Source organism: Lissotriton vulgaris, chromosome 11, assembly GCF_964263255.1.
Source record: "Lissotriton vulgaris chromosome 11, aLisVul1.2, whole genome shotgun sequence".
In the NCBI taxonomy this organism is placed as follows: domain Eukaryota; kingdom Metazoa; phylum Chordata; class Amphibia; order Caudata; family Salamandridae; genus Lissotriton; species Lissotriton vulgaris.
In genome coordinates, this window is record NC_141699.1 from 335,869,255 (window position 1) to 335,941,343 (window position 72,089).

General features: G+C 43.0%; 1 pseudogene; it reads left to right on the forward strand.

The window, feature by feature from the left end:
• Positions 1 to 18,877: 18,877 nt before the first annotated feature.
• Positions 18,878 to 19,097, forward strand: LOC147679728 (heat shock factor-binding protein 1-like; annotated as a pseudogene).
• The last annotated feature ends 52,992 nt before the right edge of the window (positions 19,098 to 72,089 follow it).

Consider the following 72,089-nt stretch of genomic DNA (forward strand, 5'->3'; position numbering starts at 1 on the left):
CAAGTTGAAGTTAATTTGTTTGTAACCCTTTTGTAAAAGGTTACAAAGAAATTAGGTTCAACTTTTGCACCTGCTGCTGTAACCCTTGCTTGGCTGAAAATTCGTCCCCGCTGATTCACGGATTTTACCGCGATTCCGCAAGATTCGCGGATCGCGAAATCGCGGAAAATCCACAAATTCGCCCGCGAAACGGATTTTACGCCCACCCTTACCTGTGACAACATGTTGACACCGACGTTTTTGAGGTAGTGTGTGTCATAATGGCACCCAGGGTAGCATACTGTTACTGGCATATTAAAGGTCATTCTTGGCAAAATACTGGTGTTGGCATACTTGAGTAAATTCTTAGCATAGAGGCACAATTGTTGCTAGCACGTGGGAGTTCATTCCCATCATATGGGAGGAAAACAGGAGCATATGATATGGAGGCAACCATGGCAAATGTCTGGCCCTGACATACTGGAGGACATTTTTTAGATACAGGTCACTTAAGGTATGTGGACAGCATTAATAGCAAAACCCTATCACTGGCATATAGAATGTCATCTTTGGCATATGAGGGGCACCCATGATAAAATCGTGGGCCTAGTTAGTGGCTTATTTGTAAAAAAAAAAACAAGTGCCAGGGCCCTCGTCAGGAAGCCACCGCAGCTTGCACAATCCATTGCCTCTGCCAGTGCTATCAAAGACACCACAAACACATTTGTTAACCATCAAACTTCTACAAGTGAGATAATTCAGACTATTCCAGGTCTCCAAAGATATAATTGTGGCTTGGGTGGCAGGTATTGGTCATTTTTAATGTATATTGAATAAACAGACAACTGTTGTTGTCCTCATCTCTAAATTAGATAGACAGCACCACTATGTGGCATACTGTCATAAGTGTTGTTGTTGACAATTAAGTGTCAGTGACGAGTACCAAAAAGCATTGTTTCAAATTAAGCACTGACACTGGCACAATGCATGTAATTTATGACATACTGGGTCTCTCATAGCATATATTGAAAAGCATTGGGTCAATTCTTGGTGACAATCTGGTTTCATTAGTTTGGCACACATTAAAATAATTTTATATTTAATGAGTGCCCTTTCAAAGCCTATGGGTTTTAAGTAAATATATGTGAACACTGCTATGAAATGCACAATTGGAACCAATTTTTTAAAACATGTTATCTGGGGAGCACTTCCCTCTGCCCCCGAACTGCACCTAGAAGTGGTCTATCTCACTTGCTTCACTCGTTCACTACAGTCCAGGGCAAATATTATGCCCACCCCTTCAAGTTCAAGTAAGTAATTTCAAGTAAGGACAAGTGCAATACAATGATTTAAAAGCAGTTTGAAAAGGGCAGTTTTCACTTCAATACCGGTTTCTAGCAGCAAAGTGAGGCTAAAACCAATTAAAAAGTGCAATTTGAACAGGTGCTTAAACAGTGTTTAAAACCCAATTGTCAGCATACAATGATGGCCACCTTGTGAGCTGTGGCATGTCTCTCTTTGCGCTAAATGTCCGCTCCAGCGTATCTATTTCTGTATTCCCTTCCACCCACCAACCAATCAGCTCTGCTGAGCAGCTGCTGTTCTCCCCCTGAGCACTAGACCGCGTTCATAAAGTGGAAGTGCCAAGAAACTCGGAGGCGCTAGCGGTGTGGAACAGATTAGATTCAAGTTTACACAAGTGTAATTTCAAGTAAGGACAAGTGCAATACAATGATTTAAAAGCAGTTTTAAAAAGTCAGTTTTCACTTCAATACCGGTTTCTAGCAGCAAAGTGAGGCTAAAACTAATTAAAAAGTGCAATTTGAAAAGGTGCTTAAACAGTGTTTAAAACCCAACGGTCAGCATACCATGAGAACCGCCTCGTGAGCTTTGGCCTGTCTCTCTCTCGCGCTGCGCATCTGCTCCAGTGTGGCTATTTCTGTATTCCCTTCCATCCACCAACCAATCTGCTCTGCTGAGCAGCAGCTGTTCTCCCCCTGAGCACTAGACCGCGTTCATAAAGTGGAAGTGCTAAGAAACTGGGAGGCGTTAGCGGCGAGGAACAATTTCAAGTAAGGACAAGTGCAATACAATGATTTAAACACAGTTTTTAAAAGGCAGTATTCACTTCAATACTGGTTGTATGCCACTCCTCCCTGCACAACTCCACTTTATGCTATTCCACTCTATGCCATATGCCACTCCACGTAACTCAACACCACTCCACTGTATTCCACTCTACACAACTCCACTCTACATAACTCCTTTCTATGCTACTCCACTCTATTCCACGCCTCTCTGCACCACTCCATTCTACGTCACTCAACTCTACGCCACTTCACTCTACATTTTTCCATTCTACGCCACTCCACTCTATGCCCTTCCACTTTACACCCTTCCACTCTACACTCCACCCCTCCACTGTACACTACTCCACTCTACACCATTCTATTCCTCTCTACATCACTCCACTGCTCCGTACTCCAATCTATGCCACTCCACACCACTCCACTCTACGCCACTGAACTCAATATCATTATTCTCTATGCCACTCCACCATTCAAATCTAGGCCACTCCACTCAATGCTAATCCACTCTAGGCCTCTCCACACTACACCACACCACTATATGCCACTCCACTCCACTCTACACCACTCCACACTACGCCATGACACTGTATGTCACAACACTTTACGCAACAGCACTCCACACTACTCCACTGTACACCACTCCAGTGTACACCACTCCACTCTACACCACTGCACTCTATACCACTCCACTCTATGCCAGTTCAATTTATGCCACTCCAGTCTTTGCCTCTCCAATCTACACCATTCCACACCACTCCACTCTGCACCATTGCACTCTACGCAACTTTACTCCACGCCACTTCACTTTAAATCACTCTGCTCTATGCCATTCCACTCTACGGCATTCCACTCTACACCACTCTACTGTAACCTACTTCACTCTACCCAACTTCACTCTATGCAACTCTACACTACTCTACTCTACGCCACTCTATTCTACAGCACTCTACTGTATGCCACTATACTCTTTCCAATCCAGTGTGTAAAATTAAAGCAATGATGGATTTACTTTATAATATGTTAGAAAATAATTTAAAAAAATGTAAAAACCTATCAAATTGAATGTAAAAATAACAAAGGGTAAACTTAGTTATAGTTAGCAAAATGTAATTTATTGTTTCTGTACAAATCAAACTTACACTACACAAACAATAGAAATTCTAAAGTTATTGTTATACCTTAAATTTATAATGTACTGCTACGCACCACTTTGAAATTACTATAACTTTATTTATTCTTTCTATATAAAAAACCTTAAACTAAAGAAACATTAGAAATTGCAAAGTTATAGGTATACATTACATTTATAATTTCTGCAATCTTATAAAAAATGCTGCCCCCACCCCCCTGCTTCAGGCAGAGGGAGCCTCAGGTCATTCCAAATTTTCCTATGGGAAAACCTTCAATTTACTATTACTCATGCACCTCTGTACACTGTGAGGTTAACGCACTAGCCACAAAGCATTGTGGAGAGTTCAGCATTTCTGTTAAAAGTGGAGAAATGCATCCACCCTGTTTGAATCCTATCCATTCAGCCTTTCATCCATCAAAGAACAATAAAATGGGTGTCACCTGTGTGGTGGGGAGCGACCTACCTTGCTGGTAGGTCGCTCCCCCACCACACAGCTCCGCCTGTGTGTCCTGACCCTGCACCAGCTGCCGCTGCTGTAGAAGTTGAGGCCCTCCTCCACCCGCAGGCTACCACCTGCGCCTCATTCCTGGTGGCCAGTGGTAGGCCTTAGGTTTGTATCACTTTCGCTGTCAGTCTGTCTTCCCAGTACTGCCCATACTGTCTTCTGGTGTCTGTGACCGATGTTGCCTGTCTCCCCCCTGTGCCTGCATTCTTATCTGTGTCCGTTCTCTTGCCTTCTGCTCGCCTGATTGCACTCTTTTTTCTTGCCTTTTCGTGCCTTCTGCTCCCCTGATTGCACTCGTTTTTCGTCCCTTCTGCTCCCCTGATTGTACCCGTTTTTCTTGCCTTCTTCTCCCCTGATTTGCGCTAGTTTTTCTTGCCTTCTGCTCCCCTGATTGCACTCATTTTTCTTGCCTTCCGCTCCCCTGATTGCACTAGTTTTTCTTGCCTCTGCTCCCCTGATTGTACCCGTTTTTCTTGCCTTCTGCTCTCCTGATTGCACTCTTTTTTCTTGCGCTCTGCTTCCCTGATTGTACTCGTTTTTCTTGCCTCTACTCCCCTTTGTGCCCTCTGTACCACTCGTTTTCCCCCGTTTTTTGTGACCTTTATGCCATTTCTTGGGACCTTTGTGCCTCTGTGCCACTCGTTTCCCCGTTTTTTGTGACCTTTTCTGCCCCTTCTTGTGACTTTTCTGCCTCTGTGCCACTCATTTCCCCCCGTTTTTTGTGACCTTTCTGCCCTTTCTTGTGACCTTTCTGCCTCTGTGCCACTCGTTTCCCCGTTTTTTGTGACCTTTTCTGCCCTTTCTTGTGACCTTCGTGCCTCTGTGCTACTCGTTTCCCCCCTCGTTTTTATAACCTTTCTGTGCTTTTTTGTGACCTTTGACCCTGCTTGCAGGCAGGCCGTCCCCACACCGCTGCTCGTCACCTGACTGCCTGTTTCCTGCCTCCTTGCTGCCTACTTGTTGACTAGGTTTTTCCCTCCCCCTGCCCTGTGCACCAGTTCCCCCCGCCGCTCCAGATCTGACCCTTTCCCGCCGCTGCATTCCTGCGGCGCGCCCCCCCTGCACACCCATTCGCCTCCCCGCTCCAACCTCCCAGCTGCTCCTCCCTCCCAAGCCACCTCATATGCAGGCCGAGAAGCAGCCGCGCAGTGGAAGCGCACAGTGGGTGCCCATCCGCGCCTGGACCAGGCCCAGGGCCAGAACCCCTGGACCACACGAACGCCACAACACCAGAATGTCAGAAATTGAAGGCTGTGACTTTTTAGACCTAGCAAACAGACAAGTAGGTTGGAAGGGTGAGGTCTCAGCGTGGTATAATGCACTAATTAGGGCAAATGATAGTCAAGAGGCAGAGATTTCGAAACTCTGGGGAGACATAATAGGAGTAGATCCGGAGAAACAATTGGAGGTTTGGTTAGATTCCTTTGCAATTTCTCAAAAAACAATAAAACACGCTAATCTTAGACGAAACCATCTCTTTAAGGCACACAGGGTATATTGGACCCCCTCCAAGCTCTCAAAAATATCTGGAACACTACATGTATGCCCCAGATGTAAACATGAAGAGGCAGATGATATACATATTTTTGTAGAATGTAGCGAGATTAAAAACTACTGGTTATCGGTCTGCACCTTCTTGGGGGAGGTACTGGTTAGAACAATTACAGGTAGCCCTAGATTGATCCTTATGGGCCTGTTAGAAGAATATGATTTGACAAATAATACCACTCAGTTTATATTTTATGTGATTGTCATCGCCAGAAGAGAGATATGCAAAGAATGGAAATCCCCAACCCCTCCTAGGTTTGCAGACTGTTTAAAGAACATCATGGCTATCAGTAAAACAGATCTCCAATGTGGTGGAGAGGAGGCGGAAAAGATCTGGGCACCGTTGCTTAAATGGTCAGACAGTTAGACACTAAACGTCCAATGATTAAGCCAGGGGTTTGCGGTCTGGTCCTCCCCAGGACAAGGTACAGGAACATCGAAAAGGGGAGTTGGACTAGTAGAAAACCCACCTCTGGGAGACTTCTCGAAGGCCATACATATAACCAAATATTCCAGGGCGCACAGTAAGGTTTTTGTGTTTGCAGAATTGAGAGTTTCCATCTGGAGTCATTCTATCTGGTGGCAAATATGAGGACACTAAAAAAAAAAAAAAAAAAAAAAAAAACAACACCAGAATCCACTACGACGCCAGCACCCTCCACGCACTCAATGCCAGCCGAAACCACACCTGCTTCCAGGCCGCCCCGAAATGGACCCACAGACCCTTCTCCTGCCACACCTGCAGCTTCACCTGCCAAAGAACCACCAAACCTCCAAGGACTGGACCCAACCAACTCCTCAATACGTGCTCCGCACGCAAACATCTTGTCGAGCTCTGGGATCTGCTCGACACCTCCGCCCCAGACATAGCCTTCCTGACCGAGACCTGGAGGAACAACTCCTCGGCACCAGACATCGCCATAGCCATCCCGCACAGCTACAAGACCACCTGCAGGGATCATGCCAACGGAATCGGAGGAGGAATAGCCATCGTCTACAAGTCCACCCTCAAGGTCCACCCACGCAGATGACACCCTCAACACCACCGAACACCTCCACTTCCGGATCCACACCGACCCCAACACCACCCTCAGAGGAACATTCATCTACCGACCCCCTGTACCCCAGGCTCAGTTCAGCCGACCTTGCCAGCACCCACGACTTCCACCTCGAGAACAACAACGACACCAACTCCACCACCCTGATCGACAATCTCGCCAACCTGGGCCTCAGAGAACTCGTCACTGCACCCACCCACGCCGCCGGCCACACGCTGGATCCCGTCTTCTCCACAGGCTCCCACATTGTCTTCGACCACACCACCGAACTCCACTGGATCCATCACTGCTGCATCCATTTCACCTTCAAGAAACCAACCATGCACCGCCACACCCAACAGTTGCCTCGCCTCTGCTGGACCAAAGTCACCGAAGACCCGCTGATCACCACCCTCGCCAAGAACCCACCTACCGACCCCACCAACCCCGAGGCCCCGGCCCGAAACCTCAGACAGTGGATCGAAGACTGCGCCAACACCCTCGCCCCACTCAAGAAACCCTCCAAAAGCCACGCCAACAAGAGAGCCACCTGGTTCACCGACAAGCTCCAGATCTCTAAACGCGCATGCCGGAAACTGGAGAAGACATGGCTCCACGAACGCACACCGGACAACCACGCAGCCCACAAGAACGCCACCCGCAGACACCATCTCATCAGATTAGCCAAGAGATCCTCCTTCAAAGACCGCTTGGATAACAATGCACACAACAGCAAAGAGCTCTTCAGCATCGTAAAGAAATTCTCCAACCCCAGCGCCAACCCCAACGACATCCCGCCCTTACAAGAACTGTGCGATTCACTAGTCATCTTCTTCCGTCCCAAGATCGCTGACATCCACAACAGCTTTAACACCACAACGGCCCCGACTACGCCAGACTCCATCTCCCCTGTGAACACCACCAGCACCAACCGCCTGACCGCCTGGTCCAACGTCATCGACGACGAGACACGCAAGGTCATGAACTCCATCCACTCAGGGTCTCCATCTGACCCGTGCCCACAGCACGTATTCAACAAAGCAGACGCAGCCATCGCACCCCAACTACCGAAGGTCATCAACATCTCCTTCGAAACAGCAACATTCCCGGAAAGCTGGAAGCACGCCGAAATCAAAGCCTTCTCCAAGAATCCCAAAGCGGACCCCAAGGACCTCAAGAACTTCCGGCACATCTCCCTGTTCCCGTTCCCGGCAAAGGTCATCGAGAAAATCATCAAAATGCAACTGGACCGCCACCTCGAAGACAACATCTTGGACCCGTCCCAGTCCGGATTCAGACAAAACCACAGCATTGAGATGGCCCTCATCGCCGCCACAGATGACATCAGGCGCCAACTAGACAGCGGCAAAACATCAGCCCTCATCCTCCTGGACCTGTCAACCACCTTCCACACGGTCTGCCGACGCACTCTAAAGACACGCCTCCTAGAAGCCGGAATCCACTAGAAGGCTCTTGACTGGACCACGTCCTTCCTCTCCAGCAGAACCCAGAGCGTCCGTCTCCCACCCTTCCGATCCGAAGCCACTGACATCATCTGCGGCATCCCCCAGGGCTCATCCCTCAGCCCAATGCTGTTCAACATCTACATGGCCCCCCACGTACAAGTGGCCCACCATCACGACCTCAACATCATTTCCTACGCTGACGAGACCCACCTCATCCTCTCCCTCACCAAGGACCCACACACTGCCAAAACCAACTTCCACGAGGGAATGATGGCCGTCGCCGATTGGATGAGGAGCAGCCATCTGAAGCTGAACTCTGACAAGATGGAGTTCCTCATCCTCGGACCCACCCCCTCAGCCTGGGATGACTCCTGGTGGCCGACCACACTGGGTACAGCACCAACACCCACCGACCATTCACGTAACCTAGGATTCATCCTCGACTCCACCCTCTCCATGTCTAAGCAGGTCAGGGCAGTCTCCTCCTCCTGCTACAACACCCTCCGCATGCTCTGCAGGATCTACAAGTGGATCCCGACCGAAACAAGAAGAACAGTGATACAGGCCCTCGTCAGCAGCAGACTGGACTACGGCAACACACTCTATGCAGGAATCCCAGCCAAACACCTACGACGACTACAACGTATGCAAAACGGCTCCGCCCGACTGATCGTCAATGTTCCCCGCCGCAGCCACATCACCCCCCACCTGAGAGACCTACACTGGCTCCCCGTCGACAAGAGGATCACCTTCTAGCTCCACACCCACGCACACAAAGCACTCCACAACGCTGGACCAGCCTACCTGAACAGCAGACTCAGCTTCCACACCCCCACCCGCCAGCTCCGCTCCGCCAGCCTCGCCCTCGCCACTGTCCCCCTCATCCAACGAACGACCTCCGGCGGCAGATCCTTCTCCTACCTCGCTGCCAAGACCTGGAACACACTCCCTACCCACATACTGCAGACCCAAGACCTACTCGCCTTCAGAGGACTCCTCAAGACCTGGCTCTTCGAGCAGTAACAGCACCCTCCCTCCCCTCAGCGCCTTCGGACCCTCCCTGACGGGTAAGTAGTGCGCTTTACAAGTACGCTGATTAATTGATTGATTGTCACTGAGTTGGGTACCAATAAACATACGTTATCAGGCAATATCATCATGACCTGCTAGGGTGTGAAGATGTGTTCCACAAAACACCTGTTAAGGTATGCTATTAAGTGTTTCCAGGTTTCGCTAACTTACTCCTGCTGACAGCAGTCAAAATCTATGGATGAAACATGTTATTTCCCCAAACAAGTAACAGGAAGTATTTCAGCCAACCATAGTAACCAATGACCCCTATTACTGGTAACTCAGATAGTTGGGGCATTAAGACAAAATGCACTCTATTTTTTTAGGATGAGGTGGAGGAGATGGAACATTGCTGCTCCTCTGAAGTAGAAAACAGGAGACTACTTTATCAGCAATATATGTCATTTTTTAAACTCAGGGATGACAAGCAAGATTGAGAATAACTGGGTAACAAAATCATGTCAGCCAAAAAAATATTTATTAGTGATCAAAGGAAATATCTAAGAACTTCCTCACATATAAGTGTTAAAATAACATACGATAATAGCAAATGGACTTCAAAAATAATTATAAACACATAATCTCCTGAATCCATACTGGAGATATCCTGTCTGATACAGGTAACATGCCTTTGTGAGCATAGGTCTGGCATCTTTGATGTTTTCAATATAGGAATGTGCTTGTCTTGGTAACAGGTTGTGGTTTGGGTACCATTGTTGTCCCATGCACCAGTTATTAAAGAAATAGAAATGTTAAGCAGCAAAAAGATCAGTGAGTGAAATAGTCAGATATTTCGAAATATAGGGATACACATTCCACACTTAAACCACATACATAGGAACCACAGAATGCAGTTAAACCCTAAGAAACTAGTCAACTATAAAGTTATTTGAGATGCCATCAGTCATGTCATAGAACATGTCATGAATGAAGTAATAAGTGAGTTCATAAGCGGTGCATGGATGGGGCGCAAGTTAAAGTTAGCGCTGCTAATTATAACTGGTAAATGTCTGTGTTTTTTTAATTCAAAAAGTTAATGTTGTCACTGACAAATTCACCTAACTATACCGTTACTTTAACCATTGTTATTTTCAGTGAACCTCTAAGTTTTTTATTTATTTAACATAAACAAATCTTTTTATTACAGCTAACTATAACGTTACGTTATTCTTAGTTTTTTTTCACTTAATTTCTAGGTTTTTAAAACATGTAATGTAATATTTTCCTACCATACGTAAATCCAACCTCTTGCAATCACTGCCATTGGCAATGAGCAGCAGAGGGTTGACCACAGGACCTTATGTTTTAAAAGGGGAGGGGTCCATGTGCCCCCTCTCTGTTCCTTAGTAGTCCCTGGGGACCCCATCCCCCCAGGGCAAATACTTAAATTAAGGGGAGGTGGGAACACAGCCCCCTTCCTAGAACCTTGTTAGGCTCTGGAGACCCTATCCCCAGGGCCACTACTACAATTAAAGGGGGGGCATGTGCCCCCCCTCCCTGAGCTATGTTAGGCTCTGGGAACCCATCCCCTTGGGCCATATTTTTTAAATAAAAGGGGAGAGTGCTACGTGGCCTGCTCCCCAATCCGTCTTAGGACCTAGTAAACCCGCCCCAGGACCTTATTTAAAGAAAGATTAGGGGGGCCGGAGGCCCCCCTCCCCAAGCCTTTTTAACCCTGTGGAAGCCTTGTTAGGCCATGTGGACCCCATCCCTAAGGGCCAAAATTATTTAAAATAGGGAGAGAGACCATGCAGCCCCATAGCCTCATACCCAAGCCTTTTTCTGGCCCGGGGACATGTCCCCTGAGGCCCACATCAATAAAGGTGGGTGCCCTGATGCCCACTAAGGGCACCCACCATACATTTGTTGATGGCTATGGAGGGAGCCCCAAGGCCACCACAGTCCAAGTCAGCCCACTGTGTAAAACAGGAGCTTGCATTGCTCCCCCAGAGGAAGCAGCTACTAATTCTACTTCTTCCTGGTGAGAGCAATATTTTGATCTGCTTTGCTGCCCGCATCAGTGCAGTGGAGCAGCGTGATCCCCCTCCCCATTTACAAACATTTTGGCATCTTGGTGGGCCTCCTGAGGACTTTAAAGGCTCGAGTAGGATGGCCACTTGTCCCCTCCCCATTTTGAATAATATCAGCCCTGAAGGAGGGCTCATCAGGGTCTTTAGAGGCTCTGTTAGGGGAATGCATGGCCCCTCTCCTCTTATTCAATGTTTTCGGCCACAGGGGTGGGCTCCCAGGGGCCTCTGATGGCTCAAGGAGGGGAGATGTGCATCCTCTCCCCATATATACAAGGTTTTTGCCCTCAGAGGTGTGCTCACCGGGGGCCTCTGAAGGCTCGGGACGAGAGCCATTCCTTATCAGGCCCCATGGACACCATCTCCAGGACCACTACTACAGTTAAAAGGATGGGCAGCATGACCCCATCCCAAGATTTCTTAGTCCCTTGGGGACCCATCCCCTTGGCAGTTTTAGTTAAATAAAAGGGGAAGGGGACCAGCTGGCACCCTCCCCAAGCCTTCTTAGGCCCTGGGGACACCATCCACCTGGGCCATTTTTTTAATGAAAGTGATAGTGTGCTGCATGACCCCTCACCCAGGCTTGTTAGACCCTGGGGACCCCATCCCACAGGGCTTCTACATAAAATAAGGGGGAGAGGGGCCAATTAGTCCTCTCCCCATTTACAGAAATTTCAACCTCAAGTTTGGGCTCCACGCAGCCTTTAGAGGCTCGTGGAAGACATCCACTCAGCCAACTCCTCATTTCGAATAAAATCAGCCCTGGAGAGGGCTCCCTGGAGCCTTTAAAGGCTCACGTAGGGGGGCTTCAGGGTCGCCATCCCCTTATTCAAGGATTTAGGCACCAGGTCTGACTCCTGTATGAGCAAGATGGCCTAAGGGAAATTAAGCTCCCTGGGCCAATCACAACTCAAATAAAGAAAACTCAAATCTGCTTTATTCGATTTGTTTTGTACAATAAAAAACCATAAAAGCACAGTACAAGATAAAAAACACATTTGTGTTTCACATAGTATTATTAAATTACCAATTCATTAAAACAGTTCATGTATATTAAAAAAGAATAAAAAATTTACGTTGCAATCACAACTCTATTTTTATTCTGGCGCTCCGGCAAAAGTCTCTAGAGACTCTTGCATACCTAACCATCTAGATATGCAAATATTATTTTAGCTTAATTTCCCAAAAACTACTGAACTGATTTATCCAAATCTGTGGACCAAGATTTAGGTTCCTGCCAAATTTGGTGTATTTCCGTTCAGCAGTTTTTGATTATTTGTAAAGCGCCCGAATCACCCCAACAGGGAATCTTCGCGCTAGGACCGCCAGGAACAAACTAAGGGGAAGTAAATCAGAACAAGGTAGTCTTTAGTAGCTGTCTAAATACCAGACATGAGCATTTATTTTGACTTGTAAAGCGCCCGTTTTGATCTGTAAAGCGCCCAATGTGGCCCATCTTCAAGAAGTCTATGGAAAATGCGTGGAGATTTTGCATTTTGGGACCCCCTTTTACTCGTCCCCTGCTTGATGGATCACTACTGAAACTCCCATGCACAAACTAGTCAAAAAGTAGCACAATTTTGGAAAGTATTGTGGAGATTTGCCAAACGGTGTCAACACTTTTCTTATGGAACAGCTGACCTTACTATAACTACATAGTTTCGGCTGCCACTGGTTAGTTGTAGTTAGGTCTGCATTTCCATAGAGAATACCTTATTTTTGGTTTGCTAATAACTAACCCTAGGCGTAGTTCGCGTAGTAGCGCTACGCGCAGCTACACAAAGTGCACTTCGCACTACGCAAGCTACGTGAACTGCGTAGTGCACTGTGCAAAATGCTGTTCGCACTCATTACACAGCGCCGGATGCTTGTCTGCACTGTGCAATCATTGCAAACCGCATCTTGCACAGTGCAAGCAGTTGTTTTCTGCCGCTCAAGTAGATTTGTACTCGAGCAGCAGCTTTCTAAACATGGACTGGTAGGTTCTCATTACGAGCGGCCGTGAGCATACTCGGCCACTCCCAATGAGAAACCTGATCTCGCCGCATTGAGAATCTCTCCGGGAGGTTTATTTTCCACGATCAGCAACTTGATGTTGCTGATCGCGAACGAGGAAAAAGTCTCGCCGGGATGTTATTATGCTCACTCGTGGTCGCCAACTTGACGTTGAGTACCGCAAGCAAGCAAAAAATGCCCGCTATGCTACGCGTTTTTGCACTGTGCTACAAGCAATTCACGTAGCGTGTAGTTGCGCAACCTACGTGAGCGTAGTGCAGTCCTACACCCAGGGTTACTAATAACTTTGGCACTGTTTGGCAGATCTTCATGAAACTTCCCAAAAAGTGCTCATTCTTGCTTAGGTTTTTTAAGGAAAGTTTCTGGGTGCCTCATAAAGCAGGGGCCGAGAAAAAGGAGGGTTGCCAAAAGATGAAATCACCATACAATTTCTATGGAGACATTTGAACAACCGTGCGGCCAAAATAACTGATCAGAATTACACCAAAACTAGATCTTGATCCAGAGGCTGTGCTTTTTATGATTTGATGTAAATCCACTCAATAGTTTTTGTGAAATGAAACTAAAAAAAATGTGTTTTTTTGAGTTCAAGGGACTCTTCTGAGAGTCCTGAAAGCACAACTTAAAAAAACTTGAGTGTTCTGGTTGGTCTTAGGGGCCTTTTTCCCCCTGGGCCAACTCGATCCGTGGGAGCAAGCAGTCGGATTGGCTGGCTGAAACATGTAGAAAAAGGTTGCTGTTGCCATTACAGGACTCCCGGAACTTAGTCCCCTGTCCTGCAATGTACCCGTTATAGTTAGTTGTACTCACTATACCTCTCGCGCCCGCAATCCACTGCTGCTGATGTCACATATTACATCATTCATGACATGGTCAGTGACATCACTGATGACATCCTGTATGGAGGAACTTTGGCATCATGAGGTCATCAGGATTTCAGTTTTTTTCCCCTTTTCTTCTTGTCCTTTGATGGAGTGTTTATTTGAGTGAGACATTAGAGTACCTGGGTCCTGAGGGTTTTGACCACAACTTGCATATTTTCATTGGAGTGTGGTTGTTGACAAAGTTTTTTTTAAAAAGCGTTGAAGTTATTTTGAAGGTTGTTGGCATTCGACATGGAGGTGGCAGGTAGAGACATGTTGCACACTGTTACCCACCCCCACATTTGCCCATCATTTGCAGCTGTTTTCCTTTTGTTTTAGAACTTCAAGTTACTCTAGATGGTGCTACTTTGAGTGATTGTGGCAGATGCAGAGTTTCATTGACTCCTTTGGGTGTTGTGGAATATTTGACATAGTTGAAACGGTTCTGAAATTCTTGTATAGGCATTGGTTAACTATGCCTGTGACCCCTCCTGCACTGTCCCATGCAGTCCCATGTGCCTTACCACCCCACCTGCAAACAACAAGGAAGCCTTCTTATGCCCTGCCAGCCCTCTTGATTATAACTGCTTATGTGCACTGCACCCACCTGGTACTGTTCATTTATATGGGACTTCCGTTTTGCCTCCGTTCCCCGCATCTTTTTTCTGTCACTTCTCCACTCTTGCCCTACAACGAATTATCAATTTCCCCGCCAGAGGCAATAGACTCCCCCAAAAAAGACAAGTAACTTGTATTCTACACAGCTGTGTGCTCATCCACTGCACTTACGGGGCCAATTTCCCACATAGTCTTTCTTTTTGACCTTCCCTGCCTAGCCCCCCTTCCCTCTCTCCCCCTCCTGCAGCCCTCTTTCTTTCTTGTCTCCCGCTGCCCTCTCCTTCTTGCTGCGAGCGCCTGCTAGCTGGTCCCACTCTATAGGACCTGAGTACTGCCTTTTGTGCCCCCCAAGTTATGCTGCCCAGCGTATTTCTTGACTGTCAGCTCCTCTTACCCCTCCCAGTCTATCATCACACATGCTTGCCCTTTCACCACTACTACTAACTAAGGAGAATAGAGTGGTGATCACTCAATCCATGACATATTCCTGTACTACCCCAGTACCCCTTTGGAGTCCTCACTGTGATGGCTGCCACTGCTCTAAAGATTGTATACTTGGGGGAGGAGCTTAGCTCGCGACCGTGATGGCCGCGTTGTAGCTCGGCTCCGTCGACCTTCTCGCCTGTTTTACTAATCCTGTGCCTCATCCTGCCCCGAGAAGACGTATTCGTGGCAATATGGAAACATGATATATTGCTGATTCTTACCATCTGCTCCGGATGCTCCTGGGTGCTGCGGTTCCTGAGCTGTGCCCTTGTTTGCTTCGGAGCCCGCGAGGCGGATGGGCCCGGACCTGCCTGCGGCTCCCCGACTGGAACGAAGTTCCTGCGCCGGCCCCTGGTGGAGGAGTGGGGTCGACCGAAGAGGCCACTGTGCGGATGGACCGGTGACGACTGACCGGGCCCGGCTGGATGGTCCCGGGGCCTGGTGGGACCTGGTGGCGGGGTGCCGCATCCCACGGACGGGGGTTGACCACATGGGAGACGCCTCTCCCCTTTGTCTCCCGGCCGGCCATTTTGAAACCCTCCGCCCGGACTCGGTGGTCGGCGCCCATGAGTCAGAGGCGCCGACTACCTCCAATGTCTTGGTGGCCCGCCTTCCCGCATCGCTGGTGCGGTTGACCCCCCGGCTGGCTCTCACTGGACCCCGCTGGCAGCTGGATCGGGGCTGGAGTGTACAGTGGCCCCGCCGTGCTGACAAGATGGTGGCCAGCGACCTATATCTTAGACCCGTTGTCGACGGGGACACTGGCCTGTCGCACGGCACGTTTGCTGAATACTGTAGGGGTGATCCTACGATCGGCGACGTCCTCGCTGCCTTGAGTTCCTGGCGTGAGTCCATGATGTTGAATTCCACCAGGCCGGATGGTGTCTTTCTTGACGTGCTCACTGAGCCGCTCCCCACGTGTGCGGACCAACCGCTGAACTGTGCTGCACGGACCTTCCCGGAGGTTGATGAGAGTACGGCTGTCGCTTGTCTGGAGGTCTGGGTGCCCGTTGCTCTACTTTGTCGAGAGCACTTCCAAGGAGTGGAAATGACGGAGGGACTCCTGCCGGGGTCCGTCCGGGCCTGCCTTGCCGTGACTCCCGGTGATTGTTCGCCTTGTCCTGCTGTGCCGGGATCTGATGTTTGTCCTAGTGGAGCGAGTGCCCCTTCTTGGTCAACGGGGCGTTGCTCGTGGCACCTGCTGCTACTGTTGCTTCTTCTTGCTGGCCCGATCCGAGGCCATCATGACTGGTGCCGTGTGTTGTGGCCTGGAGGTCTTGCTTTTCTCTCCTGGCCCGTCCGCTTCTGGTTCAATGTGCACTCCGTGTCTCTGGCCCTGGACAGGCAGGGACAGGGTTGAGGCACTTTACGTTGGCGGACTACTACTTCGTGCATGGATAAATGGCGTACTTTCGATTGTACAAGTATGATCGCTTCCTCATCATGTTCCTGTATTTGACTTTGTAGCGACTTTCTCTTCTCGTGGGTTTAAATTGTGCACAGGTGGGTGGTGGGAGCAGATCCTTTTGATTACATGTCTCCTCTCCCATTAATTTTTAGTTCCTTTTTCTCCCTTCCCTTTCTTTCTTTTTTCCTTTCCTTTTTCTCTTCTCTGTGTCTATATTTCGGGACTCGGGTTTTGGGCGACAGGCACACTGCTAGGGGGGGGTTAGGCCGTAGCCTCTGCATGCGTGCTGGGTGGGGGGTTCAGGTGTGGGTCTTTTGTTTCGTCTTGGTTCTATGGGCCTTATTTTTTCTCCTTTCTCTCTTGACTCTTCTCACTTTTTCCTTTTTCTTTGGGTCAGTTTGGTGGTTATGTGTAGCGCTGCTTATTGTTTCGGCTGTTGGTCTCTCAACTACTGTCAGTCAAGATTTTCCACGTTCCTGCGGTGGGTACTGACCAGTATGTATTGTACTGTTTGCTCTCATCCTCAAGTTCTTCTGATGCTCCTCTAATTGTTGCCTGGCTTGTTGCTGACTCGCTGGGATCATTGCCCGCCATGTGTTCTCGATGAAGTGACTGCGTCTGATCCTTCTTACCTATAACTTTAAAAATTAACCTCACTTATCCTGTATTCAGTGGTCCCACCTTATCTCCAGTATGTAATGCATCGTATAATTGCTGCCCTCGTCTCAGGGACTGCTGAGCTGTTTTGATTTTGCCTTATGTGCTATTACTTGATTTCGCGGCCGGCCTGCATGGTTGTGGGCCAGTACCTGTAAGCTTTTGTTGCACAATAAAGGTTTCCAAAAATTAAAAAAAAAAAAGATTGTATACTTGAATGGTAATGGCTTGACACACTGTGAAGAGGAGATAATCCTCTCCTACCTTGCCTCTAAGTGGGCTGATATTGTCTTCTTGCAAGAGATGTGCTACACCCATTCTGGACAGTACTGGTCTGGTTGATGTGTCTAATAACAGGGACAGGGCGATTCTCCGAGAAGTCATGGATGACCAGGGTTTCTTTGACATTTGGTGCCTACTTCATCTAATAAAGACTTCTAGTACATATCTCCGGAACATCGGACTCAATGCGGGCTGGACTTTTCCGAACTTCCCACCAGTCCACACCTTTGGTGGTGAACTGTGACATCTGGGAAGGATCCCTTTCTGACCATGCACCAATCTGCTTTGTCCACGATGGTGGTCTGACAAGACTGATTCAGAAACATTGGTGTCTTAACATCTAGCAGTATAAAATGCCCAAGGAAAAGAAGCTCTTTAAATCCTATGTCTTCACGAATCTTGAGGAAAACCCGGGGATCGATTTCATCCATGCAAACCACTATTCGTAGTCAGATCATGTGCAGTGTAGCGATTAACAATAAACACCAGAGGGACCAATAGACCCGACTTGAGGCAGACATTCATTCATAATCACAAGCATACATGCGACACCCCGTGGATACCATCAGGCAACAGTTAGAAACCACAAAAGCAGAGCTCAAAAACTTATACACATCCAAGGTGGAAAACATTCTGTATAGACTGAGCACATAACACTATGAACAGAAAGAAAAAGCCAGCAGACATTTAGCTGCTCAACTGGAATAGCGAAATGTGGCTACGTCGATCCCTGCTATACATAGTGCTTTGGGATGTGTGCTCCAAATTCCCCCGGAAATTGTCTCAGAATTTGCGACGTATTATTAATCCCTGTAAAGTTAAAAAGCCAGTGGGGACATGGAAATGTAAGACCATTTATCTGTTGCCCTCCAACTGCCATGTCTTAATGTCGATGGAAGGGCTCTGTTAGAAGGGTAAATCATCAGTGAAAAGATCATTCAGGACATTTTTAGTCTCCCCTCCAACAAGGCCCTTGGCAAGGTTAGCTTTCCACAGCAATTTTATAGATGGGTGAAGGCAGAAATACTGGATTGCCTGTATGATGTGCACAAAAGGTGGAAGAGGTGAGTGGCCTCTTGCTTAAATCCAACAAGGTGCTAATTGCTGTCCTCCCCATTCCTGGAAAGGAACCCCTCCTCTGCAGTAGCTACAGTCCGATATTCCCTTTAAATGTGGATATCAAGATTTGGCCTGCTTTTCTGGCCTCTGGTCTCAAATGTGCTATTCCTGCTCTCCTCCATCAGAGCCACGTAGACTCCATACCAGGATGCAGGTTCTGTAATCACCTGCATACCCTAGGATATCTTCTCTGGTATGCCAAAGACTTGCCGTAAGAGGCCCTTGCCCTTTATTTTGATGCTGAAAAGATCTTTGACCGGATTGAGTGACCCTACCTCTTCAATACACTCGAGAGGTTTGGACTGGGCGATGATTTTATTTCCAAGGTTAAATGGCATTATGTGACCAAGGCGGCTTAGGTCTATTTCAGAGGCTTTTTTTTATCAAAAACCTTCCCTATTCAAGGGGCACCCGTCAGGGATGCCCTTTATTCCCTCTACTGTTTCTGCTCACATTGGACCCCTTATCAGCAGCCATATATCAAAACGCCGTGGAGTGTTTCTGTTCCTGGTCCGTTCCTCCGAGCAGCCTCACCTAAGCAGCGCACCCTTCAAAGCAACAGCGACCCGAGACATGGCTGAAACCCATAACAAAAGCATCCACGACCTGACGGCGGATGCTGCTTCAACAAATGAAAGACAAATTTCAAACCATGTCAGATCAGATAATTGGCAGAATTGATGACATGAGCGGGCGTATTGATGACTTGGAAAAGAACATTGCAGACCTCATGACTGAAGCAGGAGTTGAAGAGGAAGACGAACTTACAAAGCCTGATGCAAAAGTTGTCTGAGTGGATTTTGTAAGGTTTTATACAAAGGAGCATGAATCGTGAAAGTTTTCTCAAAATTGACAAATGGTGTGAATTTTTTTTTTTACATATCTACTTGTTATAGAGCTGCATTTTTAAAGTTTATTGTATATTACATTTACAGGTATCCTGGATGTGTTAACTTTTATTTCTCGTGATTAGCATGCACCTGCGTTTCAAGATGTTGATTTATTAAATAATGGCAATATATCAAAACGCCTCTATATTCGGCTGACCCACTTCAGCCAGCACCTTGAAGATTTTATTGTATGCAGATGACATCCTATTAATGCTCACAAATCTTAGCCTCTCTCTCCTTCCTTTCCGTCCCTTATTACATACTTCCCTTCTATATCGGGCTACAAGATAAACTGGAATTTGCTAAGGCTTTTGTCTTAGCATCAAACTTTACCCAGGAGATTGGCCTGTATGAGCTACAAGTCTCTGGTGGTTTTCCTGATTTATGCAATACCACAATAGTGGCCATACGTTGATCTATCAGCAATATGCCCCGATCCCCAGCCTCCTCAAACATGTCTAGCAATGGCTGAGTGATTTTAGAGGCCATACCTTTGAATAGCTCAACAGGGAGGCCATTAGGACCCACTACGTTCCCAAATCTTAAGGCCCCTAATGCCTCGGCCTTCTCTTCCAGGGTCAGGTCAGCCTCAAGAGTTTCGTACATTTTGTCTGTGAGCGTCGGGAGTGAAAAATTAGCTAAGAATTCCACGCAGTCCTGTTCTGATCTCGTACTCGCGGGGCATATAAAGTTTCACAGTTGGACGCAAATGCTGCTTCGATTTGGGAATTTGTTGTGTGGATAATGCCTCCCCCATCCCTGATTTCGGTGACCCATGATCTTTCTCTGTCCCATTTGTCAAGCCAAGCTAATAGCTTTGAGGCTTTGTCACCCATATCGTAGATATTACGTTGCGTAGCTAGTGCATGTGCCCGTGCTGCATTTTCAGTCAAAGTGAACAGCTCATGCTGTCGCAGGGCTAGTCTGTGCTGAAGAACTGAGCTTCCACCCTCTATCACCTCCTGTTCCATTTTCGTTATTTCTTGTTCTAAGGCACAAATTTGAGAGGCGTCTTCTTTATCCCTCCGACCAGCGCCTGTGCCTGCCCTCTCAAAACTGATTTAAATGCTTCCCAAAGTATCAAGTAAGAATGCCCAGCCCCTTCATTTTCTTTAAAATACATTTCTACTCCCTCCTTGAGCTTTTCCTTCAGCTTAGGGTCGCAGAAGTGCCAGATGTCAATCCTGGGGAAACATGTTTTATTGCCCTCTGGTCCCATGTAAGTGACACATGTGGAGGAATGGTCCGAGATACACTTAGCCAAGTGTATTGGACTTCTAAAATTTCCCATTTGGTTTCGTTGCGTAAGCATGTAGTCTATTCTCGAAAATGATCCATGGCAGGCCGATTAGTATGTGAATTGTTTTGATTGTGGGTTATGGGCCCTCCATATGTACACTAATCCCCTGCCGTGCTCTTTCTATCCAACTCCTGATCAATTAATACATTGGCAACCAGCCCCAACAGGAGCATTCTCATAGGAAGCCCTAGCAATCGGGTGCTTAGTTTCGGGAGTATGACTTAGTGTAACCTGGGTGGTACATACACGGAACAAAATGTCAGTGATCTGCCTTCCCAGCGGCCCACCAGGTCCACCCCGCTAACTGTGTCATCATGCACAACTGTGTTACTTTTCGGGCCAGGGAGCTGTGCACTAGAATTCATACCCCTCTACCACCTCCGGAGTAACCCGAGTGGGCCGCCAGCCTATAGCCGAAATGATCTAGATCTCTGTATTGGCTACCTTTCTGGTGTGTCTCTTGAAGCAGCACCACGTCCGGGGCATGGGGTATTGAAGGACCAGTGCACCCTTGATCTTGTTACCTAGACCGTTCACGTTCTATGACCATATGCAGATCTTGGCTGCTCCCTTTAACATGTCAGGCATGCCCGAGTGTGTTTTGTAACCCTGTTGCTATTCTCGTTGACCCTGGTCTACGTATGCGCTCAGTTTGGAATAGTGTGATCATGAGCATCCAAAATAGAAAAACAACAATTCAACAAATACCCCTGAACTCCCCCCTCCCTGCATCCCTGCTAGGTGAGTTACACAACCCCCACCGCCCCAATGTGCAGAGTGCCTGCCACCCAATTAAGAACTTCATTATAATGAAACAGTGCGGGGGCAGCGAGTACCAACTGCATTAGAAATGACGGAGCTCAGTATGAATATACTAGTGTCCCCAGTTCTATGTGTGGAAACATCAGTTGACTGGGGGTGAGTGCTTGCAATGTTCAACACTCGGTCCATCATCCCGGTCAACTGATCTGGGTTTATTCCATCATCATTCTTTAGCTCACTCCATCTTCCCCGGACTGCTTGTTTCCGGTCCAGGGAAGACATGGCTTGGCAGTTCGGGCTGGACTGTTCCCATGAGGCAGACTGATTTGCATATGGCCATGTCTGAACTGGGTTGGTGGAGTGAGCTAAAGAATGATGATGTATTAAACCCAGATCAGTTGACTGGGGGTGAGTGCTTGCAATTTTCAACACTTGGTCCATCATCCTCTTTGGTTTTGCTTTACAGACAGCTCTTCCAGCACATCATGGGGGCTTAGGCACCAAATTGCTCAGGGCATTGCCCTTCCCCTATCATCTCACATGTAATATTAAGCACCCTGCCGTATGACTGTCAGGCCTGCTGTAGTGGTGACTTACAAGTATTACACTCAGTGTTAGGGACATAGCACACAGGCATGTGTAACATGTCCTGTTTTCATTTTTGTCAGCACCAATACATGCATCCTGCAATGGCAGTCTGTGCTTGGTGAGGCATCTCTTAGGGTGGCACAATTCTGGTGGAAGTCCTTATGGACCCTCATTAGTACCTCAGGCCCTAGGTACCAGGGTACCATTTACTAGGGACTTAGAGAAGGTGCTAAAGGTTTTGCTAATTGGGGAAAACAATATACAGTTTTTAGGAAAAGAACACTGGGACCTAGTTATCAAGAACCCAGCCGACCTTAGTGAAAAGTCTAATACCAGGCAAAAAGTGGACGAAGTGCAACAAAGAACAGGATCCTATAGTAGTCATCCACTGTGTGTGGTTGTCTCTATCAGAGGCTTTCAGACTTTGTTTTATCAAGTGTACATAAGACTGGTCTCTTAACATGGCTTTGTTCTTTAGTTGGTGGTATCTTGTTAATCAGGTGTAGGACCCAATGGCATATTCAAGTTTTAGTTCCACCTGTCCATTCAAGTAGTTCTGACAATGACCAAAGGTTTTGATGATACACTTCTCAATCGTGTCCGATGTCATTAGGCATCCTCCCTCCCTCCATCACACAAAACTACTGTTGAACTGCAGTAAAGACATGTTTAGAATGCATTATGGTAAATGGTGAGTGATATAGCAAGGTCCCTCCTTGTCTCAATAGATACACAAGTGGATAACATAACATGCATATCTTTGCTTATGTAGATTTGAGGGCCTGCTGGGCAATATCTTCCTCAACATCCTTTTGGGCTATTTTCAGTCGAGTAGCATTTAAATGCTGTATACTCAAGAGTAGGATACATTTCCTCTTTCCCTTAAACTTTTTTTGGGAGTTTTGTAGAGATTCACTCTCGACAGATACATGAAAGCAGAAGATTTAGTCATTTGTATTAAATGTTTGTGCATGTGATTAGGGATTGCTTGAAATGGGCATAACTACTGAGGCAATGCCCTCATCTTAGGGTCTCTGGTCTTCCTAGTAGGATTTCTCAATTTCAATAGATCAGATATTAACAATTTCTATTAGGTTCAGATAACTCAATTTTGAATAACTACTTATGCCACATAGACACAAAGGCATTTAACACTGTTCTTGGGCCATTTAAAAGGAGATCTTTCCCATTGGTATATTTCTCTGTGATGAAGAGAATGTTTGGTAGAGGACTTGTCAGGGAATTAGATTGTGTTGTGCTCTCTGATACATTGTTCTTCATGATTAAAAGCTTTGAAAGTCGCTCAATACCTGAAATCTGTCTTGTGTCCTTGTATGGTCAGGCTTTGTTATTGATCAATTCTTTGTATTCGGATGAACAGCAGACTGCATTTCTTTTATTAACACAGAGAACATCTTAGATGAATTTCAACACATTGCTTTATCTGCACTGTGTGAAGACTAGCAATTCACAAAACCTATCACGTGTTGCCAAATGTACATGTCTCATATCAACTTTTCTTTAGGTTGTAATCATGAATTTAACACCAGTTTCTCGTAATCTATTATTGTTTCTCAATATGAGTGCTTCTGTTGTCACCCATATGTGCATGATCTTTGCCCTTTTCAAACTGTTGCCCCACTGGCAGCCGGCACTGCTCGTGGGTGGCGGGGGGCACGGGCAAGGGTGCGGTGCAAGGGGGGTATGCGTGAGGCACACAATGTTAAATAAAAACAATTACACTTACCTTGATGCCGGTCCCGGGTCTATGCTCCTGCTCTTCTCCAAACTCAAGAAAACACACCCAAGGCTCCCTTGACCAATTACAATGCTGCAATGCAGCTTTGTGATTGGCCTGAGCGCCGTTGTTTTGCACTCAGCCAGGCACTGGGGGCCTAGGTATGTTCTCCATGCAGGCTGTAATGCAGTCTGCATGGAGAACAAGTAAAGTGCGCATGACTGTTTTAGGTGGCTCGGGAAGGCCGACCAAACAGTCATTGAGCACTTAGGAGTGTCCTACTACCCCCCCCCCTGCTCTGCAGCCCCGCCCCGTCACGCAAAGCTGCAGCAGCAGGAGGACAAAATAAAGGGATAACATTATGTTATCATTTTTCTTTTCCTTTTTTCACTGCTTCAAGGCAGTGGGGTGACGCTCCTCCACCTTAGCGGAGGAGCCGCCACTGTGTTTCCCTCTACCTTTGCAATCGGATGCCAGAAGACATTAGCTTGCAGAACAAATACGAAATCTCTGCCAGCTATGTCTTGTCAGAAGCACTTGACAAGTATGCAGTGTTTGTGGGTGACACAATGAAGCTGAGCAAGTGGAAAGCAACTATTTTAGTTTCAGCTCGGTCGGATCAATCTTGAAACACACCACAATGTTTTAATAAAGGTCATACTCTATGGATCAAAGGCTTACTGTGCAACTATTAGATTTTCTGTTCAGTTTTGGTTTTTGTGAGCTATATTCTGCTCAGCGTCAAATATCTGGTGATCTTCAATTAAACCTGTCTGAACTGGTCCTAACAGAACCTGAGAAAAGGTTCTCCAATCAGTAGGACACAACACCTTACCATCAATGATGATGAATGTGAAGGGTCAGCGCCATCAATGCTTACATGTGCCTTTCCATGGTTTAGGTATTAAGAGCATGCTCACATCAGGTAATGTTAGAGGAGATCGTGGTACAAATGAATGACATTATCTTTATAAAGGGAACAGTGAGGCCACCCATACTTGGGTCCCTTTTGTACTTTAGCAGCTCTAAACTCTTACTCTGACTGAGATATCCATTTCTAACTAATCAATTAGAGCTAGTCTAAATTTCTGAAGTCGTATTTTGTTTTTGTAAACATTTACATAGGTGTTGTTTTTCTCACACCCTGCTATGTAAATAGATGGATTGGTGTCACTACAACGCGGTTTTTTACAACGCATTCCGTTACATCGGAATTTTTACAACGCAGGATCCATTACATCGGATGCCATTACAACGCATGGCATTACATAGCAGATGCTATTACAAGGCATGGCATTACATCGTAAGTATAGGTAAGTATACCTTTTTTAAAAAAATGTAATTAAGTTAATTTAATTAATTTAATTTAATTAATTTAATTAAAATACATTTTAAAATACTAATTAATTTAATTTAATAAATTAAAATCTATTTATTTAATTTAATTTTAATAAAAATTGTAATTAATTTTATTTAATTAATATAATTAAATGTAATTAATTTAAATAATTTATTTAATTTAATTAATTTAATTAAAAAATATAATTAATATAATATAATTAATTTAATTTAAAAAATATATTTTAATTAATTTATAAATGGTAAATATAATTTAATTAGCCCTAAACACAAACCTACCCCTGAACCCTAAAATACCCCTGTACCCCAAAACCCAAACCCAGCCCTAAAACCTAAAAACACCCCTGTACCCCAAAACCCAAACCCTGCCCTAAAACCTAAAAACACCCCTGTACCCCAAAACCCAAACCCTGCCCTGAAACCTAAAAACACCCCTGTACCCCAAAACCCAAACCCTGCCCTAAAACCTAAAAACACCCCTGTACCCCAAAAACCAAACCCAGCCCTAAAACCTAAAAATACCCCTGTACCCCAAAACCCAAACCCAGCCCTAAAATCTAAAAATACCCCTGTACCCCAAAACCCAAACCCTGCCCTAAAACCTAAAAATACCCCTGTACCCCAAAACCCAAACCCAGCCCTAAAACCTAAAAATACCCCTGTACCCCAAAACCCAAACCCAGCCCTAAAACCTAAAAACACCCCTGTACCCCAAAACCCAAACCCAACCCTAAAACCTAAAAATACCCCTGTACCCCAAAACCCAAACCCAGCCCTAAAACCTAAAAATACCCCTGTACCCCAAAACCCAAACCCAGCCCTAAAACCTAAAAATACCCCTGTACCCCAAAACCCAAACCCAGCCCTAAAACCTAAAAATACCCCTGTACCCCAAAACCCAAACCCTGCCCTAAAACCTAAAAATAACCAAACACCCCAAAACATATACCTCAGTACCCCAAAACATATACTCCTATACTCATACTTATTATAAAAATTACTTAAATTAATATATTTAATTTATAATATTAAAAAACATAAATAAATATATTTATTTATAATTAATAATTATTAAATTAATTATATAATATTAAAATAAATTTAAAAAATGTATATACTTACCAATACTTACGATGTAATGGTATGCGTTGTAATAGCATCTGCTATGTAATATCCTGCGTTGTAATAGCATCCGATGTAATGGAACCAGCGTTGTAATAGCTGCGTTGTAACAGCATTCCGTTGTAAAAACTGCGATGTAACAGTAACATACCAAATAGATTGATGAAATAAGTGACAATCCCAAAAAAGTTAGATAGGTGTTGTTTTTCTCACGCTCTGCGATGTGAGCAGATTGATGAAGTAAGTGCCAATCACAATTTCTTGGCCTGTCTTCTTTTATTGTATACTCCACTTGTTTCTAATCTACACGGGGTTAAGCTTCTTCAACTCAGCCTGGTAAGCGGTGACTTATTTCTCTTATTTGTTTGTGTAGTCTCATGAGGGCTAATTAGGTATTTTTCTCAACAAAGGTATTAGTTGCTCATACGCGGCTATGAACTGCCTTTGCTTATTTTTACTGAACTATTTTTTATGTAGTCTTTCCAGTTCTCGGAATTCTTTCATTAAGTTGTCATAAGCCAGTCTACTGAGCTATTTGATTTTGGCAGTGATTGCTATTGCTTTGTATATGATTAGTGCTTTGAAAGCATCAAGAGTATAATTTGTGCTTGCATCATCGAATTTATTATTCATAACGAATTCCTAAACTTACACCATTAATTCTTTCCTATAAGAAGGTGTTTTAAGTATGAAATTTTGGGATTTTCATTTATTCTTGCCTGCTGGCGTTGACAACAGAGTAATTATTTTATATTATAATTCTTCCTCGGTTTCACTTCTACAGTGAATTGTATTTGGTCTCTGTGCTTATAGGAATGTAGACCACATGATAGCAAAATGATGTAGTTTACATTAGGCAGTGTTTTCCACCAAATATTTTCTAGAACCAAAATGAGAGGATCTATTTATTATTAAGGAACGAATTTAGAGACAAAAGGTATGGCAACATGACTGACACCAACTCCGCAGCCAAAGTATTTCACCACTGGATCGCCTGCTGCGCCGACAGGCTTGCACCCCTTCGCCACCCCTCCAAGCAACGCCCCCAAATGCCACTTGGTTCACCATAGAACTATTAGAAGCCAGACGCTCCTGCAGACACCTAGAGAAAACCTGGCGAAACCAGAAAACCATGGAAGCACTGAACAAACACAGAAGCACCCTGAAGGAATACCACCATCGCATAAGAGACACCAAATGGACCTTCATCAGGAACAAAGTCCTCTCCAATTCAGCCAACGCCAAAGAACTGTTCAACATCATACAGCATCTCACCAAACCCCCCCAGCTAAGCCACGGACATCTCACCTTCCCAGGAACCCTGCAACAAGCTCAGCTCCTAGTTCCATCTGAACATCATGGCCCTCTATGACAACTTCAGCGAACGGATGCCGGACACCACCCCCTCCCCACCTCTGCTGACAAGCCAACCATCATGACCTCGAGCCCCGCTACCATCGAACACATCACCGTGACCATGAAGAAAACGCACTCAGGAGCCCCGACAGACCCTTGCCCACAGCACATCTTCCACAAGGCCGCGACCCCATTGCACCCGAACTAGGATGGACATCAACACCTCCTTCAGATCCGACACCTTCGCCTGGAAGTGGTCGGAGGTTAAACCCCTCCTCAAGAAACCCTCAGCCAACCCATCGGACCTGAAAAACTACTGGTCCATCTCTCTCCGCCCCTTTGCAGCCAAATTCACTGAGAGACTCGTAAACTCCCAGCTGAATGCCTTCATCGAAGAGAACTCCATCATAGACGCCTCCCAGTATGGATTCCACAGCAACCACAGCACCGAGACCGCCCTGTTCGCCGCCACGGATGACATCCACATGCTAATCAACCAGGGATGCACCGCAGCCCTCATCCATCTAGACCTCTCCGCAGCCCTTAACGCCGTCTCACACCGCACACTCGCAGCCAGACTTCATGACGCAGGGATTCGAGAAGCCGCCCTCAACTGGATCCTATCCTTTCTCTCTGGCAGAACCCAGAGGGTCAGACTCCCCCCCTTCCTCTCCAAACCCACAGAGGTCAACTGTGGAGTATCCCAAGAGACATCGCTCAGTCCCATGCTCTTCAACATCTACATGGCCCCCTTTGCCGCCATCGTCAGACAACATGGACTCAGCATAGTATCCTACGCAGATGACACACAGCTCATCCTCTTGCTCACAAAAAATCCTGAAAAGACCAGGCTCTTCTTCCAGGAAGGAATGAAGGACGTCGCAGCCTGGATGAAGGACTGCTGCTTGAAGCTCAACTCCGAGAAAACCGAGGTCCTCATCCTCGGACCCTACACCTCCGCCAGGGAAAACACCTGGTGGCCCCCCGCCCTTGGGAATCCACCCACCCCTACAGTCCACACACAAAACCTTAGCATTATCCTCCACTCCTCCCTCTCCATGACCCGCCAGAACAACGCCGTCACGTCTACCAGTTTCAACAGCCTGCGCATCCTCCGTAAGACCTTCAAATGGATCGCCCCTGAATGCAGAAAGACTGTCACCCACGCACTCATAACCAGCAGACTGGACTACGGCAACGCCCTCCACGCTGGAATCAACTTAACTATCCTACACAAACTCCAAAACCATTCAGAACTCCACAGCCAGACTTGTCCTCGGGACTCCGCGTCACAAACACATGACCCAATACCTACGAGACAGCCACTGGCTCCCCGCCGAAAAGAGGGTTACTTTCAAACTTCTCACCCACGCCTAAAAATCCCTCCACAACATCGGACCCAAATACCTCAATAAGAGAGTCTTCTTCCACGTAGCCAGGAGGAACCTCTGCTCGGATGACTTCCCCCTGGCAGAGATTCCCCACATCCCCCTTCACCTACATCGCAGCCAAGACCGGGAACCAGCTCCCAGCGAACATCAGATGCTCCCTGACCCTGCACATTTTCAGAAGACCTGGCTTTTCGACTGATCCAGAGCTGCACACCCCCTCCCCCCCTCCACCCCCCCCCCCCCTAGCGCCTATAGACCCTCAGGGGTGAGTAGTGCGCTTATAAACCATTGGTTTATTGATTGATTGATTGAATGTTTTTTCTCTGCAGGCCTATCCAATGTAGGATCCTAAACTAAACTAAAACCCCTTGTAGAAGTGCCATTCTTCCCTGCAAAGGCCATCAGTCTGTTTTGGAGAATCAGAGCATGATGTGATGGGAAAGAAAAACACAGTCTTAATGTGAGCTGTACACAACAACAAGGGTTTGGCTTGAGCGCAGTAAGGCTACGCCAGCTATATGATCAACAAAACAAATGCCAATACTGCTCAACTATTTATACCTTATTCTGAGATGAGCCACCAATCTCTCATCTCTAAAGACCACTCGTACAGTCAAGAATTTAATCTAAAAAATGATTCTTTATTTTAATTTGGAATAAATTCTTTTTTAATCAAAAACTTTTAGTGTTTGACGGATTTCTTTAGGTCAAAACACCTTCATTTTATATAGGACAATGGGGGGAGAGAGCTCCAAATATTAATAACTGTGTGTAGATATATTTACAAGAAAAGTGAAGACAAAGTGTAAGTGCCAAAGAAACAACATCTATCCATCGAGTCACAATTCACACATCTATAAAGCAGGCATAATGGGGAATGGTAGCTTTCATAGCCTTTGCGCTCAGATAGGAAAGAGTGACCATGTTGTCCATAGTAGAAGAGTTTGGCTGGAACCCGTCTGATAGTTTGGAATGATTTTATTTCCCTTGAGCCAATCTTCCAGCTCGTATAAAGCCACCTTGGCAAAGGCCTTGCCATCAACTTCCAATAGGGCAGTTAGCCTGTAATTTTCGGGTCGATTGTGGTCTTCCTTTTTATGTATTGGGTGCATGATGGAGCCTTTCCATGAGTCAGGAATTGATGCTGTTAGAATGCATTCATTGAACAGGCTAAACATGTGAGTTACCCAAAAAACCCGATCTTCATTGAAGACGCTCCCCGGAGGACATTTGAGTCAGGGAGCCCGTCTTTATGAATGCTCTTTAGGATGCATAACATCTCCTTTTCAGAAACTAGCCTTCTAAAGCATGAGACAGCAGTTGCTTGTTGGTATCCCTTGTTTCGTCAGTGTCCACGTATAGTTTTTGTACGGGGTGTCCAATTCCTCCAACGAATGGGAAACACCTGCTATATCCAATGTTATAGAATGACTCAATTACTTTTCAACCACTTCATAAAAAGTTGTTGTTGTGTGCTCAGGTGTGCTTCCAAGGAAAGTAAATGGAAGGATTTTTCAAAAATCTGGTTAGTGTCGATATGTATGCCCTTCAGAATGTGTATCTTTTTCGTAAGATAAAAAATTGACATCATGAACGTTGTTGAAGAAGGGTTCAACAAATGTGCAATGCACAATATTCCGCATGTAAAAATAAATCAAATGGCATAATGACATTCTTCTTAGAAGCAGAAGTGGCCAATATTGTATAATCTTTCTTTTAATCACATGCCCATACCATCATTATCTGCAAATAGTGAGCAGAATTTCAGTGGCCTTCATTCCAAAAATAAATCAGAGAGCCTCAATACCTGTAAAGTCTCTTGAAATGCACATTTTACTACGTTAAAGATTTCATATGTGTATGGTGCTTCTTCTTTTTATGGGCAAATAAATACATTTAACTCTATAACAGTTAAGTGCGAGTCCCTAGGGTGAGACAGATATTATTTATAGAAATCAGTTCACCTTAGTGGACCTGTTTGTTTGTGCCACAGCTCACATTTATATGATCAACAAAACAAATGCAAAAACTGCTCAACTATTTATACCTTATTCTGAGATGAGCAACCAATCTCTCATCTCTAAAGACCACTCGTACAGTCAAGAATTTAATCTAAAAATGATTCTTTATTTTAATTTAGAATAAATTCTTTTTTAATCAAAGACTTTTAGTGTTTGACAGATTTCTTTAGGTCAAAACACCTTCATTTTATATAGGACAATGGGGGGAGAGAGCTCCAAATATTAAAAACTGTGTGTAGATATATTTATAAGAAAAGTGAAGACAAAGTGTAAGTGCCAAAGAAACAACATCTATCCATCGAGTCACAATTCACACATGCATTTCATACAACGTTTCATACAGCATACATCCAAGAAGAAAAATGTGAAAGAAAAGAGAAGAGAATGTGTAAAATTCGACTCACCCTATACTATTTTTTGCTTTCTAGGGGGAAACACAAGAAATAACAGAATTATTTGACATATTTCTTATTCAAACACTTTATAACCCATTAAGCCATCATACATTTTTTCAAATAATCGATTTCCAAATGATTGGCCTAAACAAAAAAAGAGAAAAAAGGTTGACGCGTTTCGAAAAGAGTAGTGGGATTCTCCTCAGGACCATATATGAAATCAATCTGCAAAACACAAGAATTGAGAACAACATTCTGTCAGTACATTGATGAGCGAACTCAACATGACATTCCATTGCAGTAACACTCTAAGGATACCTGATAAACTTCTGGTGTCTTGTCCGTGGACAAACTGAAAAAAATCAAGTGGGTAGACTGTCAGCCTAATGTAACATAACTTGATTGTGACATGTGGTCTAATGCACAACAGGTTTTCATACTCACTGTTGTAGAAAGAGGACACTTGTAAATATGATTTCCAACTCGTCAGGCACACTGGTTAAGTAGTTTTTCAGTTAAATTTGGGAACTGATGGATATTTTGAAGTTTTCCATCTTAGCACATCCATAAGAAAATAGAAATGGAGGCTGAGTTGGATCGGCACTCTTATTGCAGTGAAATATTGCTCTTGTGTTAAAAATTTGTCACGGCGTGTATCCTATGTACCGCAATCCCGGTACTTGTAAGTTTAAACTGGCTGGATTTTTTTTTTAGTTGCCGTATGGTTCTAAACCGCAAAAGCCGCAAAGTATTAGTCGGCGTGTGTAGTGATTGTTTCCGAACCGCTCAATGTCCGTGAAGTGGCGTTAGGTGGGCAGTTTAGTAAATGAAACCTCTTGTTAAACTAAACGGGAGTCCGATTGTTATGGCAAGTAGCACTCGTTTGAGTTTCCTATTTTCGGTGCAACTGTCTCATGTGGGTTTAGTGTCAAGGAATTGACCGCGGGGGAGAGAGAGACACGTACCCCCACCTTAAGATCGATGCGTGGAGTCTCCTTCAGGCATAGATTCGAACGCCGTGTTGGTATTTCCGGGTCAGAGTGATTTATTCCGGCGATGATCCGGACTATGGGAATTCTGGGAAACGTAGTTTTGGCCAAATTAAGAGTTGTCTGGCACGAAAAACGATGTGTGGGCACATGTTCCACTCAATATTCCTACCATTACATTAAATTACCTGCCAATTTCCTTCTATTGTTATTCTCTTGAAGTTAACATTTGTGAAACGTTCAGTGTATAAGCCTTAGGGATAATTGGAAATTCAATGAAGTTTTTCTTATTGTGTCTTTACACGTTATACAGTTCTGACATTTCGCTTAATCCACTAATTGCAGTGTTACATTTTAAAATTACCATAGCTTCTCTCTGTCTTAGTTTGGCCTCTAAATCTCCACCTCTCAGGTCAGGTTCTATTTTTGAAATGACTGTCCATTTCAAGTCACTTTCCTCATGCGCATTCTCTATCCAATGTTGAACTAGGGGGGCTGTGAGTACTTTTCTTTTAATCCTAGACTTGTGTTGGGAAATGCGTTAGCGAGCTTCTTGGCTCGTTTTTCCGATGTAGAGTTTCTTGCATGGGCATAAAATGCCATAGACCAAATTACGAGTTTTACAATTTGTAAAATGATCGTGTTTCCAGGAAATACCTTCATGCTGAAATAAATCTTCTATTGTTGATGGACAACATAGGCAATTACCACATTTACGGTGGCCAGTGATTGGTGGTAACTGGACGTAGTCTCTTAGTGTGAGGTTTTTCTTTTTTGGCAATGCTGCACGTACAATTTGATTGGCAATGCTTTTGTCCTTTTTGAATGCAAACAGTGATTCTTCTGAGAACTGCGCATCTAGTTCTTTTAATAGATGCCAATTTTGATGGATCACTTTTAAAAACAAATTTGATGAGGGGCAATATGTAGAAACGCACACAATGCGATTTTGATCTTTCCGTTCTTTCTTTTTTAGCAACTCTTCTCGCGGTGTCCACCACGCTCTTTTGATCGCCTTTTTCAGGAGTTTTGAGGGGTAGCCTTGGTCCAGTAGTTTTTCTTTAAGCGCATTTGCATGTTCCATATATTCATCTTTGAATGTGCAATTCCTTCGGATGCGAAGGAATTGCCCCATTGGTAAATTTTGTTTTAGACTTCTGGGGTGGTTGCTCGAGTAGTGTAAGGCTTTGTTCCTATCTGATTTCTTTCTGAAAAGAGTTGTTACTAATTCTCCTTTAGAGCAATATACCTCCACGTCTAAGAATGACGATCTGGTTTTAGAAGACTGAACACTGAATTTGATATCTTTTTTTTCGGTTATTCAGCCATCCATGAAAAGATGTCAGTTCCTCTTTGCTACCTGTCAAGGTTAAAAAAACATCATCAATAAAGCGTATCCATCCGCCAATCCATTGTTTAAATGGATTATTGTTGTAAATAAATGTCTCTTCATATTAGCTCATGAATAATACTGCTAGCTCCGGGGCAAAAGGACAGCCCATAGCGACTTCTTTGGTCTGGAAATAGAAGTCATCTTTGAATTTAAAATAATTCTTTTTGAGGGCCATTTTTGCCAGTTCTAAGATGAATTCAGTTGGTATTTTCATTGGTCGTTCTCTCTTATTCAGATAAATTTCTAGGACCTCTAAGGCCTGATCCTGAGGAATTTGTGTGTATAATGAGACAATATCCATACTGACCAGGAGATCATGTTTCTCTGTAAAGGGTAATGTGTGAAGTTTATTTATGAAGTCTGTGGTGTCATGAAGAAAGGATTTCACTTTTGTCATGAAGTGTTTAAGGAAAAAGTCTATGAATTTAGATATTGATTCGAAAAGTGATTCGCAACCGGAAATAATAGGTCTTCAGGAGGTGTTTTTTCATCTTTATGTACTTTAGGTAGTACATAGAACAGGGGTGTTCGAGGGTGTCTATTTTGTAAATACTCGAACTCCTTTTTCCCTAGAAAGCCCTGTTCGAATCCTTTGTTGAGTATAGAGAATAGTTCATTCTGAAGTTCCAAAGTAGGGTCTTTGTCTATTTTTCGATAACACTCATGGTCCATTAGCTGTCTATTTGCCTCAGCAATGTATTCAGTTGTCCCCAGACGACTATGGAACCGCCTTTATCGGCTTGTTTTATGATGATATTTTCGTCATTTTAAGTGAGCATAATGCATCTCATTGCGCTTTAGTTAGATTTGGTTTAGCATATCTCATATTCTTCTTTCTTGAAAAGAAATGGCAGATAATATTGTCTTTTCAAAGGTAGTGACCTAGTGACCTCTTTGGGGACTTTATTAGCAGGAGGGCAAAAACTTGACTTTTTCTCTAATCCTGTAGTTTCTGTGTATGGCATCATTTCTTTATTCGCGAAAAAAACGTAGTTCGCCTAATTTTTCTGCAGAATTCAATAAATTCTGATTTTAATCTGACAAAGTCCGTTTTTTGTGGGTACAAAGGATAATCCTTTTTTGAGGACACTTATTTCTGTTGCCGTGAAGAGTTTGTTTGAAAGATTGTAGATGGATGATTTTTCAAACTTTTGTAATTTTTTCTCCTCGTAGACATTTCCCATGGTTGTTGATATCTTGTTTTTGCACGTGCTTTTGTCTGACCTCGTGCTAATAAAGACTGTTGTTGCAGCTGGGGAATGTTTTGTTGGAAATTTGGTTGGAAATTTTGTTGATAGTTTGTTTGGTATCCTCCACGTCGCGTAAAAGGAGGTCGGTAGTTACTGTTGTCTGAATCACTGCCTCCTGATGATGAAGTGTCAGAAAATGTTATAAATTTATTACGCGATCTTCCTTGATTGTCTGGTAGGAATATTTTGGCTTCCGGTCTTGAATAGAAGCACTGTTGGAGATACGGGTAGGCTTTATCAATTGAAAAATGTTGTTTGTCTCTCTCAAAATAATTTTCCTTTTGATTTATTTCAGCATGAAGGTATTTCCTGGAAACACGATCATTTTATAAATTGTAAAACCCGTAATTTGGTCTATGGCATTTTATGCCCATGCAAGAAACTCTACATCGGAAAAACGAGCCAAGAAGCTCGCCAACTCATTTCCCAACACAAGTCTAGGATTAAAAGAAAAGTACTCACAGACCCCTAGTTCAACATTGGATAGAGAATGCGCATGAGGAAAGTGACTTGAAATGGACAGTCATTTCAAAAATAGAACCTGACCTGAGAGGTGGAGATTTAGAGGCCAAACTAAGACAGAGAGAAGCTATGTTAATTTAAAAATTTAACACTGCAATTAGTGGATCAAACGAAATGTCAGAACTGTATAACGTGTAAAGACACAATAAGAAAAACGTCATTGAATTTCCAATTATCCCCAAGGCTTATACACTGAACGTTTCACAAATGTTAACTTCAAGAGAATAACAATAGAAGGAAATTGGCAGGTAATTTAAGGTAATGGTAGGAATATTGAGTGGAACATGTGCCCGCACATCGTTTTTCGTGCCAGACAACTCTTAATTTGGCCAAAACTACTTTTCCCAGAATTCCCATAGTCCGGATCATCGCCGTAATAAATCACTCTGACCCGGAAATACCAATACGGCGTTCGAATTTATGCCTGAAGGAGACTCCACGCATCGATCTTAAGGTAGGGGTACGTGCGTCTCTCTCCCCCTGCGGTCAATTTCTTGACACTAAACCCACATGAGACGGTTGCACCGAAAATAAGAAACTCAAACGAGTGCTACTTGCCATAACAATCGGACTCCCGTTTAGTTTAACAAGAGGTTTCATTTACTAAACTGCCCACCTAACGCCACTTCACGGACATTGAGCGGTTCGGAAACAATTACTACACACGCCGACTAATACTTTGCCGATTTTGCAGTTTAGAACCATACAGCAACTCAAACAAACATCCAGCCAGTTTAAACTTACAAGTACCGGGATTGCGGTACATAGGATACACACCGTGACTAATTTTTAACACGAAAGCAATATTTCACTGCAATAAGAGTGCCGATCAAACTCAGCCTCCATTTCTATTTTCTTATAAATGTGCTAAGGTGGAAAACTTCAAAATATCAATCAGTTCCCAAATTGAACTGAAAAACTACTTAACCAGTTGGAAATCATATTTACAAGTGTCCTCTTTCTACAACAGTGAGTATGAACACCTGTTGTGCATTAGACCACATGTCACTATCAAATTATGTTACATTAGGCTGACAGTCTACCCACTTGATTTTTTTCACAGTTTGTCCACGGACAAGACACCAGAAGTTTATCAGGTATCCTTAGAGTGTTACTGCAATGGAATGTCAAGTTGAGTTTCGCTCATCAATGTACTGACAGAATGTTGTTCTCAATTCTTGTGTTTTGCAGATTGATTTCATATATTGCCCTGAGGAGAATCCCACTACTCTTAGGGATTCGAAACGCGTCGACCTTTTTTCTATTTTTTTTGTTTAGGCCAATCATTTGAAAATCGATTATTTGAAAAAATGAATGATGGCTTAATGTGTTATAAAGTGTTTGAATAAGAAATATGTCAAATAATTCTGTTATTTCTTGTGTTTCACACTAGAAAACAAAAAATAGTATAGAGTGATTCGAATTTTACACATTCTCTTCTCTTTTCTTTCACATTTTTCTTCTTGGATGTATGCTGTATGAAACGTTGTATGAAATGCATGTGTGAATTGTGACTCGATGGATAGATGTTGTTTCTTTGGCACTTACACTTTGTCTTCACTTTTCTTGTAAATATATCTACACACAGTTTTTAATATTTGGATCTCTCTCCCCCCATTGTCCTATATAAAATGAAGGTGTTTTGACCTAAAGAAATCTGTCAAACACTAAAAGTCTTTGATTAAAAAAGAATTTATTCTAAATTAAAATAAAGAATCATTTTTTAGATTAAATTCTTGACTGTACGAGTGGTCTTTAGAGATGAGAGATTGGTTGCTCATCTCAGAATAAGGTATAAATAGTTGAGCAGTTTTTGCATTTGTTTTGTTGATCAAATAAATGTGAGCTGTGGCACAAACAAACAGGTCCACTAAGGTAAACTGATTTCTATAAATAATATCTGTCTCACCCTAGGGACTCGCAATTAACTGTTATAGAGTTAAATGTATTTATTTGCCCATAAAAAGAAGAAGCACCATACACATATGAAATCTTTAAAGTAGTAAAATGTGAATTTCAAGAGACTTTACAGGTATTGAGGCTCTCTGATTTATTTTTGGAATGAAGGCCACTGAAATCCTGCTCACTATTTGCAGATAATGATGGTATGGGCATGTGATTAAAAGAAAGATTATACAATATTGGCCACTTCTGCTTCTAAGAAGAATGTCATTATGCCATTTGATTTATTTTTACTTGCGGAATATTGTGCATTGCACATTTGTTGAACCCTTCTTCAACAACGTTCATGATGTCAATTTTTTATCTTACGAAAAAGATGCACATTCTGAAGGGCATACATATCATTTTGAAAAATCCTTCCATTTACTTTCCTTGGAAGCACACCTGAGCACACAACAACAACTTTTTATGAAGTGGTTGAAAACTAATTGAGTCATTCTATAACATTGGATATAGCAGGTGTTTCCCATTCGTTGGAGGAATTGGAGGCCCCCGTACAAAAACTATACGTGGACACTGACGAAACAAGGGATACCAACAAGCAACTGCTGTCTCATGCTTTAGAAGGCTAGTTTCTGAAAAGGAGATGTTATGCATCCTAAAGAGCATTCATAAAGACGGGCTCCCTGACTCAAATGTCCTCCGGGGAGCGTCTTCAATGAAGATCGGGTTTTTTGGGTAACTCACATGTTTAGCCTGTTCAATGAATGCATTCTAACAGCATCAATTCCTGACTCATGGAAAGGCTCCATCATGCACCCAATACATAAAAAGGAAGACCACAATCGACCCGAAAATTACAGGCTAACTGCCTTATTGGAAGTTGATGGCAAGGCCTTTGCCAAGGTGGCTTTATACGAGCTGGAAGATTGGATCAAGGGAAATAAAATCATTCCAAACTATCAGACGGGTTCCAGCCAAACTCTTCTACTATGGACAACATGGTCACTCTTTCCTATCTGAGCGCAAAGGCCATGAAAGCTACCATTCCCCATTATGCCTGCTTTATAGATTATAGTGCAGCGTTCAATGGAATGGATTGAGATATCCTCTGGAAAAAACTGGTAGAGTTGAGCATACTGAGTCAACTTTTGCGGGCTATTACATTGTTATACTCTAACACCTGGGCTCGAATCAAAATAACGCAGACCCATGTAACGGAAAAAATGTCCACCAACTGGTGGCTCTAGCAGGGCTGCGAAATCGCCCCCACTTTGTTAAATGTATATATCGATCAAGTGGTGGCTTCTTCATCAGCTGTCATTTGTACTTGTTTACTTTATATTCAATTTTTGAATTGGCAAAGTGTTTCTGTTTATTAAATGTCTTTAAGCTTCTTTTCATTTGTTGTTGGTTTAGTAGTTTTCATTTGTTTGTATTTTATATAGTGAACACTCAATATGTTTGTTTTCTGCCATTTGTGTACATTTCTATTAATGATATCTATTTAAAGAAATAAATATACATTTATCTTTTTAAAATAATTTTGATCTATATTTTGCATAATGATATTTTTGCTTTCATGGTTTGGTCAGGTTTCTTGCCTTCTATAATAATCTTGATATTTCATAATTCTATATTTCTGTTTTCAATATTTTGGATATTAGATCACTTTTAAGGTGATATTTATTTTTGTGTTTTATGTATAGGATGGCGTTCATGAAATGTATTAAATTATATTTTTATTTGTCAATATTATCAATGGTGATATTATGTCATAGAAGCAGCCTGCAATACTTTAGTGAAAGGGGTGTCAGCAGTGCCACCTTCTATAATTAGACAATTATTAAAGACTGTGCACCTTATTTCAGTCAGGCTGGTAATGCGGATTTAATGTCCAAATGGGAGAGTACACCCAAATAGGGAGTACAACTTCTGCAAAATTATCCCACAGAAAACCTAGCAGAATATGTGGGGGTAAACATAATGCCCTCCGTTTTAAAACTCAAAATGCAGTAAAACAGTTGGATTTAAAGTGTTATCTCCTATGTTAGCCTTGTAACGATACAGCAGTAGCACACATCAGTAAAACACGAACAATATGGTATAAGTAATTCCACATACCAATTTTTCAGCCCGGTAATTTTAACACCTTGCGTGCGGCTCCGATTCTCCCCCGGTGCTGAACATTCCATTTGCAGGTGTGGTCGTGACGGAACCATTCCGTCATCCGCACAACTCAACCGTGAGGCATGACGGAATGGTTCGGTCACAAGCATTGAAGGGGTTAAGAGCCTAACAACATTATGTGGAGTTCCTTCGTAAATGTCAAACTGTGGACAAGGCGTGTGTGTGGTCCTATTTGACTTTCCAATTTCAGCACAAAAAATGCGTCAGCCCACAATTTGTCCGCACACAAGTTTCTCCATGTAATGCTCAGGGAAAGCATGTTAAATGAGGAGAAACCATGCACTTTTATTCTTCTGATTATTCCTTTTTCTGATATGAGAAACTCAGAATGACTCAGTATAACGACTGATAAGTAAAAACGTAATGCGTGTTAACAGTATTTATTTACATATTCAACACTGCTGATCATCGCACCAATAGCCATACCCTGAAGACTTTAATGGGATTCAATGGCACTGTCCTTCGCTGGTGCTCCTCCTTTCTATCTTATAAACACCAGTTCATTCAGATGGAAACCTCTAGGTGTCAAAAGATCCCTATCACCTGCAGCATCAGCAGAACAACAAGCAACAACTACGCCGCCAAACTGGGCTCAAATACATGAACCTGGATAGATCTGAACCCAAACTTTCACCCAATGCCAAGTCACTCAGATTCACCATGGATACTAATGTTGCCTCATGGACCGCATCTTCAAGAAAACCAAGATGGCATGGCACTAGCTCTCTCTACTGAAGAAAGTGAAACCATTCCTCCAAGAATGAGACTAGAGAGCCACTGTTCATTTCCCAGTACACTTGCATGTTGAAGGCGGGAAAGTCCTTCTCCACAGCCTTCCATATCCACAAGTTCATCCTTTAAGTTTCATCAAGGGTCTGAAGAAACATGACCACATGGCCTCCACCCTGATGGAATTTCATTGACTCACTCTACCAGCCCACACCATCTTAAAAACCAGTAGCACCATTTACAAAGCCATCATAATGAGAACATACGCCTATCTGCACACCTACTGCGAGAACACTACCAGAATAGAGATGAAAAATTGAAAAAAGAAAAAACAGTGCATCAGGCCATCTCCATCTATGTATCCAGGACTTGGAATGATAATCCTGCATCAGTCATAAGCACCCTAGCCCTGATTTAATTTAGGAAAAAGCTGGAAACACATCTCTTCAAAGAACACATCTTGACAAATTAACAATCCACCTCCCCTCTCAAAACTTAGAGAGCTTTTCCTATGATCATTTGTTGACTGTATCTATGCAGTTGACTATAAACTTTAATGAACTTGAGCTAGTTTCATCCTATGCGAATACCACTTCTGTATTTACCAAACACAATTTATACTCTGCTCGGAATAAGGTACTAAATACAGGGCAAAAGGAACTTGCTCCAAATTGTCGAGTAGGTTTTAAAAACAGACCCAACAGGTTGCTTGAATAAAATTCACTAAAGCTAGCATGAACAGGGAATTATTCATGTTCTGAGATTCTCTTTACACATTGAAGCTGATCACACTATCTAATAACAGTGCAGACAGAGGGCTCAGTTTAGAACCACATTGTAATTCTGGGTTGTCACAATGTTTTGATTGCCAAACAAGGGCATGAAATGGGGTATAGCGTGTGCAAACTTATTTTTTTTTCATTGCGCGCCTATTGTCATCACAATTTGAAAAGCTTTTACTTCCTGTTGACAACACTAGAAAGCAAGACGTAAGAGAGAAAACAAGCATTTACAATGCAATGGTCTCTGCATTTTTAAAGTTAGAGCTATTGGCATTGCTCATGACATAATTTTTATTTATGTTTTTTTTTTTAAAACATAATTAAATGGCATTGTCATTTACAATAGCAGGGCAGGAGAGCAAGCACAAGCAACAAGGGGGCAGGACAGCAAGCACAAGCAACGAGGGGGGACAGCAAGCACGAGCAACAAGGGGGGTAGGACAGCAAGCACGAGCAACGGGGGAGGACAGCAAGCACGAGCAACGAGGGAGGGCAGGACAGCAAGCACGAGCAACGGGGGCAGGGGAGCAAGCACGAGCAACGGGGGGCAGGGGAGCAAGCACAAGCAACGAGGGGGGGCAGGACAGCAAGCACAAGCAACGTGGGGCAGGTCAACAAGCACAAGCAACGGGGGGAGGACAGCAAGCACGAGCCTTGAGGGGGGGCAGGACAGCAAGCACGAGCAACGGGGGCAGGGGAGCAAGCATGAGCAACGGGGGTTCAGGGGAGCAAGCAAAAGTAATGAGGGGGGCAGGACAGCAAGCACAAGCAACGGGGGCAAGGGAGCAAGCACAAGCAACGAGGTGGGAGGACAGCAAGCACGACAGGACAGCAAGCACAAGCAATGGGGGGCAGGGGACCAAGCACAAGTAACGAGGGGGGAGGACAGCAAGCACAAGCAATGAGGGGGGGCAGGACAGCAAGCACGAGAAACGGGGGCAGGGGAGCAAGCACGAGCAACTGGGGTAGGGGCAGGGGAGCAAGCACGAGCAACACAGGACCCTCTCCCCCCTTGACCCGACGATCGGTGCTGCCTGGACGTTGTTTTTCAAAGGTGAGGGTTTATCCTCTCTGTCTAACCCCCCCCTCTCCCCTGGGTTTTCCACCGGGTGGTTGGTGGCCGAGTGCTCCTGGCCTGGGGTGGGTTGTGGGCCCAGGACAAGGGCGGTTGCTGGCTCGGTGGTGGCTTTAGGTGAGACATGGGCTTGCAGGGGGGGGTCGGGTGAGTCCGTTGTGCTATGGTTGTTTGCCGCCTGCACTCCAGGCCGGGTCCTGCGCCGTGTGCAGGCCGGGGCTCTGTGCAGCATTTCCTGTCGGTGTAAGGGTCTTATTTGGGAATCATCGCACAACCTTTTCCTGTCAGTGTAAGGCTCTTATTTTGAAATCGTTGCACAACCTACCCTGTAGCGCAATTTATTGATTTTAGGGGTATGTGTGTACTTTTGTGTCGGGTCGGCTGCCCGTTGTGTTGGGCCTGACCACAATTTGGTAAACGCGGGACTGTTTCTGGAAGACCATGCCCGTGTGATTGCTGTGATCGGGGAGGCCCTCTGCTTTTGCGGGCAGTGGTGCTGCCACGTGGCTGATGGGCTCCCGCGGAGTTGGTTGGCGGGCCCTGGGGCGCCTTCTCCTCGCCCGGGCGGTAGTGCTTCCCACGGGGTAGGATGGGTGGTCGCGGGCATGTTCCATGACCTCAGGGTTGGGCGAGCTTGGGGGGGAGCTGGTGATGCCTTCGGGTGTGCGGGGCTAGGGTCCGTTCGGGTCTCCTAGCGGCACAGCCTTCCCCGCATTGTGGGGCAGCATGTTGTGGTTTGGTGCTCTGCGTGGTAGGGGGGGCGAGCTCCGCTTGCTGGCATCGTGCTGGTTGCGTGCACTCACCTCGGGTGGGTCGGGGTGTCGGGTTGCGCTGGGGTGGTCGTCCCTCCGTTCCTGTCTGGCTGGGTTCCGGGAGGGAGCGGCACGCATCAGGCGGCAGGCGCTCGAGGGTTCATGGCTGGGTTGGACTTGCTGGCGGGGGGGCTCCTTCCGAAGGCCAAGGGATGTCATGTCAGGCCGCCCCCTGCAGCGGCGCTTACCAGCATACAGGGTTTAGGGCGCATGCGTGTTCACATGATGCTGGAGCATGGTAAAGTAGAGAGACGGGTTAGGTCACAATTCTGCGGAGGCTGTAAGCGATTGGCAGATGCCCGAGCGCAGGTACGTATGGACGTCTCTGCGCGTGTAACTGAATAAAAGCCGAGTGAGCTCTTAATTGAAAGTGTCCAATGGATTTCTTTACAGTTCGAAGCCATCGGCGGTCCGCGGGGCGCTGATCAGGGAGATCTCGGACTGCGGCAGGCTCCAACTGAGGGAGGTGGAGGCACCGTGAGCGGGGTGACGCAGTATTCATATCGCCTGTTGTCTGCTCACGCTGCCTGCACGCGCCAGTTAGCCCTCTGATTCGTTAACAAGGAAGTCCAATGGTAGTGTGTTTGGGGAGTTGTAAGCCAATCAGAGAGCCGACTTGAGTGTGCAGGCAGCGTGATGAGGGGCGTGCTCTCTCCCGATGACGTCAAGGAAAGAAAGAAGAGAGAAAAAACGCCCCCAAATTGGGAAAAGACGGGGCTTAAAGGGAGTGATGCCCCTCTCCTCCAATGGCTGGCCAGCATTTACGAGGCCAGCCAATGGAGAAGAGGGGCGGGTTCAAGCACCCATTCTAAGAAACAATAAATCTTCGGACCGAACTGCGCAAGCGCAGCCTACGTTCCTCGACCTAAAAAGCAAGAGAGAGAGCTGTTTGAGCTAGGATCGAAATTACAGCAATAGAATTTTGCTCTTACATTAGTGACACAGAAAAGGCCTTGCAATTAAAGTTCATAAAACTGTACAATGGGTTGACATCAGCCGCGGACACTAGTGGGAGTCCCTGCCGGGCGGTGACGTTGGGAGGAGGAGGGGCAGGGTGGGGGGTAGTAATGTATGGATTACAGGCTTTAACAGGTAAGTAAACATGTAAATAAATAAAACGAATTTCGTTGCGCGCACTGCATCGCATTTGGTGATGCAGTGCATGCAACGAAATTCGTTTTATTTATTTATATGTTTACTTACCTGTTAAGGTCCGTAATCCATACATTACTACCCCCCACCTTGCCCCTCCTCCTCACAACCTCACCGCCCGGCAGGTACTCCCACTACCGGCCGCGGCTGGTTGACATATGTACCCAGGGCAAGCACTGAGACTTGCAGGGCCACAGTTGAGCCCCCACCCATCAAGGAGGCTTCTGTTCGGCCTATGGAGTCCCCAAGTGCCATTGGCCCTAAACCAATCATGGAAAATGAGCCCTTTGCTCTCGATGGGCATTAAAAGACAAAGACAGAGGAACCCTCACATCCATGTTCCCTGGTGCTACTTCAAGAGCCACACTTGTGATAGCTAAGCCCCTGGGAGGTCTATTATAACTGTGGGTCAGTCAGTCTAATTACAATTTAAGAGGCTAATCACCAAATTTTACATACTTTTGTTTTAAGCCATTAGACATTTCAAGGGTGATGGCAGAATTTGTCATGCAGGTAGATTGGACAAGATTATTTACAGGCTTAACTGAAATGACCATATACTAAAATGTTAACATTCTAAGTTTCAGTAGGCCCAGCACCTCAGCGTAATAACATCTTGGCAGCATTATTTTATGTCCTGGTTGCCTTTCCCACTATCTACGAAGAAGTGAATAGATTTAGAAGTCACAATTAAAATCTACCCGAATAGGAGCTCCGAGGCTCGCAGGCAGTGATTCAAGACAGAGCCTGCACGAGCCTCTCCTCGCACAGGAAGCCGCATCGATTCTGTCAAGAGTATGTTTTCATAACAGTGGGTCTTCCCGCGTGGCCTCTGTAATGAATTATTTAATGTTTATAACCGTCTCCCGGGAGCTCGGCTTCTGTTTGTCTATCCTCTTTGCCAAATTGTTAGCAATAATAGGAGCCTTGAAAAGAAAGCGCGCGGCCTGGCAATTTATGGAAATTCGTGTGATTGGTGAACGGGCTTTCTGACAGCAAGCATCACATTTGCTGAATTGCACGTTTAATGTGTATTTCTTGCATAATGTGTATTCCTCGCGTGATATAAAATAAACTGACAATAGGCAGCACCAGCACCTTGCGAGCCTTGGAAGTAGCCTTAGGGTGTTCTAGATGGCACATTGTATCCACTTGTACCTCATATACACCCTCTCAGAGATTCACAAATAACGCAAACCTTATTCACTTCTGAAATAAAAATCTCATTACAGGCGCTGGGATGCTTGCATCCCCTTTAAATGTATATTAAAACTGTCCAGACAAAGATACCACCATATAGTCCGTGCTTATGTAATTTTAGCTAATTCCTTAAAAACAGAAGCATTGAAAATCATTGTATTTTGTTTCCATTTGTTTATAAATCACTGTAAAGGGGGGCGTGTTGCAATTTAGAAGGTGCTTTACTTCAGTGGTGGAAGTGGGTGTGATCTATAGGGAATGATGTACCCATTCTTACAAAACAGTTACCATACTATTTGTTAAAAAAAAATGTTCCTAAACGGTTAAAACCAAACAAGAGATGCCTCTCACTGAGAGCAAAGGGAGGGTGTTGGTCTCCTGCACTAAGCATGGGACCAGATGTACGAAGCATTTTACCAGTCGCAAACGGTCCATTGGGCCGTTTGCACCAGTAAAATACATTTTGCCATGTACAGAAGGCAAAATGCAACTCAGTAACTTGTTACTGAATCGCATTTTGCTTTTGCAATTCTTATTAGGAAGGGGGTGTTTAGGTTGTCCCTTCCTAATACCGATTAGCACTGGTATGTATGAATGTTTTGCAACCGGGAATGTGGTCACAAAACATTTGCAGTTACCACCAACTTCAAGTTGGTGGTAACCCTTTTGCAAACGGGAAGGGGTCCCTTCCCTTTGTAAATGTGTGCACCAACATGTTTTAAGAGCAGGCAGTGGACCTATTCACTGCTGCTCTTGAAAAATGAAAAGGTAGCTTATCATTTTTATTTTTGATATGCACCCCATTTTCCTTTAAGGAAAACGGGCTGCATTACAAAAACAATATAGCTTTATTTAAAAAACAATCACAGACATTGTGGTCTGCTGACCTCAGCAGGCCACCATCCCTGTATTGTAGCCATTCACAATAGGTGACATATTGTGACCTGCCTCATGAATATTGATGAGGCAAGCCCATATGCGAATCACTAAGTGTCAAACACACTGTTGTACATCGCAGTTTGCGATTTCCTAACAGTGAATCACTAAAATTCTCTATTAGGAAATTGCAAACAGGTGAGTCCATTCATCTGGCCCCATGTGAGACTCAGAAAGAGAAAAAAATACACAAGCTTCCTACCATGAAGAAATGTAAATGTGTGCATCAGGCTAACCAACAAAATCTAAAGGCTGCCTGGGCCTGGGAGCCAGTAAATGGCTTTATTAGATAGAGTCCTGGTAGAATTCCTGATAGCAAGCATTTATTCTTTTTGCGAGCTAATGCTAATGTTAACCGCCGAGATCTAGACTGTGTCCTTCTAATGGAAACTTGTTAAAAAAGGGTTTGCACTAGATACATTCTGATTGTGTAGTTCTATAAATGTACACTTTAAAAGCACACACTTTATCAAAAACACTAAGGGCCTGATTTAGAATTTGGAGAAGCGTAACTTTGTCACAAGTGTGACAGAAAGCCTGTCCAAGTTATTACAAGTGCCACGGGATATAATGCATTTGATATAAGTGGACAGAATATTCCTCACATTTGTGATGGAGTAACCCATCTGTCAAACTGTAAATCAAGCCCTCAATCTTTCCACACATTTTGTGGCAGCCTATCTTATACTGTAAGCAATACTGTTTTAAAATAATGACTTGCATATTTCACAGCACTTTCAGCATCTCTTAGCGCTATTAATGCACATCACTATTCCCCAGTGCCCCAGCCAGGATTCAGTTCTGTGAGTGTCTGATTATATATTCAGACATCTGAGGTGATTGCATTAACCAATCAAGATTTAATCATGTAAAAGAGTGCATTCCTACCAATTACATCAAATTGGATGTATTGTTCATTTAAGGTGTGATTGTGTTATATTTTATTTATGCATTTACCTGAAGGTGAAAGGATAACTAAATAATGAAAGAATATTTTATTCTATTTAGCAAGGTCTTTGATCTTGACCCCTTAATCACTGACCCCACCCCATCGCTCTCTTTTATGCACTTTAAACACTGCTCATTTACCTACAGCACTGGCCCAATGCAGCCTTCTGCATTTTTGATGTGTTAACCAGTGTGGTGTTGCCTGGTGTTGTAGTTGAGTACCTGATAGAGTCAGCAGCTTGCATGTTATCACGAATGGGGTAAGAATATTAATGAGGAAGTGGGTCATCTCCACATTTTCAAAGTAGACACAGAGCCACCTGATGCCTCCATGGTCTGCCAACCTCTCCCATGGCTCTGGCCACAACACAGGTAGTTTTAGGGGGTAATAGCAGAGGTGATAATAAGACATCTGTTACCCCGAGCCACTATGTATATTTGAGGCAATGGCAGTCGCCACTGCATGGGATTTGGAGAGAACAATCTGTACCCACTAGTCAGGCAGGCTATAGGGAATTTGGAATGCTTAGGGGGGCACGTAGATAAGACTTCAATTTCACCTAGTTACTGAGAAAAAACATTGAAAACCTGAAATTGCATATGCTACTCTGCCAATGATACCTCTGATAAAAGGCAGAGAGAGAGGCAATGGCTCTATGACAAGTGGAGAAGGGGAACATTCATTACAACGCGGTCTTTACACCGCACTACCATAACAACGCTGCTTTTACATCGCAAGTCGTTACCACGACTTCAGCTGGAGGGCGCTCTAGGCTAAGGAATAGTAGATTTACTATTCCAACACCTTTCGTACTGTACACAGGATGGAGTTGGAATAGTAAATTATACTATTCCTAAGTCCAGCACCCTACAGCGCAAGCCGTGGTAACGACTTGCGTTGTCAAACCAGCGTTGTGATGGTAGGGCGGTGTAAAGACTGCGTCGTAACGTCATACATCTGTGGAGAAAGTGATGTTAGTCTCCCATCCCATCAACACCAGTCTACAAAATGGTGAGTGTAACACATTGTTGACAAAGACTGTATTGATAGAGGTCCTTGTAAAAGACAAACTTCCAGGTATTCTCACAGTAAAATGACTCCTAGTCATTAGCAACAAATCTCAATCATTAAACTCTGTGCCAAGGTCCACCTTCTTAACAAATCATATCATCTTGCCCGTTTACATGCCAGATACAGTGACATGATAAGTTGAAGTCAACCAGTTATTTTTTTTAATTCCTCCTTAGCCAAGCCTGGAAACTGAAACATGGAGCTCCCCTGTAATATGAGGTAAGGAGCCTTTGTGCTGTGACTGTGGTAAGTAAGTTATGTAGGAAATTGTTCACAATGTAACTTTAAGGATTGTTTAACATGAAAGCTACCCCACCTCATGTTTGCATTCTGGAATGTGGAGCTCCCAAGGCACTTATTGCCTTGCTCCTGTCCACGCCAGTCGTGGGTCTTGTAATTGACAATAAACTTTCTCCCATTGTTTGGAAAGCTACAATATCTTCTTCACCTCCTTATTCAGCCACACTTCATATTTTGGCGACGATTGTGGCATCAGCGTGCTCCAGATCTATTTGAAAACCCGGACCCACCCACCTCACAGCTCATTTGCATGCTGTGTTTATTTCATTTTGCTATATTTTTACTCAGCGCTTCAATACGTCACCACGTCCTGCACGTTTTTGGTGGCCATCTTTAAAGTTTTTGGATACTTGGAAATTCATACAAATGTGTGTACAATGTTCGTTTTGATGTTCACATCAGCAGTTTATTTGCTTGCTTTCGTGACAAGCACATGTTATATTTAGTCACATTGTCCTTCACCTCGTCCAACTGGATTTAACTGTCGATTGAATTGCTGATGGATTTAGCTGCTGATGAATATTCACTTTAGTAGAAAATGTATCGTGACATTTACATTTCTTTTATTTGTTTCACTCCTTTTCTTGCAGGTACTCATTCATGTCTAATTCAAACAATATATTACATCCTCCCTGCTTCTTACAAGATCCTGGCAAACCCTCCACACCCTGGCACAAGTGGTAAAGGGTGTTTGAATGAAAATCATTTGGAAGCTATTGACACTATAAAAGATTTGCCATCAAGGAAACAAGCCTTACTATTTAATAATTTGGGTACTGCAGGACAACAACTTTTTGACAATTTACCTATTATTCCTGCACATTCAGGGGATGAAACTTGGAATGTTTTTACCAAAGCACTTGCACGCATGGGAAAACAATGTGTGGATTAACCTTCTGTAATGGTTGAATGTCATGTATTTTTTGAACGCAAACAGTTACAAAATGAGTCTTTCGAAGACTACTTTGCTATTTTAAGAGTACTTGCGTCTAAGTGTGAATTTGGTACTAATCTTGGCACTTCGTCACATGATCAGTTATATTCAATTGTTTTAACAAGAAAATACGGGAACGTATATTTACATGCAAAAATCCTACATTAGATGAAGTAACGGTAATTGCAAGAAGCGTTGAATGCTCTGGTATTTCGTCAAAAATTCTGACAGAATGCTCTGTTTCTAATTCAACTGCTACTAGCAGTACCAGTGTTATAAATGTAACTGCAAACACTAACAATGAACCAGATATTAACGCTGTTATCACTCGATTCAAAGTTAAGAAAACATTTGAACGAAGGCCTAATGCAGCCTGTTATAGATGTGGCTCAAAATTCCATATGGGCAATTTTCCCAATTGTCTTGCACAAGGTAAACGGCGCAATACTTGTAAAAAGATTGGGGATTTTTACACTGTTTGTAAAGCTGTGAAGGACGAAAGCAGAGTTAGTCAAATTAATGTACAAGATGAGTCGATTTGTGATGCTTTGAACCAGGCGGGCAAATTTCGGGGGGGGGGGGGGCTGAAAATATTTTGGGGGGGCTAATTCTTCCAGCCATAACCAGGGTGGCTGTAAAAAGGGGTGAAAACACAACAAAAGTCACATTTACAAGTAAATGGTCTTTGAAAGACCTGTAAAGTACTCGGATGCGGCTGCAATTAGACATCGCCAGCCCACGAAGCTGCTCTCTGCCCGGGCTGACACACACGACGGGGGGGGGCTTAAGCCCCGTGAGCCTAATGGGTGTTGCGCACCTGCTTTGAACATTGTTTCACTGTCTGTTGAGATAAACACATTAAATGACTCATGCAAAAAGTACAAGGGACCAATGTCTGAGGTACTTATAGGTCATATTAAAGTTAGTAAAATGGCAGCTCACCTATTACTATATTAGCAGAGAAGACTTTTCAGAAATTATGGTCTGACAATAAGTTAATTCCCACTCTCGTCAATCCTAAGGCATTTTGTGAGTACGATATTATCATGAGCGTGTACTTCACTGATACTATAAAGTGTAAAGGAAGGGAATTACCAACCAAAGTGTATGTTGCACTTAACAGGAGAGACATATCAGGATGGCAAGATCAGCCTGGTTTGGGTATAATACTTAGACCAGGACATCCAGAACCAGTGGTTCTAGGTGAGTTGCCCTCTTGATAATACTGAACCACATGTCTCAAAGTTACATGACCTGTTTTAAGAAGTACAATACTGTATTTAGTAATGAAGTTGGATTGGCAAAAGGATTTGAGCAAATTATTAAACTTAAAAGAAATGCTTGGCCAGTAGTTCAAAAAGTGACGCCAGTACCACTCTCTGCCTGAGAAGATTTAAAGAAACTATTAGACCAAAAGTGTTCACAAGGCATTATATGTCCGTTTGAATCTTCTGTGTGGGTTTTGGCTGCAGTAGTCACTCGCAAAAGCTCTGGTAAATCGGTATGTGATTTAAGAGTTTTAAACCAAAACATTGTGGTGGATTGCTACCCCTTACCAATAATTCACGATATGTTGGCAAAATTGAGTGGTAGTACATTTTTCACCACCATAGATTTACGCTCTGCGTATCACCAGATTCCCTTCTCTTCAGAGTCACAACATTTAACTGCATTTGTTTCTCCCTTTGGTGTATATATGTATAGAAGAATGCCCTTTGGGTTGGCCTCAGCCGCCAGCATATTTCAAAGGTTGATGGATCAAATGTTTGGTAATGATTTTGGTATCCTAGCATTTCAGGATGATATTCTATTCCACTCAGACACAATAGACCAGCACTACATTCTTCTTGACAAAGTGTTGAGCACATTACAAAAGTATGGAATGATTGGTAATTCAAAAAAGTGTAAGTTTCTCACACAAGAGGTTGATTATTTAGGTCATAACATTTCAGGTGTTGGCATTAAACCTAAATCCTCTTTACGCAACGCAATCAAGAATGCTCCTGTTCCTCTTGATAAGGACCAGTTGGGAGCATTCCTTAGTTTAAGTGAGTACTATGCCAGGTTTGTACAAAGCTATGCGTTATTGGTACAACCTCTTAAAAAAATGCTAAGTTTGTGTGGTCGGAGGATACCCAAAATGCTTTTGTTTCCATCAAAGATTTAGTCATTAACGCTCCTGCCATCAAACCTTTCATGTTTGGTGTAGAAAGCATAATTACTGTGGATGCGAGTGCCAAGGGACTTGGTGCAGTGTTGAGCCAAATTGTGAATGGTCAGGAATGCACAATAGCCTTTGCATCTCGAACACTCAGTTTGGCTGATTTGAACTATAGTACAATCGAAAGAGAGGCTTTAGCGTGTTCTTGGTCAGTTGAAAAATCCAAAATGTACATTTGGGGCACAAAATTTCAATTGTACCCAGTTCATAAACCCCTGATCTATATGCTAGGAGATAGTTGCTCCAACAAGGCCTCTTCCAGACTAATAAGATTATTAGCTAGATTGCAAGAATTCAATTTCGATATCAAATTCTTACCTGGTGGGAAAAATATACGGGCTGATTGCCTTTCACGCCATCCTTTAATATATGTTGATGATTTGACCAAGCATAAACAAGATTTTGAATGTGTGTTCTCCATTAAAGATTTCGTCCAAAATGTTAAGATTACTCAGGATGAATGGTTGCGTAGTTATGACACCGATGAATGTTTGAACAACCTTAAGAAGTTTTTAGGCAAGGAAGTAAGAACGTTTGCTCAGGTGGCTCAGGAATTATCTTTCTCTAATGACATATTACTTCAACAAGACAAATTTGTTCCTCCCAGGGATCTTAGAAACACTATAATTTCTTTGGCACTTGCAGGACATTTAGGGATCACCGCCACCATCAACAAAAACAAGCAGACTTACTGGTGGCCGGGAATTGATAGCCAAGTCAAACTGCACATAGAACAATGTGCTCAATGCCTTTGTTCAGATAAACACTGGAAGACCTCCAGTTCACCTCTATGTCCGATACAGTGGCCTAGTGGTACTTGGCAAAAAATAGGCCTAGATTACGCTGGTCCATTTTCCGTATTTGGGAATGATAAAAAGTTTCTCATAGTTGCCATAGATTATTTCTCCAAATGGATCTATTTTGCATTCATCAAGAACGCTGACTCTAATTCAGTTATTCTATTCTTGCCACGTTTGTTAGGCATTGAAGGCACAAACATAGAGGTAGTTACAGAGGATGGTTTGCATTTTGTGTCACAGGAGGTAGAACTGTTCTTAAAAAAGGTTGATGTCAAGCACATTCTTGTGCCTTTATGTAGTCCATCATTAAAAGGACTTGTTGAGCGTGCAAATTGCATGCTGAAAGAAGGAATACAAACAGCTGTAGCTAATGGTTTAGATGTAGATGGTTTCCTATATCAAAAAGTTTGGTATTACAACACTGTACCTCACAGCACCACTGGTGTTTCACCTTACATTCTACTTAGAGGAAGGACACCTATATCCAAATTGAGTCCAGCTTAGTTACTGAATAGGTTCACTCAGTCTCCTGTTGATTTGGGTAAAGTAAGAGATGTGGTCAAAGGGAAACAAAAGGTTTATAAGTGTGATTATGATAAACGCATGCAGTTAATCCCTGCAGATTGGGTTCTGATAATAAAAAACTCAAAGTTCCCAAGGGACAACCTACATTTTTTTCTCCTGTCAGGGTTTTATAAGCATCACGCATGGCAGTCCTACTCCAAGACAAAGGTTGGTGGAATAAAAATGCCCTTGTAAAGCTAACTCAAGTGCAAGCAGATATAATTGGTAAAAAAGGCAGAAATAATACATGGGAGAAAGAGAGTAGTTTGGCCAACGACGATTGGTATGGTGTTGGTGATGTGATACGTCCTACTTCCTCCTATACTCTGCCAAGTTCCACCTTGTCTGGCCAAGGGGGTGGTAGACATGTCACTTCTAGTTCTGCTTTGCAATCTGATGAAAGCAATACTTTAAGGGGCCGATTCCAAACTCGGTCGGAAGGGCCCCGATTCGGGTTCGGCATTGGCGGATCCAATTCGGAGGCTGGATTTCCATCCGATCGGACACGGGTCCGGATGTCGAAGTACGATGCGAACAAGCGCAAAATCTCCGTCCAAATCGTTTCCGGGTCCGAACCGCTCCGTACGACTCTGTCACAAGCAAACCGTGGAGCGCAAAGGAGACGTTTCACGACCGAGCTAGTACGATACTCGATTTGGACAGCCGGATCGAGTCAGAGAGTCCGGCTTGCAATAGCTCCCGGAGTCGGACTTCGGGGGTCCGCGTCAGACCCCCTGTTACCAGCAGCATTACGACACAGGGGGAGACCCATGGGTCTCTCCAACACAGACATGTACCATGTGGATGGCACCGATGCGTACCCACTGTAGGGGACGCACTTGTCCGCGACGTACTCATTCAGTCAATGGGAGCCCATGTATGCGTCATACGACCGGCACCCATTGACTACTATGGGAGTCCGACTGAACCGAGTACGACAGCGTACGGCTGCATCATACTCGCTTAGGTTGGGACTAGTACTGCTAGTAATATTTCCAAGTATGATTCATGACCAGATATACATGATATTTATGTTGGGTTAAATAATGCGTGTGTTGAATGCAATATTTATGTACATAGACCACGTGTGATGTCTCTTTTGTGACGCTCAGTGTGAGAGTGCTGTGCCAATGCTTTATACATTGCCTCTGTGATAAGCCAGAATGCTCAGTGCCAAGCTACTCAAGAGGCAGCGCAGGTTATACAGTGAATGTATCACCTAACCCTGACAGGAATGGTAGGTTCTGCCTGGCTAGGACACCGCCTCAGTCAATCAGAAAGTACCAGTTCCAACAAAGGTGAAGCCAAAAATCAACACATAACTTGAAATCTGTGCAATATTTTGAATACTTGATAAATGATCACCGTTATGAATGATCATGTGACCAGGTAAAATATAAAACCTTTGAGGATTTTGAAAAGATGAGACAAGTTGGAAGAAAAAGGCTTTCAGCTTGTGATTTTGCAAGCAGTTATGTTTTGGAAGCAATACAATATGAACTGTTTATGTGTAAGACAGGCTCTTGCCTTTGAAATGCAGATGTTAATGGGGCACAGTGTGAGGCCCTTTCAGCCTAGGACAGAGTCATCACCAGTGGACAGATGGACCTTAGAGCCTCTTATGCCAGCACTGCAGGCTGTCTGTGTCCGCTGATGCGGCTATATTGTTTACCAAGACCCCACAGGTTTTAGGGAACCATTTGTATTGAAATGAAAGAAATGCATCGGCTCTGAGTCAGACACCAGCTTCCTCTGTGCCATCTTAGTAAGTGGAAACGAACTATATTGGATCTCACAAATCACACCCCAGAGTGCGTTATAAACCGCCCAAGAAAATCATCGACCATCCAGTGCTAGGCTCAAGTATCACAGGTTTTGAAACTCTTAAAGTGACTGCATTGATAGTGAAACCAGCAATGACATTTTATATACAACACACTACAAATGTATCTGTCTCTGGACACTCAGGCCCATATTTATCAAGGTTTTTCTTTGCTCTTGCAAGTCCAACACAAAGCTTAAGTGAGATTGATCAACCTTGCATGGCCCTGCATAGCTGAATAAATCTATGGTAATGCAAGGCACTGCAGATCGCTTCCATGTGTTACTCTGCCTCAGGAAGGTGTTCCATGTGTGTAGCATGGGTGCTCCCATGTATCCACCTTTGGATTTTGGTGCATTCCCAGATTTACCATTAGTCGTAGACATGGGAATGTGTCAAAATGCTATGCCTGAACAGGGGAGGAATAACTTTCTTTCTCCTTGCTTTTTCCTCTTGCTATGTGTGCTCCATTTGCAGCACACATAAAAAGTGGAAAATTGCTTCTCAGGATTGTTTTTGGGCAGGAAGGGACACCTTCCGAACAATCCTGCCTTCAACGCAGCCACCCTTGTAATAAGACCCAAGGGTGCCTGCATTGGTGCCAGAAATCCAAGGGTGTGCCATCACTAGGAAAGGACAGGAAGGAGCCATTTAATGTAAAATACAGCACATTCCTGCTCTCTTCCTTTCACACAGTACACTAAGGTGGCTTGCTGCAATGTGCTTCGTGAAAGATTGATCAATCTACCTCTCAATTAATAGATGTTAATCCAACCCAACTCAATGGTAAACATGTCTTTAAACTGAAAATAATGTAAGGTTTAGCCTTAGCTTCAGAGTCCACTGAACTACTTACTTTTCATGTCCAGCTTGGACTATGCAAACTCTCTGCATTGGGGTCTTCCTGTATCTTTTTTTACTCAAATTACAGATCATTAAAAATACAGCAGCAAGGATAGTTTGTAAATTGCATAAACATGTGCATATCTCTTCTGCCATAATAAAACTTCACTGTCTCCCCGTCAAAAAGAGAGCTCTTATTAAAAAACTTGTAATATTTACAAATCCATTTAAGACCAGCTTCCAGCCTTTGAAGCAGCAGAATTTGAAGATATGACAGCATCTCTGTCCTGGGCCCTATGGTATGAAACTGTCTCCCTTCATCAGTAAGGTTGGAGCCTAACTTCCTGAGGTTCAGGAAGCTTTTGAAGGCCTGGTTGCTTAAGGAAAAGTTTGAGTAGACTGATCCCTCTTTCCATTCCCTCCTGGTTATCACAGCACCAAGAAACCCTTGGATGTACATACGTTCTATAAGTTTTCCTAACATAACATAACATACCAGTAATTTCCTGTTGCATATGTGAATGTTAAAATCTTTGCCTTCCAAAACTCCTGTCATTTTAAGCTGTATCAAGAGCTGTTGAGTCCCATTTTGCTGATATCTGGTGTGGAAGAGGCTGTAGAATTTCCTTCAATTCACATTGGCGTTTTTTTCCTCAGATGCAGCATGTACGAAGTGTCAGAAACGTTTTAAGGCATGGCAATGTTGGCAACTGCCCCAGACTCCCACCTTTTGGTGGGCCCCCTGATATGTGCTCCAGATACCTTTTTTTTAAACCAATGATATTTGCCCGACCTGACAGCCATAGTGTTGTGATTCTAGATACCTTTTGTCTTCCTTCTCAATTTTTGCTGATCTCATTTTTGTTGGCCTTAGGACTCAGTGTAATTTACTGCTGCTGACCAGAGCTAAATTGGCGTGCTCTCGACTTTAACAGGTAAAAATAGCTTTAGCCCAATTGGCACATTTAATTTAATTATAAGTCCCTAGTAGAGTGCTACTACATTTACCTAGGCCCTGTATATTAGGGCACTAGAGGGTCTGCAGCTCTAATTTGGACTCCCATTTAAGTAGCCTTTTTAACCTGTCTCAGGCTTTTTCTTTTTTTAAACTTTATTTAGCATTTTGTTAAAGACGAAGGAAGGCACTGATTTCAAATAAATACATCTCTGGTATGATCACGAGGAACCTGTCTCAGGCTTAACATTGCAGCCTGTTTGTGCTTTTTTTTTTAAAAACTGTCATGTCGACCTGGCAAAATAAAACTTTTCGAACAGTGGGTGCTCTGCACCCCATTGCACAAATGTAACCAACTCATTTAAAAATTACAACATACAGATACAAACTTACAGTGCAGTGCTTTCACGAGCCCTGCAGATCTTGCATTCATGGATCTCCTTGGCATAGGGATCAATCTTTGAGTTGATTTCATTAACCCCTTCGATGCTCATGACGAGCTCAGCTCATCATGCAGTGCACTGCTCGTGTGCTCATGACGAGCTGAGCTCATCATGAACAATGGGAATAAATGAGAGTCAGCACAGAGGGGGAATTGCTGCAGCACTGATGGTGTTAAGGGTGATTTGCAAGTATCAGCTTCCACTCTTTTCTCCAGGGTACCATTTAGATCATAAATCTTTGCTTCTAGTTCTATTAACACTTGGTGAAGCTATTCAACTATCAACAAGATTATATCTAGCAAGCACTTATTCAGAATGGCATACCATTTTGTCATGAATTGCTCATTGAATTTAAACATGGGTTTGATTGCCAAATGTTAACCCAGCAGAATCTGTTTTACTCTGAGGTATTGGATCAGAGTAGTTACATGTAGATGATGATTGATTTCCTTTCTCAGGAGTTATTCAAGTTGTCTTATCTGTTGTGAAATTGAGCCTGGTGATGTGCCAAATGTTCTAACCTCTTGTGGGTGCAGAGACTAAATATCACTGTCGAAATATCGACTTGCACCAATATCGATGTAAAAATATCGTGGGTTAGAAATATCGCCACACAAAAATGTTATGTTCAAGAATATCGATTGTTAGGTAATACCAATGTTAAAAATATCGAAGTGTTTAATATCGTTTGCTAAAATATCGTTGTTTAAAATATCGAAGTGTTTAATATCGTTTGTAAAAATATAGTTGTTCAAATTATCGATTTTTTATTAATGTTATGTATTTTAGTATATATTTTATATGTATGTGATGTGTTTTTTTGCATCAGAATTGTTTGTATTTTTATTAAATGTGCAACAATTTTAGTAGTTATAGATTTTTTAATTTTGCATTTTTAGTACCGTAGTGTGTTGTGGGTTTATAGGGGAATAGGGATGGAAGTAGTTTAATTATATCAAATGTATTGAATAAAAGCAATGCACAAAATAAAAACCAGGTTAGGTAAATTCAATAAAAGCAATTTACAATTCGTTACGTTTCCTAATTAGAAAAACAATTTTGATAAAACTAAGCACAGAGCTGCAGATAGTAACAGTTGATAGCGACCTCAAGTAGTTAAAACCCTCTTTGTAAGAACAGGGACGAATGTCCCTTAAAATAGGCTTAATAAAACGGGCTCTTGGGTCTTTGTAGAGTGTGAAAAAAAGCATAAGGTGCATTGTGCTTGTTGGGCTACATTGTTATATGGACAGGGGGGAAGTCTCTTACACCAACCCCCCTGTTTTGGAAAAGCCACAAGAAAGTGCAGTGTGCTTAAACGAAATCTAGTCATTAGAAAACATGAATGGACCTGGGTGGTAATAGACAAATAAAATAGTTGCTGATTTAAAAGTGCACAATCCAGTGTGTCACTGACCTGGTTAGACAAGCTTAAAACATAATGATTTGCATTTTATTGCCCATTTTCATGTTGGGTTCAATAGACTCCGGGTTATCAAAAATATCTTCAAGGCCTATCTTAGAAAAAGTTATTTAACATAAGGTAACCAGGAGACCACCATTGCAATGCCAAGGTTCATACAGTCTCTTAGGATATCTCTTAAAAATAATAGGTCCTCTGAGGTCCACATTTTTCTCCATAGAAGCAAGGGGGCAGTATGAATTCTGTCAGTCACATAGTTAATACCCACCTCAGAATGACAGAATTGAGTGGGGGAACTACTGGGGATGAGTAAAAGTCTTTTTAAAAATGTGTTCTCTAATATTTGAATCTGTGCACTTTTATGATATCCACATACTCTTGCCCCAAAGGTGGCCACTGACAGACATTTGGTTAAAATTTGGCACTTCGTCAATAGCAATATCATTTACTATATATTTACATGTTTTAGTTTTGTTTGGACCGCAGACCATGATAAAAGATTTACTAAAATTAACCTTAAGGTCCAGTCCTGTCATAAACTCAGTGAATACAATCAAACATTTTTGTAGGCTATTGGCTGTTAAGGTCATCAGGACTGTATCGTCCTCATAGGACAATAAGGGTACCTATTTGCCTCCTATTCTTGGAAAATCCAAGTGTTGTTGTCGTAAAAAATGCTCTAAGCCATTAGTATATATTAAAAATAAGAAGAGAGACAATATACAGCCCTGGCGCAATTGGGTTAATCTTTTCTCACCCTGGACCATACCGGATAGCTACAGTAGTAGATGCCGGAATCTGCAAAACAGTTTGACAAGCACTTCCTCAAATCCCATAGTGTCCATAAGTGACCACAGCTTTCCCGGACAAACCGTGTTAAAGGCAGTAGACAAGTCCATGAAGGCCAGATGGATTGAAACACCCCTAGCCTTCATGTACTTGCCCATAATCATAGACAAGTTGAGGCACTGCTCAGTTGTTCCCCTTCCCTTCCTGAAGACAAATTGAGTGTTCACTATAAGGCCAGAAGTATTGGCCCATAACTCAATGCGTGCAAGAATTACCCTCCCCAGCAATTTGCATGAAGCATTGATTAGAGAAATCGGCCTGTAGCATGTAGGGTAATTTCTATTTCCCTTTTTAAAAATCGGCGCAACCACTGCTCTTTTCCATGATGATGGAATACTGGCCACAATTGCTGCTTTAAAAACCTTAAGTAACAGTGCGGCCCATATTTGTGGGGTGCTTTTAAATAAATCCAGGGGCACACCGTCTGGCCCTGGAGCTTTTAGGTGAATACCCTTTCTCAGTGCCTCCTCCACTTTGCTTAAAGAAAGTGATGCACTTAGCTGTTGTGCAGTTTGTATGTTGATACTTATTTCATCCTTGCACGCACCTGGTGAAACGCTCTTTGGGTTAAATATATTGGAGAAGTGGGTCTCAAAAGCCACCCCCGTTAGTATCCATGATCCTTTTTTCGTAAGTAAAAAGGGGGCAATTTAGCACCTCTCAAAAGCTCCTAGAATCCTTCAGGGCACTTGCTCTTTCAAGATCATCTCAGGCCTGCCTTGTCAATTCATCCTTTCTCTGCTCAATTACCTTTTTATAGGTCTGCCTAGCTACTTTTATCATATCCCTATCTCGGGGGACACTATGTAATGCCTTTTTCAATTTATTTTGCACCGCAGAACACTCAGCATTGAACCATCTTATTTCGGGGGGACTGCCTTTTCTCACGGGTCTAAGCAAATTCTTAGCCACGTCATCACAAATAATTTCAAAACTTTGTATTATTGCATTTGGCTGTGAAGTATCGGTGAAGCGGGTCATTACTTGAGTTAGATTTGTTTTAATAATAGTCTCCTCAAGAACCTTACAATTTATTGTGTTCCATTTTAGCCTGATCCCTTGGTTGTGATTATATTTTATTAGGAAATCAGAGGCCTTTCCCTATCATGCCTCAATATGTAGGGAAACAGTAAAGGGGGTGTGATCACTGGCAGGTTTGGGTTCGACCGCAACGTTATCAACAAGGTGTGAGTACCTACTAGAAATCAGCATAAAATCAATAGTGCTTACACAACCCCACCTCTGAAATGTCGGATATTGCACCACTGGAGTGCTAACCAAAGTGTCAATCATACGTAGGTCATTCAAAACAATAATGGAGTTTAAGCGTTACCCTGTATGGTATGTTTAAAGTGGATCATAGGTTGATCATCAGTATCTACTAGCCTGGCTCCCACTATGCCGACATAAGGTGCAGTTGAAATATCCTACCCAAATAATACACAAAGGGGAGACCTTCACTGCTACCTTAAAAATCTCCATATCAAGCGAATTGACAAACACAACATTCTGTGTATCAAAAATATTGTAGTAGCAATTGACTAATAATATGGGTACATTGATCAAATTAAAACACAGGATCAGCTGATACCATGGGGATTCAATTACTTTTTCTATTCTTGGTTTGTATAGTTGTAAATGGTGGGAAGGGTGGGAAGTTATTTATTTGTAATTGATGATTTAATAATTAGTTGTTAATTAATTAAATACTTGATTTGTAATTAATTATGTTAATTTTGAAAATAGGTTTAGGTGTGGGCTGTGGTGTTTATAGGTGCAAATGGTGGGAAATGTAGGAAGTAAATTATTTTTAATTGATAAATTAATAATTAGCTAATTAATCCGAATTCATTCTTTAGAAATTAAATATGGTAATTGTGTAACTAGTTTTATGTGTGTGTTGTGAATATTATAAGTGTTAAAGCATGTGTGTTCAATGAATGTTTATTATATTTTTTATTAATCATATTTTTTAATTGATTATTAATTATTTTAGTTGTGGAAATACATTTACATAAAACGTTTTAAGTGGTTTTATATTGGTGTGGGGGTATAGGGTAGGAAACCAAATACATATTTATGTTTTACATATTTCTGTTAATATTTGCTCCTTTTATATAATTTTTGTTTTTAAATTGTTTTCTACTATTTAAATGTTATTAGTAATTTTTGTTTCTCTGTAGTAAGATACTTTGGAATGGAAGGTGCACCAGAAATGAAGTTGAAGATCTCCATCTGTATTATGACCCTTCAGTGTCGCCCTCAAACGACAGATCCATTTTGCCTCTGTTTGCCTGAGCAGTGATTCTCTATTACCGCCCCTTTTCCTCACAGGGACGTGGTCAATGCCATGGAACCAGAAAGCAGCATTGTCTAGGTGTATATTTTTGCAGTGATCAGTCATGGGGTATCTGCTGTCCTTGTTTAGTATCGCGCTGTGGTGGTCCTGTATTTGTTATTTTAGGCAGTGTATCGTGCTGCCCACGTATATCATTCCACATTTGCATCCCAACACATATATGACGTAGGTAGTGTTACAGTTAATGTAATGCCTGATATTATGTGACCTAGATGTGTTGTATGTGAAAGTCTTGATCTTATTTTTACAAAATGGATAGATGTTACACATACCACACGTGAAGAAACCCTCTAGTTTTGACGGTAACTATGTCTCCTTCTTTTCCACAGTAGTGACATAATTCGGACAAAGTGTGTTCCTCAAGGATATCCTCCATCTGTAGGTTATTGTTGGAGTGCTCGTTTGAGAGTTCTTAAGACAATGGACTTCCTTGAGGAGGTGCCAATTTTTTTTCAAGATATTGAATATCTTGTTCCTGTGGGTGGTATATTGGGTCACAAATCTTACTCTGCTGTTGGCGGGGTCGTCTTTGCCCTGCTTCAGTTTGTCCAGTTAAGTGTCATTGCTGTCTGTCTGCTGTATTCTGGACTCAGCTCAGTGCAATTGTTTTTGTCATATTCCCTCTTTTGGAATCTTCAGAGTGTGCATGACTGGTTTGGGCAGCCCCAGAGGCCGACCAAACAGTCAATGCACCCTCAGGAGTGGGCACACCACTCCTCCCCTACCCTGGCTGCTCGCAGAGCAGCCCCACCCACCCGCCGGCAACCAAACATAAAATGGCAATGATTGAAAGTTATTATCATTTTATGTTTCTGCATCTCGCACTGCATGTATGATTTCTTAATCAGAGGTCTGATCATATAATATCTAAGTTACCAGAGGGATAGTTTTGCTTTCAGATGTTTAAGCATGTAAGGTCGGTGTAACCAAAGAGCAGCCTTGCTGTCAGAAGACTTAAAACATAATTTTTAGGTCGAGCTACAGTGCGCATGCGCTGTTTGCAAGACCTGCAGAAATCAATAATCTGACTATTTTCCCCCTGCTACTTACTATTGGTTAACTCCACTGTCTTTCTTTGCTGCCTCTTAAGTTGTTGGTTTTGCCAACACGTCACTTCCCTTCAGGCTGAGGCGCACAGGTAAAGTACGGCTTCCTTTCGCTCCGGTTCTTAAGTTGTTGTGCGCAAGAACTCTTTTTTGAAATTTTTCCTTTCTGCCATTGCCGCCGCCACTCGTCAGTGCTATTTTATTATTTACATGGGGCACTTCTGTGTGTGAGTGTGTAGCCACGTGCTTTTCATCAGCGCGGTGCCCATTTCACTGCCTCATGCTTCATGTTTCATGAATGTCAGCGGGTGCCGTACTGATAAAAGAAGACACAGACCTTTCAATTAGGCGCCAGTACTGGGGCATTAAGGAAGCACCTCATGCTGTACGCCATTTCTAACTCTCATGTGTGAGCACTGAGCAGGCACATTTTGCAGTGTCACTCGCCGGCTTCAGCAATGGTGGCTTCCAGGGCCAGACTGGCTACCGGGCGTTTAGGCATGCTGCCTAGCTGGGGGCTGATGTCACGCGGTGGGGGCTATTTTCATTGATGGAGACCTGCGTGTGCTTCGAAATAAACAAAGCAAAACTAATTTTGTTCAGCACACGCAGAAACGCCCGGTAGCCAGTCCGGCCCTGGTGTCTTCTTCTTTTAGTGAGGAAAAAGGATCGCCTGGCTTTGTTTACACATGGGAATTGTGAACTTGCCTCATCTTTCAGTTTGAAACACTCTGCTACTAACCACACCCGGAAAGATGTTTAGAAACATTCTAACTGCATGGCGAAAAGTTCTTGCTATGAGCCAGCCAACTCCTGCAGCTCAATTCCTAACTTGTGCCAAAACTATAAAGAAACGTGGAATTAACTCTACAGGCAGCATCTCCAAACCATGCATGCTGTTTAAAGAAATGAGGCAGGGGTTCCGGTTCATGAAACTTTTTGCAAGCCACATATTCAAGCCTAAAAGATCCTCAGTGTGCTCAATAAAACAACAAAACTTAAAAACAATTACATCTTGCTTTTTAAACACTGCTTAGATCATCACTCCACTTGTTTTGATAAGTACACAGGGGCAGATTTATGTTAACTGGCGCATCCCGAGGGATGCGCCAGTTAACATGCGCCACAGTGCGCCACAGCTACGCCACCCATGGTGCGCCGCATTTATGATGCGGCGCACCATGGGGCAAAAACGGCACAGATGCGTGACGCATCTGTGCCGGAAATGTGGCGCATTGCTGGAGTTGCGTCGCAAGCGCGACGCAGCTCCAGCAATGCTCTGGGGGGCCTATTCTTTCAATGCTGCCTCAAGCCTTACGCCTGCTTCAAGCAGGCGCAGGGTTTTGACGCAGCATTGCCCTGAAAGTGACTGAGTGAAATCTCATAGATTTCACTCAGCCACTTTCAGGAGGCGTTCCTGCGCAGGAACGCCCCCCCTGCGCAGGAACGCCTCCTCATGGCGCAGTGCTGTACAACGTGACGCATCTCCTAGATGCGTCACGTTGTAAATAGGGCGCAGGGATGCGCCACGTTTCCGTGCCGTTGCGTCACGCAACGGCGGCGTAAACGTGGCGCAAGCCCTTCATAAATCTGCCCCATAGTGCCAAGATGGCCGTGAGGTTTGGATTGTGTGCAGGGCGTTCCACAGATCATTGTCTTTCGAGTTTTCCCTATCAATTGCGTACAGCCATGAGCCGCGCCATTGCTAGTTTGTTTGTGCAGGTACAGTCCTGGGACGTCATAATCTCACAACACTGTATGATTGAGCAGCATAGGTCATTAATGTACATAAACAGGGCTCTTGGAAAACAATACCTTTGCTTTTAGCAAAAGCTGTGCAGACAAAATAAACACAGCCTGTTGCATCTAACAATGATCGATTTTCTTAAGATGGGGCTGACACAATGCTTCAATACATCGGCAAGATGAGATTCACAAAGACTAGCAGGAAACAGGAATCACGTGAAATGAGTGCATTCGTTTGTGGGTTTTTTTTGTTATGCGTAACTGTCTCTCACAAAAAGTAACATCTCACTTTGTTAATTTCAAATTAATACACTACCACCCCGTACCCCTTTCAGAAAAGGGAAGCATTTCTGGTGTGAACTAAGCATTTCTATGAATTCAGGTGGAAGTTTTTTTTTGCAGTTAGTGTTTCAGAACAAAGGAAAGACATCTTCCACTCCTGTGCCTCTTAGAATACAGTACAGACTACGTGCACATACCTTTTTTGGCCTCTTTTCTACATGTGGTTTTGCAATTCAATGACTGCGACTCTTGGGAACTAACATGTTTTATTTAGGATTAACAGATTGCTCCTGTACAACAAACACGATGCATCTTGTACTGAGATTTTCTTTTACAAATCATAGTAAGTGTATTATTCCACATGGGCAAATAAATTAAAGACAACAACTTCCTGAGTGCACTGTTAAAAACATGAAAGCTCAGGCCTAGAAAGAAATCCAAAATATCTTTGGTAAAGATATGCCTTGTTTTTACCAGTGCCACCAAATAACACATCATGTGCCACGTCAACATGGGGCAACACCTAGAACCCGTTCCTGACACGTGACCTGTTCCCAGCCAGTCACAGAGCCGGCAGTGCCACTTGACCCACTTAAGTAATTTCTTCTTACATATCGAAATATCTGGCATTAAGTCGGAAAGAAACATATAGCCAAACCTAAAACGTGAAACAAGTAAAATCCTTCTTTTAACCTTCCCTTAGTCTAGGCTTACAAGCAAGGACAGATTCCAGTCCAGTAACAATTTAAGAACTGTAGTCATCCATTATCCTTAAGACGAGGTTCAGATGCAAAATTGACAACCTCAGCACACATTAAAACAAGCATTTGCAATGCAATACGTCTCGCATTACTAAACGTTTGTGTTATTGGTGTTGCATTATTATTTGCTACGCCAATAGGTTCAACTTTCAGTAATGAGAGACCTACGGCATTGCAAATTCTTGTATGTTTGGCAGTCAGGATACTCCATCACAAACATAGGTAATATCCCATTGATCATATTACAAGTATATAATGACCTTGTAAAATAGTGGAAGAGATATCCACCATGTTTGCCACAGTATATCCCATCCACTAAACTCTAAAGAAGTTCCAGAGTCTGTAATATATATCTAATTTGAAGAATAGTGTTGCTGTCACATATATAAGTGACAGAACTACTGTCTATGGCTTGAATCTGTGAGATGTGTGTAGTGTGTAGTAGATATCCCATTAAGGGACTGAGCTTAAAGAATCTGTGTAACCCGTGCAATATATCAGAGGACTTATTTAAAAGTTGTCTCTGAACCCCAGGAAATGATACCTGGGTCTGCAACCTTTACATGTGTAACTTTAAGATACGTTTTCTATGTGAAGCAAACGCGTGTGTCAAGGTCTGTGTAACAGGAGACAATTTGCTGCTGTTAAAAGGTTTATAGAAGAAGGATCAGTTTTTTAAAGTTAGAGCCTGTGACTTGTGTTCTGAATCCAACTAATTCTGACTCAAAAAGTTGTAGCATGTTCAGATGTTTAAAAATATGCATCGACAAAATAAAAGGACCTGAAAAGTTTGCAATACATCCCACATCTTTCTCAAAAATTGTTACCTTAATATTTTTCTTTATTTTGAGTACTGTGGTCTATGACTCTCCTATATGGTTAAATAACTGGGATTTCAGTTCTTCTAAGCAGATAGCCTCTTGTAAATTGTAGATCCTTCTTCCTTACCCAGAAATCCATATATGTAATTGCAATTTGAAAATCTGTAATTTGTACCACTGATTAAGTATAAATCGGGCTCCCGAAAATATGTTTGATCCCAGATCACCAACTAATCTTAGGATGGACACTCGAAAAAATGGCAACCAGGCCAAAGGTAAGGCGCACAGCAAATGGTAAAAAACTGTAACAAATGGATTCGCATATATAGTGAACTCCAAGAGAGAAAGGGACAGGTTACCATGCAATCCCCAGAGAACTCTGAATGGAATCCAGAGTTGTTCAGTAATTAACAATGGTATCTCCCTGAGCTCCACAGTAATAAATAACACAGCATTCTTTTGCCGAAAAGGTATAAAGAACAGTTCCACACAAGTGCAGGGGTAATGTCTTTCTTGAAAGAAAACGTATCCGTTGAAGGAAGTGATCCACAAATCCAAAAACTAGGTATCCCAATGTCTTTAATGGTATTTTCTTCAAATAAATACTTTAATAGCCATACAGCCACAGCCAACACGTGTTTCGTCTGATGATAATTTTTGCATCAAATGACTTCATCAGGGCTGCAACCCAAGAAAATAAAACATTATATAAATTCACCAGTCAAAACACTGGTTACTTCGTTACCCTTCACCGAAATCACCGAGAGGGTATGTGACGTATAGTACAGCCAATTAGAGAGGCTACAAGACAACCGGTATGAATCAATAAATCACCCAAGTGAAAATACATATATACCTTAATTTGATAAAGAGGTGATAATGTTTGCAAAGTAAAGATGGTCCCAAACGTACCATGTAAAACAACTCAGTAAAAAAGAAGAAAAAGTATTACCTTAGACATTATCTAGTCCATCCATGGACAATAAGTCATGGTATTCCAAATCTGAGACAAGTTAGAAGTTACCTGGAATAAAGGTATACTGTCCTAATCAATCTCAGTCAATGTATATAAATTCCAATTGTGAAAATATGGTAAATCTTTAGCCATGATACTTTCGAAATCAACTGTATATAATTCACCATGTATAAGTTATACTCTCACCATAGACAGTCACACTGCAAGTCTATCCAAATCCAACTGTACCCTGGACATATTTGTAAATATTACTGAATGCCATGTGAAAACTTTACTCTCCCAATGAACAATCTCGCTGCAAGGCTATCAAAAGCCAACTGTACCCTAGACTTCTATGGGTGGTTAATAAACGTGTGTTACCTCACCTCACTTCTTGCACATCTTAGTCTTCACTGAATATAACTTCGGACAATTACACTGCGCTGATAGTAAATCCAATAGACAGGATACACGAGTACATGTACCTGTGAAATTAACGAAAATGCGTTTAGATAACGATTTTACTAATAGACGTCCCTGCTCCCCTCAATGTCGGTGCTCACCTATCTTCTCACAACTGTGCTCCCTCGTACAATTCCTGGCTTTCGCGTTCGCGTTGTGCCCTAGCGCCATATTTAAATGGTTATTGCCGAACAAAAGTACAAGCGCCATGTTGAATTGGGGTTATACCTATCTTTAGCGTATATCCCCATCTATTATATCATATAAATATATAAGAACCAATTGTCATGTTAGATACGCAGTTAATGAATAATCTAGTTTCGTAGATTAGCCGGATATCGAAACATATTCGGTTCGTATATAGTCGCCAAAGTGGGTTTGTATTATTCCCCAGATGGCCAACAGATTCCCAATTATTGTATGTAGTTCATCATCATCTTGTATATATCTTTTAACTTCCAACTTGAGTCCGACTGTTATCAGGGAGTTAAAGTAGTCCTCTCTCTATTACCATAAAAATGTATACACGGCGACTCTCTTTGTCTCAATTACCATTCACTAGAGATGAAATATTGTTACAGTCGCGCAACAAATAATTTGTGTAGTAAATTTCCAAATTTATTATGGTTTCTATTCCAGTAATTCCCTGTGTAATGTATGAAATTATTAAAACAGAAAACTGAGCCGGCGTAAATAATGACCACAGTTCATTCGAACCGGCGATCTCAAAACCAACTGTCTCGCTCCAAAGTCTCATGGCTAAGAAAGCTATCCCGAGTAAACACACAGACTTGTATACCTATATCCCGATTCCTTCACCCTCGACTATAAAACTGGTCGTATTTTCACATTTGCGCGTAGGGTCGACTACCTAGTAGATAAGTCGAGGGCCTCTAAAAAGACCGCTACCCCCTCTAGTTCAGAAGTTCCTTCCTCTTCTAGCAGTGTGTCTACTAGCGAAAATGAGGATGAGCTAACTACTGGTCAGATCCTAGATAATTCTGTTTTCCAGGAGGTACTTCGGTTCAGGATGGGGAATCGAGAACCAATAGGGAGAACAAGAGATACAGGCGGGGAAAGACAAGGAGAGGTGCAAGAGGAAAAAGGAGGTGAGAAAACAAGAGTAGGGATGAGGACACGGTCCTGGAAATGAACCGGGTAGAAATGAATGAGATAGAGATTATCAACCTTTCTTCACATGTACTGTCCGATAACATGACTTCACTATTAAAAAAAGGTTTGGCATTCTCTCCGACTACGAGTATTGATTGGTACACTGCTAAGATTGATGTCTATAAATTTGCGAGGTTACTCAAACTTAAGAAATATTTCTCCAATCAAGATATTGAGCGAAGGCATGTTTCTTCTGTTACAATATTACCTAGTAACATTTCCATACAGGAGGTTTATGATACCAAACTTCTTCTCTCAATTACAGAGAGTGAAGAAGATCCTATTACTATGAGTACCCTATTACAAGATTTGGAAATTAAACAGAGTTCCTCTACTAGCAGTGGGCTTAAAACCAAATCAAAATGGATACCCCAATTATCGGCTGGTAACATGATTGATGCATTTTACAAAGCTGTCAATCTAGATATTGATCGTCTAATTGTGAGAGAGAAGAGGTGTTCCTTTTTTCCCTTACCTGGTAACCTCAGTAGAGAAGAAAGGTTGGCTTTGAATTCTCTGTCATCTAATCCAGAATTGATTATACGTATGGCGGATAAGGGTGGTAACATTGTTATAATGAACCGAAATGACTACAATGATGAAATTTTGTCACAACTTAATAATGAGAAATATTATGTACAGGAGTCAGTCAGTCCCCTCTTACGTGTGACTGAGATGATTAACTTGAGACTTAAACAATGGTATGATGCCAGCACACTTGAATATGATGAGTATGTTTATTTACGAGGGGAGTTCCCCAGGGCCCCTTGTTTATACTGTCTACCCAAGATACATAAGAATCGAGAGAAACCACCGGGTAGGCCGATTATTTCAGGCATTGGTGGTCCTACAGAGAGACTTTCTCAATTTATTGATGTGTTTATTAGACCTTTTGTGGAGAAACTCCCGTCACATATTGAGGACACTAAACATGTCCTCAATTTGATGAGTGATGTAGTTTGAGATTCAGATATGATCCTTTCTACATTAGATGTAGTCTCACTATACTCTAATATTGATCATGTGCTGGGGATGAAAGCCATGGAGAGCTTTCTGAACAAAAGATCTGCAGAATATTTTGATCACACACAAATGATTATGGAAATGACCAAGATTGTATTGGAGAACAACATTTTTCTATTTGAGAATAAGAGGTACAAACAGAAGCTTGGTACGGCGATGGGCTCCAGATTTTCTCCGTCTTTTGCCAATCTCTTCATGGGATGGTTTGAGGCGGAGTGGATCTGGGGCCCCAGGGGCGTACAATGGATTGATCATATATGTTATTGGGGACGATATATCGATGATTGTCTTTTGATCTGGAGGGGTACCACTGCGGAACTTCAAAGTTTCTTTGATTATTTGAACACTAATGATGTCAATATGTCTTTTACAACCTGTTATAGTTAAAGTAAACTTACCTTTTTGGATATAGAGTTGTTTGTGGAAGGGGACAGACTTTGTAGTCGCATGTTTCGTAAAGAAACAAGTTGTAATGCACTTTTACATGCTGACAGTTGTCACCCGAGAAGCCAAATCAATGCAATTCCATACGGGGAGATGCTCAGAGCACGCAGGAATTGCTCACAGGACTCAGATTTTGAATACAATCTGTTAGATATGGTATACACCTGTTACAACGCAACTTTTACAACTACCTACCATTACAACGCAACTTTTACAACGCATACCATTACAACGCATTGCGCTGGGGGGCGCTCTAGGATAGGGAATACGTTTAATTTACTATCCAACACCTTCCCTAGTGTCCATGGGGACTGGAGTTGGAATAGTAAATTATACTTACCACTATCCAGCACCTCTAAGCGCTATGCGTTGTAATGGTATGCGTTGTAATGGTCGCGTTGTAATGGTAGGTAGTTGTAATGGTATGCGTTGTAACGTCATACATCCGTTAGATATGGCTAATAGATTTACAAACAGAGGTTATGACAAGAAAATAGTTACTCAAGCTATGTGTAAAGCAAAGCGAATTAAGCGAAGAGATACATTGAAACCAAAACAAGTTAATAGTCGAGAGTGTAAATCACAGAAGATTAGATTGGTTATGAATTTTGGCTCAGGTAGCAATAAGCTATATTACATAATTGATAAATACTGGCACCTCTTGAAACATGACAAAGATATTTTTCCTTTTCTTACTGATAGACCATCGTTAACATTTAGAAAAGGTATTTCTTTGGCGAACATTGTGAGTCCAAGTTATCCGAGATCAATATCTAGAGATAATTGGTTAACTGATAAACCGACAGGTTTTTATTACTGTGGTAGATGCAGCTCTTGTAGATGGGCATTCAAAGAGAGCCAACATTTTGAATACAATAACACAGGTAAATATACTATAAAGTCACTTATCACATGTTATACTACGTTTGTGGTTTATGCCATAGTATGCACCTGTAATAAGATTTATGTAGGGAGCACCGTGAGAAGATTGAAAGACAGAATGATTGAGCACTTTCGTGCACTAAAAAATGGGGATACCAGGTATCCAATTGCTGCCCATATAGTGCAAAACTGTCATGAACAAGATAATCACAGATTCATGTATCATGGGATAGAACATGTTAACATGGACATTCGAGGCGGCAATAAAGTACTTAAATTGAGACATGTTGAGGCTAGATGGATAATGAAACTTAGAGCAGTTGAGGATGGTCTTAATTTGGATTCTGAGTTACAGTATTTTTTAGGTGAATGAACAGATCACCTGGCAGATTGTAGCTGGCTGTAATATATATTTCAGATTTATGGGAAATGTTATTTTTGTACTATACGAATATATGTTTTATTCTTGTTCTGACCAATAGATGTAGATCGAATATTGTATTGAATATGAATCATGGTGTCTACTAATATCTCCAATGTATATAGATGCTTATGTTAATGTTATGTTGAGTTATTCATGGTTCTTCTCCTAATTAATGAATGCAGATCATATATTGAGTTGAACATGAATCATGGTGTTTAATAATATCACCAATGTATATAGACGTATTTGTTAATGTTATATTGAGTTATATTGTTACAATTGGAATAATTTTTGTAAGCTCTTTACCTTTTTCTATCAGACTTTTACTTCCCTCTTTTTCCTCATACAACTCCTCTTCGTGGTGTATATTACCATTCTA